The sequence below is a fragment of the Xenopus laevis genome, chromosome 1S, assembly GCF_017654675.1.
Source record: "Xenopus laevis strain J_2021 chromosome 1S, Xenopus_laevis_v10.1, whole genome shotgun sequence".
NCBI classification, from domain to species: domain Eukaryota; kingdom Metazoa; phylum Chordata; class Amphibia; order Anura; family Pipidae; genus Xenopus; species Xenopus laevis.
The window spans coordinates 176,897,895-176,969,983 of record NC_054372.1 but is presented as its reverse complement, the minus strand read 5'-3'; the positions used below and the strand labels follow the sequence as shown (position 1 = coordinate 176,969,983).

At 39.7% G+C, this 72,089-nt stretch overlaps 1 protein-coding gene across 4 annotated transcripts; it reads left to right on the top strand.

Moving 5' to 3' along the window:
• The first annotated feature begins 19,162 nt into the window (after nt 1–19,162).
• Nucleotides 19,163–71,254, top strand: rnf180.S (ring finger protein 180 S homeolog). 4 transcript variants are annotated; one of them, XM_018241539.2, is made up of 7 exons: nt 19,164–19,481; nt 26,769–27,050; nt 31,797–31,883; nt 34,524–35,435; nt 51,272–51,497; nt 52,979–53,104; nt 58,545–60,238. In XM_018241539.2, exons 2-7 carry the CDS (start codon nt 26,946–26,948, stop codon nt 58,553–58,555), a joined length of 1,467 nt encoding a protein of 488 aa, XP_018097028.1. In that variant the 5' UTR covers nt 19,164–19,481; nt 26,769–26,945; the 3' UTR covers nt 58,556–60,238. The 4 variants fall into 4 exon arrangements, with proteins under 4 accessions (XP_018097029.1, XP_018097028.1, XP_018097026.1 ...); XM_018241537.2 differs by lacking the exon at nt 58,545–60,238 and adding an exon at nt 70,657–71,254 and having other exon boundaries at nt 19,165–19,481; XM_018241538.2 differs by lacking the exons at nt 19,164–19,481; nt 58,545–60,238 and adding exons at nt 19,493–19,609; nt 70,657–71,254.
• The last annotated feature ends 835 nt before the right edge of the window (nt 71,255–72,089 follow it).

Below are 72,089 nucleotides of genomic sequence, written 5' to 3'. Positions count from 1 at the left end.
AGGCTTTGAAGGACACTAACCCCCGAGTTATAATTAACGGTTACTGATATGGGAGTAAACCCACTCAAGGTTGATTGTTTATTGGAGTGGGTGGGGTGGGATGGAAGGGACAAATGTTTAGTGTTTGTTTTTAATGCAGTGTCTCTTATGTACATACTTGCCATGTGTCTACGACTAAGAGTGGTAATAGTTCTCAGCAGCCGCACTATTGTTCTGACTAGTCATGGCTATGGTTAAGGTGCTCTCCTGGAATGTGAGGGGCCTTGGGAATGCGATTAAGAGGAGACTAGTATTTGACTTTATAAAAACTGTTAAGCCACAGATAATTATGCTACAGGAGACCCATTTGATAGGTAGTAAGGTGCTTGCCCTTAAAAGACCCTGGATTGGCTCGATGTATCATTCCTTGCATACTAGCTACTCCAGAGGTGTATCAACTCTGATTTGCAAATCATGCCCCTTCACGGTCCACAAAACTATGTCTGATGACGACGGTAGATTTGTTATTGTTCATGGCACGCTGGGCGGGAAGCTACTCACTCTGGTCAATGTTTATATCCCACCTCCATTCCATGATGACACTTTATATACGGTTATGGTTAAAGTCCTTTCTCTTCCCTTGGCGCCCATCCTACTTATGGGAGATTTTAATGCACTAATGGATGCAAGTCTGGATAAACACCGGGCACCAAAAGTCACCACTCACGCTTTTGTCAAATGGGTCTCCTCATATGGTTTGGTTGATTTGTGGAGAGTACGCAATCCGGGTCTGCAACAGTATACTTGTTACTCCGCAGGTCACAATGCCTTATCCAGAATTGATCTAGCGCTGGGCTGCGGAGGTATCAATAGGATGACACAGTCTGTTGAGATTTTGACTAGGGGTATATCGGACCATTCCCCCGTGCTAATCACCCTGGTAACCTCACCCACACCCGCTGACAGAGTTTGGAGGCTGAGCCCGTATTGGGCCAAACACCAACATTTGGTGGAACATATTAAGAGCAGTATAGATGCATTTCTGTCCTCCAACCAAGGGGAAATACCATTAGAAGTCACCTGGGATGCGCTTAAGGCGTTTATTAGAGGGGAATTTATCAGTCATATCACGGCACACAACCGGTCCACGGTAACTGATATCGCCCACAAAACTCAGCAGGTGGTGGAGGCTGAAGCCAAATATGTGTCGGAGCCCACTGACGTACACCAGAGGGAATGGCACCGGTGCCAAGAGTTGCTTAATTTGACTCAACTGGAACTTACCAAAAAGCATTGGCTCTTTCAAAGAGCAAACATATTTGAACATGGAGATAAAATGGGTAAGCTTTTAGCGCTGCTCTCCAGGGACGATACGGCGAGTATCGCTATACCGGTTATCAAACTGCCTACTGGGACCTCACCTCATCCCCTGTGGAAATTAACCAGGCATTTACTAGTTTTTATATTGATCTATATACCTCTAAACTTAGGGTCACCCCTGCTGCCATACAAACGTATTTAGATTCTATACCGATCCCGGCGCTCTCAGAACAAGCCTCTCATAAATTAGCACTAGACATTACGCCAGCTGAGGTAGAATTAGCTATTGGGGCTCTTCCTGCGGGGAAGACTCCGGGTTTGGATGGTCTGCCTGGGGAGTGGTACAAGCAGCATGCGGGGAGCTTGGCACCTTTGCTGGCCCATCTATATAATGGCATAATTCAGGGTAACCCGCTCCCGCAGTCCATGAGGGAAACGTTGATAATTCTTTTGCCGAAGGATGGGAAGGACCCGCTCATGTGTGCCTCGTACAGGCCGATTTCCCTTATTAATGTGGATGCAAAAATTTTAGCGAAGGTCCTCGCCACTAGGTTGGCTGAGTCAATTGAGGAAATTATCTCCCCTGATCAAACTGGGTTTATGCCTGGGAGATCTACAGACACGAATATACGGAGACTGTTTACGAACCTCTCCATTACTCACGACAACCCTGGCAGCAGGGTAGTTGTCTCTCTTGATAATGAAAAAGCTTTCGATTCCGTTGAGTGGGACTATTTGTGGGCCACGATGAAGAGAATGGGGATCCATCAAAAATACATTACCTGGGTTCGGGCTCTTTATTTCCTCCCACATGCCAAGGTTAGGACTAACTCTACACTCTCTCGGCTGTTCCCAATTGGCAGGGGCACACGGCAGGGGTGCCCGCTGTCGCCGCTGCTGTTTGCCCTGGCCATGGAGCCACTAGCCTGTCGCATAAAAGCAGCACAAGAAGTGCAGGGGCTCAGACTGGGTAACATGACGGAGCTTATCTCCTTGTATGCTGACGATACCCTCCTTTACTTGGCAGACCCAAATAGATCGTTGGCAGCTGCACTTAGTATTATCAATGACCACACTACCTTTTCTGGCCTAAAAATCAATTGGTCGAAGTCTGTCCTCTTCCCAATAGACCCACTGCCCTCTAGCTCTCCGGCCCAGGTTCACGAACTACGATGGGTTACCACTTTTAAATACTTGGGAATATGGGTCCACTCGGATATCAATAAATTTACTGACCTGAATGTTAACCCTATCTTACACTACCTAGAAGGCAAGTCAGAGAAATGGAGACGACTGCCTTTGTCGTTAATTGGTAGGGTGAACCTATTTAAAATGATAGTCCTTCCCAAGCTCACCTATGCCTTCCGCCAATCCCCTATACCGATCCCTCTCTCAACTTTCCGTAGACTTAATGGCCTCATGTTGTCACTGTTCTGGGATGGGGAGCAGCCTAGGATCTCTCTTCGGACGCTACAGTTGCCAACTACGAGGGGGGGTCTGGCTGCTCCACATCCCTATATGTATTACCTGGCCTCCCAATTGGCAATAGCGTGGAGATGGACCTCCCCCACGTTGACCAATGCAGCTACTCTACTTGAAGCTCAAATACTGGGCTCCCTAGAGGACTTAAAAAACCTCCTATACAGGGGCACATCTTCCACTCAGCTAGCCACCCCATTGATGAAAACGGTTGTTAAAGCATGGCGGGTGGTTATGAAGTACTTCCCCAGGCTCTCGCCGCACTGCTCGCAGTACGCGCCTCTCTGGGGTAATCCTAACTTGAAACAATTCACCACTATTCCAGATCCTCATTTATGGGGCACGGTATGAGGTCAGATACCTTTTTGACATAATGCCAGAGGGCACGCTACTCTCACTCCAGGAACTGATCCATACCTTCTCTCTGCCGCCTGCGATGTCTTTCAGGTATATGCAACTGCGCCATGCTGCTGAGGCTCAATTTGGTGGCCTAACAGTGGATGTTACCCCTGGGGCTATAGAAAGTCTAGTGCACACAGTGGGCCTGGGGAAGGTGCTGTCTCTATTTTATGCCCGACTGATGCTTGCTAGTAGCACGTACTTGCCTAAATTGCTTGAAAAATGGCAGCGCGATATCCCACAGCTTACCGGTGAACAGTGGGAAGATATTCTAGAAACAACAATGGAGGGGGTCATTAGCAGTCGGGATAGATTAACCCAACTTAAATACCTGCACCGTATTTATTTTACCCCACAACGACTGCACAAGATTAATCCTAGCATAAGTCAGGAATGTCCTAGGTGCCAATACTCCCCAGCAGATTTTCTGCACTTAGTGTGGACTTGCCCAAGGTCTCAACGATTTTGGGGAAAGGTGGCAGAATGTATACACGATCGAACGGGAATGTCTCTCCCGCTTGACCCCATGGTCATGTTACTTAATCAGGTGGAAGAGGTGTCACCCAAACGTGGTCAGAGAACATTGGTCACTTTACTGTGCATGTATGCAAAAAAGACGATAGCCATACATTGGAAATCGGACAGGGGCCCAAAATTCTCCACTTGGGAGAACCTGATCGAAAAAGCGATTCCTTATTACAGATTAACGTACCTTCGGAGGGGCTGCCCCCAGAAATTCGACAACATATGGGCGGTATGGTTGGACCTGGAAGGAGCCCAAGACTCCTGCTAAGGGGTATGTGTCTTATACTGCATGGTGTACCACTATTATTGGTCTAGAATATGTATGTAGTACTTGTAAATAACTGACACTGCAAAGGTTGATTTGTTTCTGTTTATTGCTGGCATTTCATATTACATTGTTCATTGTACAACGTATACTGATCAGTGATATGCTGTTAAAGTGTGTACATTTGAATCTGAATAAACACGTATTGTTAAAAAAAAAAAAAAAAAAGATAGCTAGAACATCGTCCTAACAATCTCGTTGCTAGTGTTAGAGTATCCAGAAAACACATTTTGCCTGTATTTATATTTTATCTTTGTACTTATCTGACTTGTCTGAATATTGATACATTATATTTCTTTATTATTTCCTGCAACTATGAAAGTTATGCTAGTTTATTTTGCACATTATTATTACTTAAGCCTCCATTATTCTCAAGTTGGTTGGCCTCAGCTTTCAATATCACTTCTATTCTCTCACCTGCAGTGTTATAATCCACAAGAAGACATGAGGGAATTTGGCCTAGGGGTACAGAAAATATGAGCGGTCATTTAAAAAGACAAAAATGCTACAACAGTAAGGGGTTAAAAAGCACTTCTGCCCAGATTCTTGCTGCATTCTACACCTCAGGCAAATTATGGGGGTTATTTATTAAAGTCCAGTTTTTCTGGTCAGAGTTTTAAAGGGGAAAAGACTGTTTTTTTGTAGAAATTTTTTTTCAGGATTTATGAAACCCTGATGCTGCTAAAAATACAAATTAAAATGTATTCCATCTCAAACCTGCCGACTAGGTCATGTAGAAGCCAACTGCAGATGTCCCATTTACAATTGGAAGATATCATGATCTGCTCTGGGTTTCGTACAATAATCTGAATTTGCGGTTTTCTGGCGATAATCCAAAAAAAAAAATTTTCGGGATTCAAATCTGAAAAAAATGTGTGATTTGTATTTTTTCACGATCGTATCAGATCTTTTCCCGCAACAGATATTTTTGAGTTTTATTGATAAATACGGTAAAAATGTGTATGGGACTTTGGTCAAAGTGGTTTTAAGAAAATAGAGAGAAATTTTAGGATTTTAGTAAATAACCTCCTAATGGGGGAATGTAAAAATGTTCGCAAAGACCATTGCAAACGCTAGCGCCCATGTTTGCTCCATTTCTGACTGAATAAAGAGCTCGACCACTACCTCGAATAGTTTGCAACCAAATTTCCTTCGTGACAGTTGGCAGGGTATGTAATAAAATTTTGCAGTAGCAAACGAAACTCCAAAGCAGGTGTTAACGCTAACTTTTGCTTAGCGATAATGCGCAAAGTAATATTCGCCAGCGAATGTTTTTTTTTATTGTGAGCAGCGCTAAACATGCACAAAAACACCATTTTAAGCAACAAGATTTTAATTACATTCCCTCCTTTAGTGTCATACAGACAGTGCAGGCAGTCTGCATTCATAGGGACCACAGCAAGTGTTTGAGCCAAACAACATTTAAAGATTACGACTGTAGATAAACTCAGAAAAATGGCTGTTTTTGCACAGGATAAATTCACCAGAATCTACAGGTCTATGAACTAATTATGCAACAATAAAGGGAACCCTTTAGTAATATGTACCAGGCAGCATAACTGTCAAAGAATTTTATAACTCAATCCTGATTTGGTCCATTGATTCTCACACAGAAGACAATGTTCCAGCAGGCATTTCTGCCCAGTAAATAATATCCCTGCACATTTCTTTTTGACATTTATACTTGTGAAATTTCTTACTGGAAGCTTTTTTACAATGTTCAATCAAATATGACAGGTATTCAAGGACATGCTTGATTTACAGCAGGACATGTTACATCTTTTTATTTTATTCCCTTCTGCTTACAATGTTATAGACTAAGGTTAAATGAAATTTCTAAATGCAAACTGGCAAATTTTGTCTGGGGTTTAAGACAGTTTTAATGTATTTAATTTGTCGACATTAAAGGAAAAGGAAAGCTACAGAGGCATTTTATTGCCAATAGATTAGCTGCAATAGTGCAAGCTAGAATACTATATTTATTCTATAGAATGTTTTACCATACCTGAGTAAAAAGCTCTAGAAACTCTCTGTTTGTTTAGGATAGGAGCTGCAGTATTAACGTGGTGTGACATCACTTCCTGCCTGAGTCTCTCCCTGCTCTGGGCTCAGATTACAGTAGAGAAGGGAGGGGGGAGAGGAGCAAACTGAGCATGCTCTTGCCCAGGGCAATGAGGTTTAAGATGAAGGCAGGAAGTCTGATACAGAAGCCCATGAGTACACAATAGAAGGTAAGAAATGCTGTGTTTCTTTTGACAGGGGACTCAGAGAAGCACTACTTTGGGGGTTTACTGGTATATTTAGATGGACCTTTCTGATAAGGCTTACTTAGTTTTAACCTTTCCTTCTCCTTCAAGGCCAATTCTTTTGTGTTTTGGATAGCTCACTTTTGGAACATGATCGGCTGTGTATAGTTGCTATAAAGATATTGCCAATTAGAAAACAATACAACTACAAGAAATTTTATTCTATGCAGAATTCCATTTATTTATTTAACGTAACGAATTTTAGCAAGACAATTTGTTAATTAGCAGAAACGGAACTAGAGGGGGCGGGCCCTGGCGCAGGACGCGGAGCCGGGCCCCCCTCCGTAAACCCGGAACTGGCCAGGATATGCACAGCGCGCGGACTGCCGGGGGGCCCTGAGGGGGCGCGGGCCCTAGCCCGCTCGCACCCCCGGTAGTTCCGCCCCTGTTAATTAGGCTTTATACTGTAATATACGGATTTATACATAACTCACTATTGGTCCCCAAAAGTGCCTATACTGTAATTGCCCAGTCCATGGAGGTTTCACATCTATGTTTGGTGTCTGATCTGTGCTAAGTAAAAGAACATAAACCAATATCAGTTTCTCCAGCAAGAAGAAGCAGGGGAAGTAGGGTGTCTGGAAAGTTGATGGCAGAGCCTGAAGGCAACTTGACCATTTGCACCTGAAAGAAAGAAAGTGATTGATCTGAATCATGTGAGAGCGACACAGAATCTGCATCTGTCAAGAGTGGACTACTGGAACAAAATTACTAGAATGAGAATGTCCCTGAGACTTTATATCTAAAAGGCGTGTAATATTGGGCCTGAACAAATTCAGAAAAGACAGCACATTGCAAGAGCTTATAGAAGACTACTCCCCTTAATATCAGCCAAAAAGCAAGATAATGTGAGATCAAATTGGAAATCTGTAGTCCCTACAAGCCTGTGGGTGGGTTTTGTGATATGGTCCCTAGAGAACTTCCTTTTTTGGAAAGAGCAGCAAAGCAGCAGTGACCAAACTTTAAGGGGGTTATTTATTAAAATCCGAAATGTTCTCACTATTTTCTGAAAACCAATCCAACCAAAATAAATATACCCCCCCCCCCATTTAGCCATACATTTTCATGAAAATTTCTTGTCCAGGAAAAAACTCGATAAAATATGAATAGTACAATTTTTTTCTGATTTGACATCTGAAAGCTCTGACTTTTATTATTATCGCTGAAAACCATGAAATCTTTGGAATATTGTTCTAAACCCAGCGCAGATCAGGATATCTTTAAAATGTCAACAGGACTTCTGCCATTGACTTCTACATGAACTCGGCAGGTCTGAGTTGGAGTACTTTTTTTATTCGGACTTTTAACACCATCGGGGTTTATTACATCGCAAAAAAATTTAGGTTTTTTCCCTACAAAAAATTGTGTTTTTCCCCTTTAAAAGTCCAACCAGAAAAAATACTTTAAGAGATAACCTCCAAAATACTCCATAACTGGGAAACACTGGTGAGAAAATTGCATTGTACCAGTGTCCATGCTTATGAGTTCTTCGGAGTAAAGCTGGTAAAGTAATACTGTTATGATTCTTTGTGAGTCAGTTTGCATTGCAATACAATTAGCCCAATAGTGAACATGGAATTTTCTTAGTCACAAGGGAAGTTTCAGAGCTAGAAAAACAAAGAATATGGGGTAATTGACTTATAATACTTATTGCGACTATTCACAGATTGCCATAGCAATGATGAAGCGAGCATTACTTTAGATGAGAGCTATGGTTAAAATGTCTTGTGTTTGTTTTTGAGATATAGAGATATGGTATGGCAGTTTTAAACTGAAAAGTGCAAATTGTTGTACAACTTGTTTTCACAAAAGTTGGGACACTTTAAAATATAAATAAAAAACGAATGGGATGATTTGCAAATAATATAATCCTACATTTCACTATGGGAATGGGACTTGTTATCCAAAATGCTTTGGATCTGGGTTTTTCTGGATAACAAATCTGTCCGTAATTTGGATCTTTATACCTTAAGTCTACTAGAAAAACATGTAAACATTAAATAAGCCCAATAGGCTTCCAATAATGATTAATTATATCTTAGTTTGGATCATGTGCAAATTATTGTTTTATTTTAACAGAGAAAAGGAAAATAATGTTAACAAATGTGGATTATTTGGAGAAAATCGAGTCTGTGGGAGACAGAATTTCCATAATTCTGAGCTATCTGGATAACGGATTTGCGGATAATGGATCCCATATAATTACCGGTCATCACTAATGTAAGGAGGGCATAGTACAAGATGCCTTTGTCCAGTATTTGAGTTTGCATTTATTTAGTTTATATACTGTAGTACCACAAATGTATTTGGTGCTGTACAAGATATAAGGACCAACAGGGGTACATCAGTAGGATAAGTGTAAAGACTGGGAGGGAGTGTATGGGGAGAGGGCAGATATTTGGGCACAAATTTACTAAAGGGTGAAGTGGCCGTCACTAGAGAAAATTCACCAAAACGACAATTTGCAGGGACATCGCCAATTTACTTAAAGACATAACAATTCGCTAGCGAAAGAGCTCAGCACTAATAAAGTTTCATGCCCTTTCGCCAGGCAAAACGACCATTACTCTGCAAATTCCTTAAAGTGAGAATTTTCCACTATGTTACCCTGCTTCACAAGGTATAACCTAAGATGCTAAAATGAAGCTACATCCCCCTCAATCTCATGTCAGTGACATCATATCCTGTATGCCGAAAAGTCATAAAAAAACACAAAACACTGGCGTTTTTTCATATTTTAAAGTGGGATTAACTGTTAAATATATTTTTTTAACCATTTGAGGGGCATGCCACATTTGTTTTAGGGTGGGCTCATGTCTAGGACAATAGAGGATCTCTTTTGTCTTTATTTTAATTCCTTGGACATTTTTAATAAGTGGCCACTTCCAGAGCAATTTCACCAACATCACTAATAAATAGGGATGCATATATATTATATTGTACATTATTCAACACTTGACTGGGAGCCAGGAGAGAAGTGAAGGGGGTGAAGAGAATCTTAGATGCAGCTGCAGTCAGCAGCAGTAATGTTAGAATGCAGTGTAGCGATGAGATTCTGGGAGACCAGTAGATAATATTTTGATAATATTTTGGAGTAGCCTATCCTGGAGAGTATTAGGGCCTTGATCAATATTTAGCAGTACAGGGAGGGGATGCACAGTATTTTAGCAATCTTCCTGAGAAAGAATTGTCATGTCCTGGCCAGGGATCTAATGTGGGTTGAGAAACAGATATTTTAGGAAGTGTATGCCTTACTGGGATATTTTTTATTTATATGGCTGCCTGTGTTCATATTGCAGATACATTTAAACCCACCAAAGTGCTGTGATTAAGTGAACAGCAATGCACAAATCATTTAAATAAATGCACTGGCTTCATTTCACAATGACTTTGCTCACAACTGAACCATGCTAGGACAACATCTTGGCATGCAAGGGTTTTGTTAAAAATTAGCAAAACAATTAGTCAAAGTTAGAATGAATACCAGCAGTTCATTGCCTGTATCAGTTTGGACAAAAATATCTGAAATTTTTTTTGGCAAAATCCCAGTCTTTCTTTTCAGCATAAAGAGCAAAACAAAAATAGGATATTGCGTTTCCATTAATGATTTAATTGAAATGCTAATTAAGTCATTGATGGGAAAGGAATGCAACATTTTATGACTTTGATTGTATATTTGGTATAGCTTCAACTCGGGAGAACATTTTGAAACTTCATAAACAGGCAATTCCTACTTTATCATAAATTGCTGAACTTTTTGAAACATTACAAGGTCCATTCATGAACAGAACAGCAAGAACCCTAAAATGGATGCAAATGTTGTGCATATTGACACCATTCGTTAAAGGCAGTTGCATCCAAACATGATCCTTACACTTTTATATAGAAGCATTGTGTGCCATTGCATTAGTCAATATAAGGGTTGCAACAAAAAATCAAACGCAATTATCATCTTAACCCTGGGTGCTGGAAGTGACACAATCTCCTTTCTGGAAATAACTCACACTGGATTCACAGAAAAACACTCGCAATTGTGTTTATTTTAACACAATTGCTGCAGATGTGGCTTAGAGAAGGGTTGCAGTTGTGTCTGGGAATAATGCTGCATAATCGGTAAAACATGGTGATTTGAGTGAAAATTACACTTTGGACGCTGCACTGAGTTTGTAACAACTTTGACACTTTATTGGATCATTGGTTTAACATTTTGAGACATTTAGTCCTTTATAAATGATGAAGCACAACATTATCTTTTCACACGCACATACACATCAGTCTTATCAGAAGCCAAATCATTTTCTTATATGCTATGCCTTGTGCTAGGAAAATGGAGTACCCAGAGGACACTGGCACAAGCACAGTGAGAACATACAAGCTCATTGCAGATAGTGCCCTGGCTGGAATTAAACCTAGGACTTTAGGGTTGCAAAGCAGCCAAAAACAGCTACTATGAAGAGCATGGTGACAACTGCAATGGAGATAACTGCTGCAGGCACCATGGTAACAGTCCCCATGTAGACCATGGTAACGGTTATCAAGGAGAGAATTGCCAAATTCCTATTCAGAGCAGTATTGGCATATTACCAACATTTTTCTGCCAGCAGATAAAACCCACTATGTGACAATATAAAGTGTTATTATTCACATCAGTACCTGCCCAGCGAAGCTTAATATTTCACCACAACAGATGTATCGGCAGGGAGCAGAGAGCTGGCTTTCAAAATAAAACTACTGTGTCCAGACAGAAATGATAGAACAAGAGATAAAGGGCATTTATGCATAAACTGTGACAAGGGTTGTGATTATGCAGAAAGCTAAAGCAAAAAAATAAGCAGCTAGTTAGCTTATAGTGCAAATAAAATACATTTGACTGTGTGTTTAGATTTTGTTTTTGAGGGTAACACTTTGCACCAAAATTAAAACTAGGTGAGTTGATACTGAAAAATTTCACTTTCCCCTGAACTCATAAAACAATAACAATAAGAATTGTTGCTGCCCCCCAACTGTTAGCAAAGTTGACACTGACCCTAAAGTTAAGTGAATAGATCTGACACAGTTCCCCGATCATATTAAATTGAGTGGATTTGAAACTTAAGTGAGTAAAGCTGACACTTCTCCCCCAAACTCAAGTGAATAGAATTTAAACTGTACTTCACAGGGGACTCACCAGTTCTATCATGTGCACACATGCTGTATGTTTCAGGTCATTGATGACATACACATTCTGATTTTGTGCATTTTACACAGTTAGATCCATCCATCAAGCTAACATATCTTCCAGGCCCATCTAGTGTGGACCTCCTCTTCCTATTCTTCTGTGGGGTGCAAGCTATCAGTTCACATGCACTCTAACGGATAAGAGGTTGGTTCAGCTTGTATATTGGGGCACCGTAACTGAACAGGCATAGGTAGTTCTGCAGTTAGGGATGGGCGAATTTGACCCGTTTCGTTTCGCCAAAAATTCGTCGCTGACGCCCATTAAAGTCTATGGGTATCAATTGTTTTGACGCGCGTTTTTTATTTTGACGCACAACACCATACAAGTCTATGGGCATAATTTTTTCGGCGAAACAAGGCGAAAAAATTCGCCCATCCCTAGCTGCAGTGTCTGAGAGAGCTTTACTTACCCTTTTTCTGGACACCCTGTAAGAAACAATACATAATTGAAAGTTCATGTCTGTCAGAAGCCGACCTGCCAACATGCATAAGTGGGTGAGTTGACCACATGTGAACATGAACAGTCAGGGTTGGACTGGGCTGGTGGAACACCGGGAAAAAACCTGGTGGGCCCCGCTGAGCCAGACTCGCTCCCTGCAAAAATGATCTTCAGGTTGAGCAAAAAAAAGTAAACGAGTGCATGCGCAATCGCGGGAAACCCCAGTACGCTCAATTGATCATGCAAAATCGCGCGCAAAAAAGACACTATGGGGCTGATTCACTAACTTTGAGTGAAGGATTTGAAGGTAAAAAACTTTGAATTTCAAAGTTTTTTTTGGGCTACTTCGACCATCGAATGGGCTACTTCGACCTTTGACTACGACTTCAAATCGAAGGATTCGAACTAAAAATCGTTCAACCATTTGATAATCGAAGTACTGTCTCTTTAAAAAATACTTCGACCCCCCTAGTTCGCCATCTAAAAGCTACCGAAGTCAATGTTAGAGTATGGGGAAGGTCCCCATAGGCTTGGCTAACTTTTTTTGATCGAAGGATATTCCTTCGATCGTTGGATTTAAATACTTCGAATCGTTCGATTCGAAGGATTTAATCGTTCGATCGAAGGAATAATCCTTTGATCGTACGATCGCACTATTTGCGCTAAATCCTTCAAATTATCAAACCTTTACCCTGAGAATAATTTGAATTCGACTATTCGCCACCTAAAACCTGTCAAGTTCATGTACAGTATATTGTAAGTCAATGGGAGAGGTCTAGTGACCCCTTTGAAGATGTTCAAAAAACTTGATTCAAATTCGAGTTTTCGAGTCGGTAATATTAGTTAGAGTTTTAGATATTCGATTTTTTTATCAAATAACCTCCCAATCGAATTTCGAGTACATTTGAATTTATTAGAGTTAAAAAAAATTCCCATAAATTAGAAATTCGACCTTTGATAAATGGACCTCCAAATAATTGTTTTCCCACCAAATTGAACAAATCTCTTTGTATTTTTACATGCATTACCAAGACCAAATATTTTCTATATGTGTCATGTTAACTATCATTTCATCTCTAGTTCAGTAAGTGGAAGCAACAGAATGAAGGATGAGGGATATGCACTATGAAAATTCTAAAAACCTACTACCAATGTTTCCCTAGAGAAATACTAGTAAATAACAATATTTTTTTTCCAAAAGAAAATGGTCCCTTAGAAATGATTATCACAGGGAACCCTGCACAGGAATCAGAGTTTGCAGTAGTTGGTGTGGCAGCAGCTTTGCTTTAACTTGAGCTTAAATTTGGTCTAAAATCGTATGAACAGATGTTTGAGAAGATAACAGGATATTTAGTAAGAGAGATTAAGGGCACTATTCTGCTCAAATGCTCCAAAGCTTCTGTGCACAGACGCCCACAAACAGGCTTCTGCACCTGGTGACCTATTTATCTGGAATGCTGTAAGGAAAATATATCGGGATGGATAGTGAATTAACAAAAGCCTATCAATGTGTTTATTATATTCCCTCATTCTGCAGGCAGCAAAAACGATCTATATCCGTTATATATACAAATATATAACTCCATCACTGCTATGTCAGAACCAACATGGTCCAGCAACATTTGAATACATTGAACAGCAATTTTATGTAATAAAATATTAAATAAAAGTTATATTCAAATGTTTGACCAGTAATACAATCCAATAGTATTATTTCAAGCTGCAAAAGGTTACAGTTTGATTAACTGTAATCAAAAGAAAAAAACTAAAAGCTTGTATCATATGTTCACATATCACATATTGATATATTATATATAGGCCCAAATAAGCCTCAAGTGACAGATAGATTTTCAACATGGTTCCCTCTCTGGGAGCAAAAGAAATTTAAACTATGTGACAGTTTACAGGTTATAAATGTAGACATTATTAAAGTTGTAGTCTGTAGAAATTAAAATGTAGACAAGGGATATGTTGCATGAGATGTTAATTAATGTAACTGAATAAGTCGCAGTGGGACCTGGATTTTACTATTGAGTGTTGTTCTTAGATCTACCAGGCAGCTGTTATCTTGTGTTAGGGAGCTGCTATCTGGTTACCTTTCCATAGTTCTGTTGTTAGGCTGCTGGGGGGGAAAGGGAGGGGGTGATATCAATCCAACTTGCAGTACAGCAGTAAAGAGTGACTGAAGTTTAACAGAGCATAATCACATGACTGGGGCAGCTCGGAAAATGACAATATGTCTAGCCCCAAGTCAGATTTCAAAATTAAATATAAAAAAATCTGTTTGCTCTTTTGAGAAATGGATTTCAGTGCAGAATTCTGCTGGAGCAGTACTATTAACTGATGGATTTTGAAAAAAAAATTCCCATGAGAGTTCACCATTATTTGTTTATTTTTTATAGAAAGGAATTTTCAATTAGGTGAAGTATTTATTTATTTTTATCACAGTTCTGACTTAAGCAGTCAAACAAAAAATGCTGCCATTCATGCACAAATATATTTACAGTAAAATGCAAACTTTGAGCTTTCATATTATTTTATTTGCTGTAATTTTCCATCATTTTGCCACTTAACCAGGCTGCTTCACATGTACTGTGTAAATTGATTAAATAACCCATTGCCAGTGGAAACTTCTGCTTCTGAAGCATGTTTCAGGTTAAATGATCATAATATGCCATATGAAATTATGTATTTTCCCTACATATACATGTACCAGTTGGATTGTTCCTAATGACACTAAAGCCTAATAAATGTGTGATAAATTATTTAGCTTTAATGAGGGATCTGGCACCGTATTTATTATCCAGCTGGAGATAGAAATTCAACCCTGCTGGCACACTCTGAAATAGGTTTTCATTTTGTGGATAATCTGAGTTTTCTGCACAGGGGCCAAAAACTTATTTCTAAATGAACAGAAACCGTGAATAAAGCTGTATATTAAAACATGTAATTTTTGCTATATGGGGAGGTCCATTTGTCAAAGGTCGAATTTCGAGTTTTTTTTAACTGTAATAAATTAGATTTTCCTCGAAATTCAATTAAGAGGTTATTTAGGAATTAAATTGAATATCTAAGACTCAAACTAATTTTACCGAAACAAAAACTTGAATCTAATTCGACTAAACTCGCATAGAGTTTTTTCCCCATAAAAACTTGAATCTCAGGAAGGCTAGTAATATGTTCAAATTGGTCCCTGGACCTCTCCCATTAAACATGAACTCGGCAGGTTTTAGGTGGCGAATATTCGAATTAGAATTTTTAAAGGGCCATGGTTTGATAAATCTCGAAATTCAAATTCGAATTATAATTAAAAAAGTTTGGATTATCCAAAATTCAAATTTGAGAGTTTTGACCATAAACAAAATTTGAAAATTCTAATTTTGAATTTTGTTTGCTTGGGCACTAAGACTTTTGCAACGTTGTTTAAAAAGTAACAACCATGAGTTAAAGGAAAACTATACCCCCAAAATGAACACTTAAGCAACAGATAGTTCATATCATATTAAGTGACATATTAAAGAATCGTACCAAACTGGAATATATATTTAAAGGAAAAGTAACACCAAAAAATGAAAGTGTTTTAAAGTAATAAAAATATCATGTACTGTTGCCCTGCGCTGGTAAAACGTATCTGTTTGCTTCAGAAACACTACTATAGTTCATATAAACAAGCTGCTGTGTAGCAATGGCGGAAATTGAAAAATGGCACAGGTTAACGAATGGATAACAGATAACAGCATTAGACATACAGGGCTTATTTGCTGTGTAACCTGAGCCTTTTCTCCTCTGAATGGCTGCCCCCATTGCTACACAGAAGCTTATTTATAAAAAGAATAGTAGTGTTTCTGAAGCAAACACAGCAGTTTAACCAGTGCAGGGCAACACTGCATTATATTTTCATTACGTAAAAACACTTTTATTTTTTTGACGTTACTGTTCCTTTAAGTAAATATTAACCTTTTACATCTCTTGCCTTGAGCCAACAACATAAAACATTGGTGACATATAAGATGAGGTTGAGATGATCTTAGATGGATGAACTGGAAAGCTGCAAGCATGTTAAAATGTCCTAAGGGGCTGCTCATAGCACCTCACCAAACTTTAAGCAATAGAGGAAGAATGTGCTAACGTATTTGCTGCCCATTAGAGCCAATTAAAGTGCACCGGCTTAGTCAACAGCTGTTGAGTAATTTGATAGATTGTTGAGAACATAGTGCTGGTAAGAAGCCCTAGTATTTGAATAAACACTCGCACTTATAATTATGTTTATGGTCAGCAGCATTCTGAGTTCAGTATTACACTCAATATGGAAAGACTAATAGACTAGAGGAAATTTGTTTGCCATTTATCATAACATAGTAGATGAGGTTGCTGGACATATGCCCACCAAATTCCTCCTTTATGTTGAAATGAAACCAGCCTGCTAGTTGATCCAAATATTAAATTGCTAATATTTTCTTTGTAAACCCCAAGCCATCATCTGTCTCTCTTCTCCCAGGTATCCCTTGCCTCTTGGGACAATGCATTTATTTTGGGAAAGTAGTACCAGCCCTTAAATGCAATATTGGGTACCTATGCATGTATGTATATGCATGTATGTATGTATGTATATTTTTATTTGTATAGCGCTCGAGAGCAAAGCACTGTACAGCAAAACAATAAATTAGTAGTAACAAACAAGGGGTCACTGAAATAAAAAGTAACAATAAGTGCATTATTAGAAATACAATTCATATATAAATAAAATATAATTACAATACAGATTAAGTGCTCAATGTCAAGGAGACAAAAGGCTGGAGGACCCTACCCCGTAGGGCTTACAGTCTAAATGGGAGGGTAATTTACAGACACAATTCGGAGGGGTATTAAGGTGCTGTAGGTTACAGTTTTTACACTGTCATATAAGTGGCAGTTTCCAGTTCAGGTGTTATCCAGGTGCTCCCAGAGGTAGTCTTTGAGTTTCATTTAAAAACACTGAAGGAGGATTCTCTCCGGAGAGTTTCAGGAATGTCATTCCAAATATAAGGAGTTGCAAGAGATAAGGGTTTGATACGAGAAACAGCAGTAGTAGTGGGATGTGCAATCAAGCGGTTGCTCAGAGAGGAGCGGAGGATTCAGCCAGGAACATATAGAGAAACAAGAGATGAGATGTAGTTACGTGCAGAGGAATGACGGGCTTTGACGGTTAAGAGGAGGAGTTTATAAGATATTCTTTAGGCCTGTACCTAACAAATGTTACACCCTGACTTCTACAAATGTATTAAACTTTTCTTTGTCATGATGAAGTATTAGACTTCATCATGACAAAATCAATTGCTTGTAAGAATGTAGTAAATAGGAATTGGGGCAGTGGCAGTAGATTGTGGTAGCCGGTTTTCTTAGTCCCTGTTATAGCTTTTGGTACAGTGCCACATAATAGCAACAAAATGGTTGGAAATCTTTTTATCTGCAATTGACCTTAAAGGGATTCTGTCATGATTTTTATGACGTAGTTTTATTTCTAAATTACACTGTTTACACTGCAAATAATTCTGTCAACAATATAAAGTTTAATTCCTAAACAAAACAGTGTATTTTTTTAGTTGTAATATTGGTGTGTAGGTGCATCTCAGGTCATTTTGCCTGGTCATGTGCTTTCAGAAAGAGCCAGCACTTTAGGATGGAACTGCTTTCTGGCAGGCTATTGTTTCTTTTACTCAATGTATCTGAATGTGTCGCAGTGGGACCTTGATTTTACTATTGAGTGCTATTTAGATCTACCAGGGAGGTGTTATCTTGTGTTAGGGAACTGTTATCTGGTTACCTTCCCATTGTTATGTTTTTAGACTGCTGGGGGAGGAGGGAGGGGGGTGATATCACTCCAACTTGCAGTACAGCAGTAAGGGTAAGGCCACACTGGGCGTTTTGGGTAGATATGGTTGCCTGGCAACTAATCGCCTCGTGTTTGCGGCGACCAATCTCCCTAAACAGCCTCACAAGGAAACTTCGGGCGACTTCGGAAAACGAATCGCCGTGTGTGAGTAGCGCTGGCGATTTTTCATTTTAGCCGGCACAGAGTGAGGAAAGGCGTTTGGGGAGATTGGTTGCCGCAAAGACAAGGCGATTAGTCGCCAGGCGAACAAATCTTCCCAAAAAGTGTGGCCTTACCCTAAAGAGTGACTGAAGTTTATCAGTCTCTCTTTTGACAGCTCAACCCGCAATCCCTCATTTGTACAGGAAAGTCCCATTTTTTCTCTGCACTGAACAGCCAGAAAAAGAAACAAAGTATCTAACTTAATTGGCTTTTTGCAGAGAGCCCAGAACAGCCGTAGCTGCAGATAAGATACTTTTGTAACAATTTCGAGATAAGCAAATAAGTAATTGCAACAATATAAGATAACAGGTCCCTTGGGAGAAGTTAGACTCACAGCTTAAATGGCAATTCACCTTCATTAGCAAACTAACTATGTAACTATTAGCAAAACTGTAATAACCGAAAAAGAGAAATATGTTCAAACTTTCATAACCTGCCAAATTTTGTAAAATGAACATGGTAATTAGGAGTGTGGCCACAAAAATGTGCATGGTCAAAAAGTTATGGGGCAGTTGGGAAACTGACAATAAGTCTAGCTCAGATTTCAAAATAAAAAATCTGTTTGCTCTTTTAAGAAATGGATTTCAGTGCAGAATTCTGCTGGAGCAGCACTATTAACTGATGTGTTTTGGAAAAAAAACATGTTTTCCCATGAGTGGAATTTGAATAGGAGAGGACCTGAATAGAAGGATGAATTATAAAAAGTAGCAATAACAATACATTGTTAGCCTTACAGAGCATTTGTTTTTTAGATGGAGTCAGTGACCCCCATTTGAAAGCTGGAACGTGTTAGCAGAAAAAGACAAATAATTCAAAAGCCTATAAATAATAAAGGCCAATTGAAAAGTTGCTTAGAATTAGCCATTCTATAACATACTAAACGTTAATTTTAACTTTAGAATCTCCTTCAAAAGAGCGAAATGATTTCCACTGTAACTAGTAGAGAAACAGCCCAGTGTGTAATACAGTAGATCCCCCATTTTTCAGGGGATCAGAAAAAAATGGTGTAAAATCCAGGAAAATTTATTTTGCACAATATATAGGTGGGACCACACAACAACATTCTCAATCTCCCACAGAGCCCCGCCTCCTTTAGCTCAGCTCCGCCTCACTTTCCCTCCTCTGCCCCCACAGCAGCTTCCTTCCCATTCCCATGGAGTCTGCCTGAACCCAGCGCATGTTGCCCGCTGTCTCACTCAAAGCAAATGGGGAACTGGCCCGTTCTGGGCGACAGAATATGAATGGTGTAGAGAGGGCATTATAGGAGAAATTTTACGCTGCTGCCAACTTCCGCCCACGAATGATCAAAGGCGAAAATGGCCCTATGAGGCACCCTTAGCCGAGGAACCCAGTGGCATGATGGGGATTGTAGTTTTTACCTTTCCCTTGCGCATTGGGCCGAGACAGTGCAGCTGTTAGGTAATGTTATTATTCTCTCCGGTGCTGCAGACTTTGTGAAGGTGACAGTGTGGGGTGACAGCTTGTATCCTGGCAGCAGGCAGATTACTGTAGTTATGTCACATCCCTCTACCCAGGGCAGGTTTTGGGTAAGATTCTGCTAGTAGTTTGTCTCCTTTCTGGAAACATAGAAAGTACTGCGGTCACATGACTTAAAGTTTGCTGCCTTTTTCTATTTAACTCTGGCCTAATGTGGTGGAGTTTACAGGATTAACGTGATTTATCTGATTGAATCAAAATTGGTCTCTTTTTAATCACTTCACATCTCGAAATAGGGAGAGGCACCTCAATTACCACTTGTTTGGCCTTTTATATTAATTATGCAATTGTTTACTGTAATTATGGCTCATTCCCCACATTTTTTTGTTTAATGGGCAGAAATACATTTTCCCACACCATTGCCTACTTAGGGTTAGGGCAGACGCTCAGCTTCGGGGAGATTAAGGGCAGAGACATGCTCAGATTCGGGGAGATTTAGTCGTCCGGCGACTAATCGCCATTTCTTCTGTCGACTAATCTCCCCGAAAAGCCTTCCAGCCGGATAGAATCTAAATCGCTGGTGGGATGGCACTTGCAGCGATTCGTTTTCCGAAGTCGCCCGAAGTTGCCTCAAGAGGAAACTTCAGACAACTTAGGAAGACGAATCGCTCCGAGTGCCATCCCACCTGCGATTTAGATTCTATCCGGCTGGAAGGATTTTCAGGGGAGATTCGTTGTCCAGCGACAAATCGCCTCTTCTTCGGGATGACTAATCCCACCAAAAAGCCTTCCTGCCAGCTAGAATCTAAATCGCTGGTGGGATGGCACTCAGAGCAATTTGTTTTATGAAGTTGCCTCACGAGGAAACTTCAGAAAACGAAGCAATCCAAGTGCCATCCTGCTGGCGATTTAGATTGCATCCGGCGGGAGGCAGTTCAGGTAGATGTATCTCCGGGCGACTAAATCTCCCCGAATCTTCGCGTCTGCTCTTACCCATAAAAGCTCGGCAAGGCGACTTCAGAAACCGAAGCACACCGATTGCCATCCTGCTGGCGATTTACATTCTAGCCGGCGGGAGGCAGTTCGGAGATATTAGTCGCCGCAAAGAAGACATTTGTCGCTGGGCGACTGATCTCCCTGAGCTTTTCAGCCTTCTGTTCACAATCCATTCAAGAAATGCTGATGAAAATTTAAATAGTAAGATCAAGAACTTATGCTCCTTAAAATTTATTAGCATATAGAAAATACACACAATCCATAAAATTAGTTAAAAAGGTAAAAAAAAAAAAATGCCCAACCTTTAAAAAATCTCGTGAAAAAATGTTTTTAAGGAATTGATGGCCTGTCATTTAATTAATATTTTTAATGTTGGGTATATCATAATATATAATACATTTGAGAATCAAACACAATATATTTTTATTGTAATTGTTTCCCCTAGAATGAGAAATATTGCTATGCCATTGTAACTAAGCATAGTTTTTGCTGCCACCTTCTCATGGGCATCCAGGTCAAGATTACCTATTAGCCTTATTCAAGGCAAGCTTTTCTGAAAACAAAATACTGTAACTTTTTCCTTTGTCTCGTTTGTAATTCCTAATAACAGTGGCTGTATGAGTTTTACATTTTGGGGTAATAATGTACTGGTATAGGGTAACCCTAGGAAACTAGTAGAGGCAAGCACAAAGCAACCAGCAGAAGCAAGTAGTGGAATAGAATTAGGTGGCAGTTAGGTGCTGCTGCCAAACACAGAAATAGTCATATAGTAACACCAAAAATGAAAGTGTATCAAAGTAAATAAAATATAATATAGTGTTGCCCTGCACTGCTAAAACTTCTGTGTTTGCTTCAGAAAGTAGTTTATTAGGGATGCACCGAATCCAGGATTCGGTTCGGGATTCAGCCATTTTCAGCAGGATTCAGATTAGGCCGAATCCTTCTGCCCGGCCGAACCGAATCCGAAACAAAACAAGAAAGCAAAACATGTTTTCCCCTTCCCATACCTAATTTGCATATGCAAATTCAGATTCGGTTCGGTATTCGGCCGAATCATTCGTGAAGGGTTCGGCCAAATCCAAAATAGTGGATTTGGTGCATCCCTATAGTTTATATAAACATTCTGTTTTGTAGTCAGGGAGGCAGCCATTTAAGCTGGAAAAAAGAAGAAAAGGCACGAGATACACAGTAGATATCAGATAAAACAACATTGAATTCTAAAAGGCTTATCTGTTATCTGCTATGTGACCTGTGCCTTTTCTCCAACTTGAATGACTGCCCCCATGACTACACAGCAGCTTGTTTATATAAACACATATATATATATATATATATATATATATATATATATATATATATATATATATATATATATATATATATATATATATATCAGGGATGCACCGAATCCAGGATTCGATTCTGAGATGATGCATGGCTTTCCTTAAAAACAGTGTCCACAAAATGGCTGCTGTCTGCTTGCTATCATTTTGAATTCCCAGACTGAATGAAACAAGAGTCAAATAATTTATACAGTCTAATTAAAGTTCATTTTGCTTGACTAATGTGATAAAATAGGATTTTGAATCATTTTTTTGGGTGACGGGTGCAATACATTAAGAATTAAGTATTAAGAACTGGGGTATGTAAACTTTTGATCAGGATCATTTGGGTAGTTTGTGTAGTGATGATTTAAAAAGAGTTGTTTGACAAGAAATGGCTTCAGCCAAAAACTAACCATGAGTAAAAGAAAAGTTTTTGTGTTATCATTCATATTCTCTGAAAAATGGTTAAGAAAACATAAATTCTGCCAGGGTATGTAAACTTATGAGCACAAGTGTATTATATATATATATATATATATATATATATATATATATATATATATATGTCCATAAGTACCTGCACTCTGACCTCTTCAATATCTTTGCGGGTGCTTGGTCAAAAGAGTACTGTACAACAGTCGAAGATGGACCAGCACTCTAATTTAATCAAACAATAGTGTTTTTATTCAGACATCACTGTGCATCCAACGTTTCGGCCCGCATCGGGGCCTTTATTGTTTGATTAAAGTGGACCTGTCACCTACACATAAAAAACTGCATAATGAAAGTCCTTTCCAAATTAAATATGGAACCCCAAAAAACATCCATACCTGTGATAAAGGTGTTTAAATATCTAAACTGTCAATCAAATATTAGCTGGAAAGTAATTGAGGGGCAGTCAATTACTTTCACTTTCCATTCAGCACTTCCTAGATGTCACTGCTCTCCACACATTCCCCCTTCCCTCCTCAGGCTCTATAATTGTGTAGGGCACTGCACATGGACATTAGGTCCCTCATTCTGGTTCATACACAAGATTTTGGGGTGATACACAATTTCCCTTAATAACCGTGTCCACAAAATGGCAGCTGCCTGCTTGCTGTGATTGTATAATTCCAAAACAGAAGGAAACAAAATTTAAATAATAAATACAGTTTAAGTAAAGTTTATTTTGCTCAACTAACATGATAGAAAAGAATTTGAAATTATATGTTAGGGTGACAGGTCCCCTTTAAATTGGAGTGCTGGTCCATCTTCGCCTGTTTTATATATATATATATTATATATATATAAAACAACCATACATTTAAGTTTCTTTCAGTTGTTTATAATGTATGTGCTTTACACATTCACATTAGTTCTACCAGTTAAATTACTTGTGCTCGGGGGTAGCTTCTGACATTTAAAAATAAAATGAAGCATGTACAGTATTGTTATGAGTATGAATAATTTATAGTTATCGACTAGCTCTGTAGGTAATTGCCATTTCTGAAAATGCATTGGAATGAGGTTGTTGTTGCTATTATTGTTTATTACAGCACAGATTTTAATGTGTATTTGTAAAGATGTCAAAAAAGACGAACACTATTTTTTCCGCAGTTAAGATAACATAACATATAGAAATAACACTTAATGATACCATCCCACACAGCAAAATAAGTACTTCTATCTCCAGTTATCAGTGCTTCAAAATATTCTTTATTACAAGCTGGTATATATTGTTTAGCTTTGCTATATATTGTTTGCTTTACAATCTACAATGAATTGTGTTTCACTGTAATGAAGGCAAATGAAACCAAATATAAACTTCAGCAGGAAGATCGGGAGCAGTAATTTGTCATAGATTATTTACCTTGTAAATAGATTATTATCATACCTATTGTTGTTGAAATGAATGTGGTACACCTTCTTCCAGCACTTTACCACAGGGGCTCGGAGCAGTTCGATGAGGGGGATTGCGTCATTATTGCAGAAAATGCAATCGGCCCTTTCCAAGTATTCCCAGAATCAGCCCTGTTTATAAATACACCTAACTGACTTAGCACAGGTTACAGCTCGGCATTGGGTTATAGTTTGTGTATGGATGTTGGTTAGTGAGTTGATTGCAAGTCTTGATATAAGCTAGTTTCATTGAAATTAACATGAAAGGAAATTAAATAAGGCATTATTTGTACAGCTGGTGAATGCAGTGGAGTTCAGGCTGCACAGTATTGTGCAGATACAACAGCTAAGGAATATCTGAGAAATATGGAATAATATCATGTTATGTTAAATCTAAAATTGGGAATTAGGTAGCAACAAAAGACAAAATAATTCATCAAGATTAAGGAAGGCAGTAGGCTAGGACTTTTTTAGTGTGTTCTCTAAATCTAAGGGGCACATTTACCTAGGGTCGAATATCGAGGGTTAATTAACTCTCGATATTCGACCGTCGAAGTAAAATCCTTCAAATATCGAAGTCGAAGGATATACCGCTATTCCTACGATCGAACGATCGAAGGAATAATCGTTCGATCGAAAGAAAATTGTGAGGAAGCCTATGGGGACCTTCCCCATAGGCTAACATTGGCCTCGGTAGGTTTTAGGTGGCGAACTAGGGGGTCGAAGGATTTTTTAAAGAGACAGTACTTTGACTATCGAATAGTCGAACGATTTTTAGTTCGAATCGTTCGATTCGAAGTCGTAGTCGAAGTAGCCCATTCGATGGTCGAAGTAGCCATATTCGACCATTCGAAATTCGAACTATTTTTCCTCTATTCCTTCACTCGAACTAAGTAAATGGGCCCCTAAAAGTCTATTTACCTAATTTATAATGGGGAAGTCTTATGATTTGATTGATGTTTTTAAAGGGAAGATAGTAGTAGCTGTTCTTGAATTTTGACATCCTAGTCACCACCCAGGCCTCAGAGATAGAAAACCTTAAAGGAACAGTTCAGTATCAAAATAAAAACTGGATAAATGTATAAGCTGTGCAAAATAAAAAACATTTCTAATAGTTAGTTAGCCAAAAATGTAACATATAAAGGCTGGAGTGACTGGATGTCTAACATAATAGCCAGAACACTACTTCCTGCTTTTCAGTTCTCTAACTCTGAGTTAGTCAGCGACTTTAAGGGGAGCCACATGGGACATAACTGTTCAGTGAGTTTGCAATTAATCCTCAGCATTCAGCTCAGATTCAAAAGCAACAGTTATGACCCATGATCCCCCCCCCGCAAGTCACTGATTGGTTGCTGGCTAGAAACCAGTATAAACCAAGAGAGCTGCAATGCAGGAAGTAGAGCAATTATGTTAGACATCCAGTCACTCCAGCCTTTATACATTACATTTTTGGCTAACTTTAAGCAAAGATTTCAGGAAACTTCACGATTTGCATCCCATAGTGCACCATGGTGCTTTCTCCACCCACACATGCTAGACATTCTTTAAAAAGATCAATTAGCCTATCTGTGTCAAAGAAATGCTTTAAAAAAGGCATTTTCTGTGGCATATTGTCGCACGACTATTGTACGTATCTTCGTATGCGAATAATGAGTGAGCCTGTGGTTGCTGGAACAAAGAATGCGAAATTGCCGCCCTAGAAGTTATGTCCATACGTTTTTACGCACCTACGACATGCCACACAGACAAGAATTTGAATACTATCGCAGCTACTAATATCCTTGTGTGTTTTGCTAGCGCAGATTTTCACTACTTTTGAATAGCCAGGTTATTTCTGAAAAATGGGTCTCTGTGCGTTTTGGGACTACAGGCCATTTCAAATAGCATTGTGTATGTAGTAGCTGGCAATTGACATATTTCTCTATGGCAAGACAAAACAAATGACTTGTCGCCGAAACTCGTGAGGTAACTTTGGAAAGCCGAAGCTATCCGAGTGTCATCCCGTCGGCGATTTACATTCTAGCCTGTGGGAAGGCATTTCAAGGAGATTAGTCGCTCGAAGAAGAGGAGAATTGTGGCTTGGCAACTAATCTCCCCGGAATCGCCATGTCTGCCACTGGCCTGAAAAAAACTCGGGCTACAAATCTCCCCGTGTGACATTACTCTAAGTGATATAGATACCTGAGAGTCAGGTAGTATGGTCGAAATTGGCCAAACTTACGGATCGCATTTTAGGACATCCTCCGGGGAAATTCCTGTCCTCTATGCGATGTCCTATGGCTTATGAATGCTGCATCTGGTGCGTTTACTGTGACTCATCCTCAAATGCTGCGGTCACACATCCGTCCTCTAACCTCCCTTCTCAGCTGTCAATCATACGAACACCCTCCTCCGCCTTCCGACCTCCGCCTTCACTGAGGAGGGAGAAACTCGGACCCAAGACTGATGGCTGAGGAGGGAGAAGCGACCACCCAGGATGGCTGGCTGAGGAGGGAGGAATGAGGACCCATGTCGGATGGCTGAGGAGGGAGGAGCGGGGACCCAGGTCGGATGACTGAGGAGCAGGAGCTGAGGTGTGACGTCTGCTTTAAGGTAGGGGTGAGTTGAGAAGCAGGCGATGTTGCATTCCTCTAGCATAGGCGATCGCATACAGGACAGGGATTTCCTCTGAGGATGTCCTAAAATGCGTTCCGTACAAACTGCCCGGCCAAATCTTATCTCTAACACCAGCCTTTGGCATTGCAAGCGGCAGTGCAGATAATGCTAATCAGCCTTTCATTACAGTTTTGTCTTATGGGATGTTAGCAGTGATCCCGAGGGTATGGTTTGACTTTTCTTACATCAGAAGAAGAACAGAAAGCAAATATAAACAGTCACTTGAGTATCAGGAAATGCATTCCCTCATGCAATCACAAAAAGTGCCAAAACCATTCTAGCAGTAAGAAATACTTATTTTTCTTGATACAACAATACTTTCCAATCTTACACATATTAATGAAATGTAAACACCTTTTATTCCAACAGTAACAGTATCTTTTGTGATTTCTTTGTTACATTCTTTCTGCAGAAAAAAAAGGCAGCAGCTTGAATGGCAGTGGTGGAATTACAATAAACGGTTTCCCCAGAACTGTGAACCTTACAAGCAATCGAAAGTCTTGGTTGAAGACACATTTAAAAGTTTCACTCATCTCTGCATTTCATTCTGGTTTTTCAGAGTGTAAAAAGCCTAGAATTTTTAATTAAAATGAGTAGAGAAGAATTAAGTGCACCTCTTCGTTGTCGGAAATGTAGAAAATGTGTAGCTGATTCTGACAGCTTCATTAAGGATCAAGCATGGGGGTTTAACCACGTAAGTACAATATGTGTGGTTTTGTTCAGTCTCTAGCAATATTGATGAGTTGTATAGAAGGCAAAATATTTAAAATGTAATTACATAATCGTGTATTTAATTCACAAACGTTTATGTTATGGAGAGCAGCGTAGCATTACTTTTGTAATTAGTAGTTCTCACAGGGGATTAGCAATGATTTTGTTACTATAGCGAAAGACAAAAGTTTTTGAACATGCAGAGTTTAACACGTTATATCACAGTTTAAGAACTTGATGCCTTGTACAATGTTGAAAGTTGCAGAATTGCAGCTAGAGACAAGTGATAAACATCACATAAGTAAACAAAAACAGACTAAAACTTGGCTAAAACTTGGACAAAACAGCCACATTTTATAGTGATCACAGCAGAATAAACTCTGAACGTTCTATAAGTAATTGCCCTAACAGCAGGGGCGTAACTACAGAGGAAGCAGACCCTGCGGCTGCAGGGGGCCCTTGCGGTATATATGGGTAAAACAGGACAACTTCTGGCAATTATGGGGGCCCTACTATAAATTTGCTGTGGGGCCCAGTTACATCTATTTACACCACTGCCTAACAGGATACGCCTGCAGGAAATTTCCTATTTGTGCCCTTGGATTCAATGGAATTAGTAGATTCACTGGAACCTGCGCCTGGATTTGCTCTAATTTTGCATTTAACCAGTGGGTATGGCATGGTGCTCAAGAACACTGCGGTAGCTCATTTCATTCAGAATTCTAGTCTACAATACCTTTTTACATTTTACAATTTTGGATCTTCTAAGCCCATGTAAGACTTTTAAACCTTGTTTTCTTGCCTTAAAATCGTTTTCCTTTTTGCTACATGATCTTTCAGCCCTGATTCCCAAAGTCCTTTACGATTAAAGTGAGCACTGTCTAACGTTTGCACTCATTCAGCTGTGCCTATGTATCTGGTACAGTCAGTCTTCTATTACGTAAGCTAGTGACCCTTTTGTACGATTCATTTGATCTTCTTTAATTGGGTTTGTCAGACCTTTTAGGATCAGAGTTCTTCCATGTTTTCTTATGCTGTTTGATAGTATAAACCACATCAAAAAAGTCCTTTTCTAATTTGATCTAATGAATAAAATAAAAGTCACAAACAGTTCTCAACTGACATACACATGTCCTTAAATGACATTATAAAATATCAGGGAACATTGCTTGAAATTCTACCAGTAATGCTAAAAACAGGGTCTTCAAAAAACTTTTGACTGGTACCATGTGCAGTGAAGTATTATAGGGTAAAATGTGAAGTATATAGGGCTGTAACAGGTATTCTTAAATCTAATACAGAGAGATGTATCCGAGTCACACAAATAAGTATGTTACAAGCTAGGTGGACAAGTGTAGGACTGAATAGCAGGGCAACCAAATGTTGACCTAACTGTCTTAAACACCCAGTGACAGAGAACTAAGGTACAGCGTTCCCAGCAGTGAAGATCTCACTTGGGTACTCACGTAGACCTCACCTTGGTACTCATAGTCCCATATAGTAGTATTGTCCCCATTATTTAAAGGAACAGTAACACCAAAAACTGAAAATGTCTTTAAGGAATGACTATATAATATACCGTTAACATGCACAGGAAAAACTGTTTTGTTTGTTTCAGAAACACTACTAGCAGATGCACCAGTTTTACCAATGCAGCATAACAGTACCTTATATTTTCAAGACTTTTGGGTGTTACTGTTACTTTAACAAAATCACACAATACCCACACAATACCCACTGATGACATCACCATGCAGAATGTGCTCTTTTTATAAGTTAGACTCATGATGCATTCACAGTTCCCTCGGCATTCATTGGAGTCACCCAAAATAAGGGTATTTCCTCCTCAAGAAGATTTGAGAACCTTGCCTCAGTTGCCATTACAGCTGGGGATTTATGGTTTTAGGTTTTGCTCTGATATTATGGGAGAGAGCAGCAGCACTCTATACACTGTCAAGTCTTGCCCTCTTGCCTGAACAAGGATGGACAGACAAACTAGGCAAGGAACCACAGTAAAAGGGGAACTGTCAATCGTTTAGATTGTAAACTCTTGGGCAGGCCCTCTTTACCATTTGTACTAGTTATTGGTTGTTATTTGAATATGTTTGCTCAATGTATGCACCCATTTATTGTACAGTACTGTGGAATATGTTGGCTCTTTATATATACATGGTTATATAATAGTCTTTGGAAATGACCACTCACTCCCACCCAAGATCGGAAGAAAATGTACTTAAGGGAAAATATTGTATAGGTGGAGATCTTCACTTCTATAGAGGTACAGTGCCATCAAATAAGTACAACACCCCCGTGCCCTATCTCTCAGACATGGAAGTAGCTTTGCTTAGGCAATGGAATGTGGGGTCCGAAAACTTGTCCCCAAAGCACCTGAAACTGCCACATCCCTTATTATTGTATTGAAATCATATACAAGTGCTTGTACCAGCGGGTATCAGGTGATTTCAATACCAATACATGGAGAGCTTTGGTGCTGTGTCTTTGGACTACGCACTGCGTATGATTAACTTTAAAGGCAACATGTATAATCCATTGGTCCCTTTAAGCATAGACTAAAGGCACAAGCACTGGTACTTACTTGTTTCAGGATTTTTCCCTCTAGATGCACACTGCCATGTTTCTAGACTCTCAGCAAGGCAGGTGCCTGTGTTTCTGCTAATTGTCATACAATATCAGGCCAACGGAGGGTCATTTGCTATCATGACAAATGGCCTGTATGTCTCCATCCCCCTAACAAAACTTTCCTGCACATGGGGGGCCTTATTTATCAAAATCCGAATTTATCTGACCATTTTAGTCAAAAAAGTCTGACCAAACTAGAATCCACAATTGGACCTTATTTATTATTAAAAATCATGGTTTTATCAGATCGGGGACAAACACGAAAAAATAGAGCAAAAATCCGAATTGTGCCAGAATTTTTTTCTGACTTTATTCCCGAATCGCACAATTTTCAAATTTTTGCCCGAAAAGTCCGAAATAGTTGGATTTTTGGGCTAATTCAAGCGCAGACCACAAAACCTTCCAAATAGGAGAGTGACCTCTCCCATTGACTTATATACAACCTTGGTAGGTCTGAAATGCTGGATTTTCAGATTCAGACTTTTTGCATCCTCGGTGTCAGGACTCACCCTGGTGGTCTAGTGAGCCGGCGGATACGTCCGCCACATTTATCTTCTTGCTTGGCTGCCAAGTCTTCTACAGCGCATGCGGCGCACATCTCCTTGACTCATAACTCACGTAACGTCGCCGGCGTGATGACGTCATCACGCTGAGTGTCGCAAAATTTAAACTATTTAAAGGGACTTTTTAGAATTTCTCACTGCCTGTTGTTAGGTTCCATTTCTGAGTTCCTGGGTGCGTTCTATTTGTATTCTGATTCCTGTTTTGACCCTGCCTGCCTGACTTTGCTGACTTCTATGATGCCAACCTCTGCCTGTTATCCGACTATTCTGAAATCTGTTATGCGACCCGTGCCTGGATTGACTTTTCTGATCTTCTGGTTTTGACCCCTGCCTGTCCGACTTCGCTTGTATTCATCCCGCACTGACCCGGCCTGATTTGACTAAGCTTTTGTCTGTTCCTTGAACTGTGACCTTCTGCCCAAAAATACTTTTCTAACGATCGTGTCCCTCTGCTCGTCCAGAACCCTTAGCTTAGCTCCTCTCTTAATAAGACCTGGCGGCATCCAATTAGCCGAGGGCTCCTCCCGAAGTGAAAGGTGGCTGTTAAAGGCAGAAGCAAGAGCCGAGACCAGGGAGCCTAGCATTGGTTCTGGATTTTGGGTACCGATCGTGACACGGGGTATAATAAATCTCGAAAAATGTGTTTTTTTTCCACGTAAAAAAAAAAAGATTTTATAGTAAAAAAAAAACCTTGAGTTTTTCTTTCCGAATTTTTGGCATTCGGAACTTTAATAAATAATAGGGATGCACCGAATCCAGGATTCGGTTCCGGATTCGGCCAGGATTCTGCCTTTTTCAGCAGTATTTGGATTCGGCCGAATCCTTCTGCCCAGCCAAACCGAATCCTAATTTGCATACACAAATTAGGGGAGGGGAGGGAAATCTCGTAACTTTTTGACATAAAACAAGGTAAAAAAAAAATGTTTTCCCCTTCCCACCCCTAATTAGCATATGCAAATTAGGGTTCTAAATCGGTTCGGTATTCGGCCGAATCTTTTGCGAAGGATTCAGGGGTTTGGCCGAATCCAAAATAGTGGATTCGATGCAGCCCGAATAAATAACCCCCTTGCACAAGAATGTCCTATAAAAATACAAGCAAATTATCCATTTATTTAACAGCATCATGCTTTGTAACTTTTCAGACTCTGGCAAAGTAAATTCATTGATATTAGTGCTCTAAATGTCAATTACTTATGAAACTTTTTTAATGTAATTATATTAATTGCAGGAGTATTTCATGCAAATCCCACTTCTCCATGCAAGCAAGGCCTTTTGACCTATCAGTTTAGCAATGTCCTTCCCACAGCACACAGATTAGTATCTGCTTTCATAGCTGGGGCTCCGTAAATACATCTCTAATTATGTTTAAAACATAAACTTTAATGAAGGCGCTGAGCCTTTCTGAATAAGTCAGATTAAAATTCTTATCTCCAAAGGATTTAATTATAAAAAGATTTCTTGATGGAAACCATGCTAAAATTCATTGCCACTTTGACTAACCCCAGATTCCTTTTTGTTTTATGCAGGACTCCTCAGATAATCAGAATTCATGCACTATATGGCACATGGATGTAGGAACGGTACCAGACTGGATAAGTAGGCTCATAGAAAAGGTATGAACATATATTTAAAGGGAAATTACATATACAAATGAAAATATATCCACGGTCATGTTGTTAGGGTTAGCAGCTCTGTGAAGCTTCCCATATGATTTTGTGCGTGAATTGTTATTTCGTCATTGCAGCTGTGTAAACACACAAACACACACATATCTGAGCTGAGTCTTTGTAATAAGCCAGCACTCTATTTTAAAGGCACAATGCAGTACTGAACTGTAGTGAACGCACATACCGTATATACTCGTGTATAAGCCGACCCGTGTATAAGCCGAGGTACCTAATTTACCTAAGAAAACTGGAAAAATGTATTGACTCGTGTATAAGCCTAGGGGCCCCATGTCAGATTTCAAAATGTGAAAGTGTAAATGTGTAATCATGTTTTATGGCATAGAAATCTATCTAAAACGATTTAAAAGAGTCAGAACTATTAGCTGGACAATTGCCACTTGTTTTCCCTGTGACCTCCTACCTGTCATGGCTGCTCAGAAGATCAATGAGGTGCTGCACCTAGGAAAGCAGAAAAAAGGTACCGTACGCTCCTTCCGCGGCCCCAACACACCTCCCTCTCCCATAGCGCAGGACTGTCTGTGCCTCTCCCATAGCGCAGGACTGTCTGTGCCTCTCCCATAGCGCAGGACTGTCTGTGCAGGTCCCGGAGCAGATACGCTCCTTCCGCGGCCCCAACACACCTCCCTCTCCCATAGCGCAGGACTGTCTGTGTGATCGCCGCCCGGAGCAGGTCCAGGAGCTCCGGGCGGCGCGTCCTTCCCTGCCGGCGTTCGCTCTCAAAATGGCGGCGCCCATGGCCGCCACGTGGGTAGCGGCGCCGGGCGGCGATCACACAGACAGTCCTGCGCTATATGACCCGCGTATATGACCCGCGTATAAGACCCGCATATGACCCGCGTATAAGCCGAGGTCGAGTTTTTCAGCACATTTTGGGTGCTGAAAAACTCGGCTTATACGCGAGTATATACGGTACATATTCAGACTTGTTTGACTTGAGTTCTAGAATTTAAAACTGTACATTCTAAAATCTTAAATCATTTCTACTTTTGTATTAAATAGTTTATCACTTTGAACCTGGAAAAATCTTTAGTATTACACTACAAATGCCAGTGATATCATTTTAATCTCTGTAAAATTAAGTATGTGTACCTGTAGTAAGCATTCAGTTTCCGCACTTTGCCTGGGTGCACACCACCATCCGATCTCTGTACATTCCTTAGAAGAATTTGCACTCACAGGTCTTACGATCCAAACAGCTTTTATTATAAGTCATACACTAACGTTTCGCCTGTTGCTCCAGCCTTTGACTTTGAGAAAGGCTGGAGCAACAGCCGAAACTTTAGTGTACGACTTAAAATAAAAGCTTTTTGGATAGTAAGATGTTCATTATATCTTAGCTTTGATCAAGTACATGTATGGGACCTGTTATCCAGAATCCTCAGGACCTGGGGTTTTCCGAATAACTGTTCTTTCTGTAATTTGGGTCTTCATGCCTTAAGTCTACTAGAAATTCATTTAAACATTATATAAACCCAATAGGCTGGTTTTGCTTCCAATAAGCATTAATGATATCATAGTTTGGATTAAGAACAAGCTACTGATTTATTATTTAGGAGAAAAAGGAAATCATTTTTAAAAATTTGGATTATTTGGATAAAATGGAGTCTATGGGAGACAGCCATTCCGTAATTCGGAGCTTTCTGGATATCGGGTTTCCGGATAAGGGATCCTAAACCTGTACAATGTATTGGTTTATTATTGCAGAGAAAAAGGAAACAATGTTTAAAAAATTTGATTATTTGGATAAAATGGAGTCTTTTGGAGATGGCCTTCCCATAATTCGGAGCTTTATGAATAACAGGTTTCAAGATAATGGATCCCATACCTGTATATATATATATGTGTGTGTGTGTGTGTATATATATATATATATATATATATATATCTCTTTCCTCCTCATGGCAACCATGCTCATATTCCAAATCCCCATAAATACCCATCAAAAGGAAGTGACTTCATTACCAATTAGTGATTGCTGTGCACATGCCAAAAAATATTTAAATTTATATTCAAAGTGAAACATGTTAAATATTTTCTTTAAAATAATAAATATGTAAAGATCATATAAGTGTTTCTAAAGTTGGATAAATAGTGTAGCAAAAGTTCAGTAATAAATATATATATATATATATATATATATATATATATATATATATATATATATATATATATATATATATATATATATATATATATGTGTATGCCTGTTTAGTTCATGTTAATAGCAGTTGGGTTTTTATACATGTTTTTATGAAAGCAATATATATGTAAATATTAGCTGGCATGCCTTTATTAATACTTGTAACAGGAAGTCCAGATTAACTTTAAAGCGTTTGCATTTTATATAGACAACTCATTTCTGCCTTGTATATATGATATTCTAGAGACTTCTGAATTGCTTAGCCATGCTCTTTCAACTCAACTGAAAAGTATGTTATGTGCTGACCAGTCTTTTCATCACAGAAAGCCAACCAGAAAGGGGAACTCTTTTGTAGCCAAACAAAAAGTCACTGTAGTAGTTTTGTGTCACTGAAACAATGTATTTCAACTCTTTCTTACTTTTAGGCACACTGGACTACTGGAAAGCTAAATTGCCCTGTCTGTGGGGCACGCCTTGGGGCCTTTAACTTTACTGGGAATTCAAAATGCTCCTGTGGCCAAATCGCTGTATTATATTTGTGCAAAAGCAAGATTGATTATGAGGCAGCTCTCCCATTAAGGATTCTTAAACCACATGTGAAGATTGTGCCAAACTCCAAAGAGCAGTCTGCATGTAAAAAAGAACTCAAACGTAAATTGATCCATGGATTGGTAGAAAGGCACAGTCACAAGAATTTAACCATGGACAAAAGCCAGCAAGCAATGGGAAGATTAGCCGAGGCTCTTTGCCTGGAAGTGCATTGGTCCAAACAATTTGAGGTGAGGAGGACAAAGATCACATCTTTTCGCTCAGAGAACACTAAAGCGAAGTGTAGCCAATATATTTGTCATAGAAAATCAAAAAGTTTGGATTTTGTTTTTTTTGAAAATTCATCTGATATTTATAACAGCATAGCTTTCTCCAATCGTCAAGCAGCAGGTGGCTGTTTAAATGTATGCAGTGGAACCTCAAGTCAATTGTTAAGTGTTTGCAACAGATTTGGCAACGACAACACACAAATAAGATTAATTAAGGGAGAACAAACTCAAGACCGTTGCATTACTGGTGCTGAGAATGTGCTTGCAGTACAGCTATGCTCAAGTCCCCAAAGGAACTCTGATCATGCACCAACGTCAACTAACAACATGGCTCCAGAATCAACAGTGAGAGAAGATATCTCACAAATCCCTCCTGTTGATACCGTCCCCACTCTCAACCCTCCACCTCCATCATCCAGCTTAGTAGCTGTCAATCAAAGACTAAAGAAAAGAGAAATAAATAAGCTAAAAAGTCTAAGGAGGAAGCAAAGAAAGAGGGAAAAATGGCTTCAACAACAGGTATGTGCAGTAGTTTTCCGGGTTAACGGATCTTTTTGTAATTTTGATCTTCATACTTTATCTACTAGAAAATCATGTAATCATTAAAAAAAAAAACCAATAGGCTGGTTTTGCTTCCAATAAGGATTAATTATATCTTGGTTTGGATCAACTACAAGATACTGTTTTATTTTTACAGAGAAATCATTTTTAAAGATTTGGATTATTTGATTATAGCTATAGGTATAACTATGAGTCTACGGCATTTTATGGATAATGGGTTTCCAGAAAACGGATCCCATACCTGTATATCTTACACCGTTAAGTCATTGTAGGATGGTAGTTTTGAGACTTGATTCAAGTCCCCTATTTAGTAAGAGCCCTTGTTAGCCCATAACAAGGTTACAGGTAGTGATGGGAGAATTTGTCCCCGTCCCGACACCAAATACGCAAATATCCCGCAAATTTCGCGAAACAACAATTTAGACGCCGTATATATTTGATGCACATTAAAGTCAATGGGATTCCGTTTAATTGTCGCCAGGGTCAGAAACTGTCAAATTCGGGAATTTATTCGCCGGCGCTGAAACCAGGAAATTCTCCACGAATTCTCACCTGCCGAAATAAATTCGCCCATCACTAGTTACAGGTACATAAAATATTATGGTATCAGCCAAGCAACAATAGCTTTAATAATAATTATGACAGCAGATAAGTGTTCACCCTATGTATATCATATATATTTATAGGTTTAAAATAGTATCTAGGGGAGCAAATCGATATTTTTCTAAATCTTAACCTAATGGCTATTGGACTGAGCCCACTGCCATTATTCTAGCCCCACTAGTGATCCCTTTTTGTCACAGTACTAAATAATACAAGCTTACCTTTTATCTTGGGTGAATAATAATAATATTAGTTCATGAACATATGGACAACATTGGAATAAAGACAAGACATGAGTATTATATTCTTATATTTAGTTTCAGGACAAATCATCGCCATGATAATAAAATAGCATTGTGACGAAAATGGCTCAGAACTGCAGCAAATTATTGTATTTAACAGCAGAGGGCACCAAATGTCGTTGTTCCGTGAAACAATTGAATGTGCTTGACGAAGCAATAAACATTAATGCAATGTATTTTGCAATTACAATTTGCTACAATTAAACTGTGAAGCAACTTGATTTTTGGGGCAATGCTTTAAACAGATTATTTAGACCCTTAGAGGGTTAAAACAGTATATTTATATTTTCGTTCTTTGTCCAAAATCAGATCATTGTCATTGTATTCAGTCACTTTATTATTGAGTCTGAAAATGACTCATTGTTACTCACACTTGCACAAGGCAAGGGCATGGGTAAGGGTCCTTAAATAGAAATGAAACCCATCTTCTTCAGTCCTGGGACTTTCCAACCTTTTACTATTACATTATACAGATGGACCACTAGATATACTAAATTTTTTCAGCACGGTCGACCGAAATGGTTATCTCTGGGAATGCTTTCTAAGCTGTTTTCCTCATGATAACTTTATTAAGATGGTTTAATACAACCAAGGTGTTAGCAATAGACACGTAGTGACGCGCCATTCTCGCATACTTTTTTAGGACTCAAGGGGGCAAATTCACTATGCACCAAAGCGCCTAACGCTAGCGTCAATTCGCTAGCGTTGGCCATTTTCGTTACTTCGCAAATTCACTAACGGACGCTGGCGTAACTTCACTAGTGTAACTTCGCACCCTTACGCCTGGCAAATTTGCGCAACGGACTTCCTTCGCCACCTCAGACCAGGCAAAGCGCAATAGAGTAGATAGGGATTTCTTCAAAAAAAGTTAAACGCTGGCGTTTTTTATATATTATGGGTGATAGGCTGAAAAAGATCGAAAATATATTTTGGGGCTCCCCTCCTTCCCCCCTATATTTCCTAACTCATGGCAACTTAACTATACAGTGGGCACATGTGTAGGGCAAAATAAAAATTTTATTTGATGTTTTGAAGGTTTCCCAGGCATTTGTAGTGCTGCTACATATTCCTCCATTGAAATAGCGAATCAACGCTAGCGCAACTTAGCAACCTTACGCTTCCCCTGAGCGCAACTTCGGATTTTAGTGAATTTGCGAAGCGCTGGCGAAACTACGCCTGGCAAAGTGTGGCGAAGTTACGCCTGGCGCGACTACGAATCTTAGTGAATGTCCCACAAGGTGTCTATAGACGTACTGACGTGCCAGTACTGTAAACGTAAGAAGTCTTCGAGAGCAGCGCGTCATTACGTGCCAGTACGTGTCTATTACTAACACCTTCAGCACACAGGCAGCTGTATAGACCAAGTGGCAGATCATTTCACTAATGTGCCCAAATATTACTGCTACGGCTACGCGATTCCTTGTTTAAATGAGTTAAATGATGTTAATGGTTCAAAGAATGTCAGGCTGAATGGTCGGCCCCCACACATTTTCACCTCACCAAATCTGGCCCTTGTTACAAAAAGTTTGGACACCTCTGGTTTAAGATTAAGGTGAAATCATTTGGGATAAATATCCTTTAATAGTTAACTTTATCTGGAGCCATCTTAATTAAATGAAGAGGAGGGTTTAGCATTCCTTGTGATACACTAGAACATAGGAAGGTTTTGGATATTGTGTTTTTTTGTATTTTATCTTCTATATTCTTTTGAGCAACTTGGGTAAAGTTTCTTATTCTGTGCTACAGCACACGCAGGAAAGGGGGAGTTACTTGTGCCAAGCAATGAGTCCTATTCCTCCCTACGGTTGCTATTTGTTTTATCTAGGTATGCACCGAATACTATTTTTTTGTATTAGGCCGAACCCCTGAATCCTTCGGGAAAGATTCCACCGAATACAGAATCAAATCCTAATTTGCATATGCAAAATAGGGGTGGGAAGGGGAAAACATTTTTTACTTCCTTGTTTTGTGACAAAAAGTCACCCAATTTTCCTCCCGCCCCTAATTTGCATATGCTAATTGTCTCATGTATCCTAAAGGTGGCCATACACGGAGAGATCCACTTGTTTGGCGATGTCGCCAAACGAGAGGATCTGTCTCCGATATGCCCACCTTGAGGTGGGCAATATCGGGCTGATCCGATCGTGGGCCCTAGGGCCCAATGATCGGATCCTAACGAATAGGAACAGGCGGTCAGATCGCGGGACCGCCTCAACGAACAGATGCGGCCGCGATCCGACGGGATTTTTTGTCCCATCCGATCGAGATCTGGCCGACTTTTGGCCAGATCTCGATCGGGGAAGCCCGAAGAGGGGCACCAGACTCAGTCTGTCGGCAGCTTTTACCGGCCCGTGTATGGCCACCTTAACATGTATGGTTTGTTTGGTATGTTTGTGTGCACTGTGAATCATACGATCCCAGGGGGCTGCCCTTATTTTTTAAAATGGCAATTTTCTATTTATGATTACCCAATGGCACATACTACTATAAAAGTGTATTATTATGAAAATGATTTATTTACATGAAGCAGAGTTTTACATATGAGCTGTTCCATGCAATATTTTTTTACCTACATTGTTTGAGGGGTATAGTTTTCCTTTAAGTGCACCAAGTTAGAGTCCTGTGAGGTCCATTTTCTAAGACCCATACCTGCAACCTGCGATTTGCCCCCAATGATCCACTACCTGACCCAGCCTGCTAAAGGTCAATTTACCTTCCAACCCAAGACAAAACCGGAAGTGATATCACTGTGGGCTGGAAGTGTCCCACTCCAGCACTGAATTTGTAGTCAAATGGAAGAAAACTGCCGAAACCACAAGGGAGGGTGGGAGGGATCAGTCCCCCACAACTTACCCAGACACCTAGGCAAGTTACCTGCAGACTTTTTGCCAAAAAAATACTTTGCAGGTATTCCATGGGTACCCGACCCGTTGCAGGACTCTACACCAAAGCCAAGGAACGGGTCAATAATTGGGGGTGCCCATTCCAATTTTGCTCTATTTCCCAGGGCAACTACAAGGGATCCCTGAGACAACAGACAAGATGCTCAGTAGAATAGTACCCCAAGCTAATGTTTAATAAAGAGAGATCCCCCTTGTTTTCTTGTTTGTTAAATAGTAAATTCAGGAAAATGACCACTGTTTATTTAGGTAAGAGTGGTGCATATGGTCCACTAAAGAGTAGTAACCTATGCAGGTATGGGACCTGTTATCCAGAATGCTCAGGACCTGGGGTCTTCTGTATAACGTATATTTCTGTAATTTGGATCTTCATACCTTAAGTCTACTAGAAAATCATGTAACATAGTTACATAGTAACATAGTAAGTAAGGTTGAAAAAAGACACATGTCCATCGAGTTCAACCTTTTTTTTTTTTTTTGTTTATTAACTACCTATCTGCCAGTTGATCCAGAGGAAGGCAAAAAACCCATCTGATGCCTCTCCAATTTGCCTTAGAGGGGGAAAAATTCCTTCCTGACTACAAAATGGCAATCGGACTAGTCCCTGGATCAACTTGGACTATGAGCTATTTCCCATAACCCTGTATTCCCTCACTTGCTAAAAAGCCATCCAACCCCTTCTTAAAGCTATCTAATGTATCAGCCTGTACAACTGATTCAGGGAGAGAATTCCACATCTTCACAGCTCTCACTGTAAAAAACCCCTTCCAAATATTTAGGCGGAACCTCTTTTCTTCTAATCGGAATGGGTGACCTCGTGTCAGCTGGAAAGACCTACTGGTAAATAAAGCATTAGAGAGATTGTTATATGATCCCCTTATATATTTATACATAGTCATCATATCACCCCTTAAGCGCCTCTTCTCCAGCGTGAACATCCCCAATTTGGCCAGTCTTTCCTCATAGCTAAGATTTTCAATACCTTTTACCAGCTTAGTTGCCCTTCTCTGTACCCTCTCTAATACAATAATGTCCTGTTTGAGTGATGGAGACCAAAACTGTATGGCATATTCTAGATGGGGCCTTACAAGTGCTTTATACAGTGGAAGAATGACCCCCTCCTCCCGTGACTCTATGCCCCTTTTAATACAGCTCAAGACCTTATTTGCCCTTGATGCTGCTGACTGGCATTGCTTGCTACAGCCAAGTTTATCATCTACAAGGACTCCAAGGTCCTTTTCCATAATGGATTTGCCTAGTGCAGTCCCATTAAGGGTATAAGTGGCTTGGATATTTTTACATCCCAGGTGCATGACTTTACATTTATCAACATTGAATCTCATTTGCCACTTAGCTGCCCAGATTGCCAGTTTGTCAAGATCCTGTTGCAAGGATGCCACATCCTGGATGGAATTAATTGGGCTGGATAATTTTGTGTCATCTGCAAACACTGATACATTACTTACAACACCCTCCCCTAAGTCATTAATGAACAAGTTAAATAAAAGTGGACCCAATACTGAGCCCTGGGGGACCCCACTAAGAACCTTACTCCAAGTAGAGAATGTCCCATTAACAACCACCCTCTGTACCCGATCCTGTAGCCAGTTTCCTATCCATTTGCAAACGACTTCATTAAGCCCAACAGACCTTAGTTTAGAAAGCAGTCGTTTGTGGGGCACAGTATCAAACGCTTTGGCAAAATCCAAATAGATCACATCTACTGCCCCCCCACTATCCAGAATCTTACTTACCACATCATAAAATGCAATCAAATTTGTCTGACATGACCTATCCTTCATAAAGCCATGCTGATTGTTGCTCATAATGCCATTCATTAGGACAAAATTTTGAATGCGATCCCTTAACAAGCCTTCAAATAATTTGCCCACCACAGATGTCAAGCTTACTGGCCTATAATTGCCAGGCTGAGATCGTAATCCCTTTTTAAATATTGGAATAACATCAGCTTTTCTCCAATCCATAGGCACCATACCAGATGACAGTGAATCTGAGAAAATCAGAAATAAGGGCTGGTCTAAAACTGAACTAAGCTCTCTTAGAACCCGGGGGTGTATGCCATCAGGCCCTGGAGCCTTGTTTACATTAATTTGTATTAAAGCTTTTTGAATCATATCCTGAGTCAGCCACTGACTAGATTGAGCTGAACCATTCGTGCAGTTATTAAGTGAGCCTGTGAACCCAGACTCCTCTATTGTATACACTGAAGAAAAGAACTGATTTAGCACATTTGCCTTATCTGTATCTGTTACAACCATACTGGTACCATTATTTAATGGAGCAACACTCTCAACCTGCATCTTTTTACTATTAATATATTTAAAAAACTTTTTAGGGTTAGTTTTCACCTCCACCGCAATTAACTCTTCATTTCTTTTCTTAGCCTTCCGGATTGCTGATTTACAACATTTATTACAGTGTTTATATTCATTAAATGCAGCTTCTGTCCCTACAGATTTGTAGTTTTTAAATGCCTTTCTTTTCTTTCCCATTAACATCTTTACCTCTGTATTAAGCCACACAGGATGATTCTTAGAGCTTCTACGTTTAGTCCTTAAGGGAATAAATTGAGAACAGTAATGATTTAATATAATTTTAAAGGACAACCATTTCTGTTCTGTGTTTTTAGCTGAAAACCTAATGCCCCAATCAATGCTCTGTAGGGCAGCCCTCAAGGCACTAAAATTAGCTTTGGCAAAATTCATGGTTTTTGTTGCCCCAGTATATTTTTGTTTTTTGCACCAGACATTAAAAGATATAACATTATGGTCACTATTACCCAGGGGTTCAATGACTTGCACATTTGCTATAAGTTCTGGGTCATTTGAGATCACTAAATCAAGAATAGCATTTTTTCTGGTAGGCTCCTCAACAACCTGTGCTAAAAAATTGTCGTGCAATAAGTTTATAAACTTGTTCCCATTAACTGATCTAGCAGTACCGTTGCTCCAGTCAATATCTGGGTAATTAAAATCCCCCATTATCATTACTTTACCTAAACTAGCAGCCTTTTCTATTTGCATTAGGAGCTTTGTCTCTTCCGCCTCACTTACATTAGGGGGTCTATAGCATACTCCTACAATTAATTTGCTGGATTCTTTACAATTGGTGAAGAACTCCACCCATACGACTTCTGGCCCCTCATTTTCTAACACAACCTCCTAATGTAAACATTAAATGAACCCCATAGGCTGGTCCTGCTTCCAATAAGGATTAATTATATCTTAGTTGGGATCAAGTACAAGGTAATGTATTATTATTACAGAGAAAAAGGGAATCCTTTTTACAATTTTGGATTATTTCATTATAATTGAGTGTATGAGAGATGATTAGTCCGTAATTCAGAGCTTTCTGGATAAAGGATCCCATACCTGTACTAAAAACATTGTATCTATTATTTTACAGAGGTAAGGAGTTTAAAATGCAGAACTTCTTTCCTACAAACTGCACTTCTTTGGATTTATCTGATTAACGAGCTTTTCGGAAGCAATAATGCCTCGTTATCTTCCCATGCAACGTGTCTCTGTTTAATGATTCAAAGTGCATACACCCTAGTTCTGTAAAGCTACAGATTAGTAAAGCATTGATTCACTACTTACATTTCGGTTCCAGTGATTTATTGCTTGTTTTAACTTTACTTAATTGTTTGTGTGGACCCTTAAAGGGGACCTGTCACCCTAAGAAATAATTTCAAATTCTTTTCTATCATGTTAGTTGAGCAAAATAAACTTTACTTACACTGTATTTATTATTTAAATTTTGTTTCCTTCTGTTTTGGAATTATACAATCACAGCAAGCAGGCAGCTGCCATTTTGTGGACATGGTTATTAAGGGAAATTGTGTATCACCCCAAAATCTTGTGTATGAACCAGAATGAGGGACCTTATGTCCATATGCAGTGCCCTACACAAATATAGAGTGTGAGGAGGGAGGGGGAATATGAGGAGAGCAGTGACATCTAGGAAGTGCTGAATGGAAAGTGAAAGTAATTGACTGCTCCTCCTCTATGCCACGGACATAGAGGCGGGGCAGGTAATATTTGATTGACAGTTTAGATATTTAAACACCTTTATAACAGGTATGGATGTTTTAATGAAACATGTTTTTGGGGTTCCATATTTAATTTGGAAAGGACTTTCATTATGCAGTTTTTTATGTGTAGGTGACAGGTCCACTTTAATAAATCCACTAGAAAAAAAAGAAATCCTGGTTTTTAATACAGTTTACATTATGCAAAATGGGATGATAGAAATTGTATAAAATCACTAAATGCTCATCAATAACTGCAGGCCATCTGCAAAGAAATAATTTTGTCCACCACATTTTTGCACTTTACACTGCACTCTAAATTAATTGGCAAATGTATCTCCATTCCATAATGAAACAAATTGCCTGCACCCTTGTGAATACAGTTCTGCCTGTGTTGGTCACCATTGTATTCATGAGGGTCAGATGGGAAGAGGCATGTAGGTGTCCCCACAACTGTGCTCAGCCTCGTGTGTCATATAGTACAGCATTTTGCCCTCAGCATTGCACTCTGCTCTGAAGTTTAATTCTGGCCTAAAGTGCAGAGCAAAACACTGCCCCTGCAAGTGCAATCTGAATTTTGTACCCCTTACTGCTCCTGCTCATTTTGCAGGGCTTGATGTAAATGCTTTTGATCCACAAGGTATATTGATGACTAAGCTCTGGAGCAAGCTACCCTGAGTAATTAAAGGAAAACTATACCCCCAAAATTAATACTTGAGCAACAGATAGTTTGTATCAAATGAAGTTGCATATTAAAGAATTTTTACCAAATTGATATATATATTTAAAGGAAAACTATGCCCCCAAACAATGTAGGTCTGTATAAAAATATATTGCATAAAACAGCTCATGTAAAACACTGCTTTATGTAAATAAACCATTTTCATAATAATATACATTTTTAGTAGCATGTGCCATTGGGAAATCCTAAATAGAAAACTGCCTTTTAAAAAAAAAAAAGGGCCGCCCTGTGGAATCGTATGATTCACGGTGCACACAAACAAACTATACATATAGACAAATACAAGAGGTCCTCTGCACTCAACCCATTATCAATATATTTAAGACAGAGACATTTTGTGCATACTGCTACTAAAAAATGCCTTACCCTTTAAACAAAACATGTTAGGTCACATGAGCCAATTAACAGACAGAGTTCTGTCTTTTACTTCAACACTTCTTCCTGTTACAGTTAGAGCTGCAGTATTTCTGGTCAGGTGATCTCTGAGGCAACACACAGACCATCACAAAATGGTGGCTAAAGGCAAGAGATGTAAAAGGGCAATATTTACTTAAATATATATTCCAGTTTGATAAGATTCTTTAATATGCCGCTTCATTTGATATAAACTATCTGTTGCTCAAGTATTCATTTTGGGGGTATAGTTTTCCTTTAAAGGTGAACCACCCCTTTAACAGAATTCTGTCAGTTCCTAAAATAATATCATATTTTTAGCTTATTCTACAGACATATATAGTCCCTGAGCACTGTTGGAGATTGTTTACCAATATCCATTCTTAATAATGTATATATCTGTCTGGTGGGAATACGAAAACTCTGAAAGACAAAATCCTCTTTAAATTTAATGGAGCTTAGTTCTGAAATGAAATGTGCTAGCTCTGCTTGCTGAATATTCAGTGAAGCCTCTGCCCCCTCCTGGATGAAAGGCAGGTTGCATTTATCTGCATCATTTAAAGTGATACTGACTGATACTATATGAACAGCTGGAGTATATGAAAAAATGGTACCTGCCCATGAATTTAGGAAATACATTCGACCCCAGGTGTTCATATGTGACAATGTGGCAGCTCCGATAAATAATACAACTTGTATTGGTGTTGATTAAAGAGAAACTGTCATTGAAATAGCTATGCAGTGCAGGGATGGGATGTGCTATCCAGAAACCCATTATCCAGAAAACTTCTCATTACAGGGAGGCCATCTCCAGTAGGCTCAATTTTAATCAAATAATTAAAATTTTTAAAAATGATTTCCTTTTTCTCTAAAAATCAAACAGTACTTTGATCCCAACCAAGATATAATTAATCCTTTAAAGGAGAAGGAAAGCTATGGAGGCATTTTATTGCCAATAGATTAGCTGCAATAATGTAGAATGCTATATTTATTCTGTAGAATATTTTACCATATCTGAGTAAAAAGCTCTAGAAGCTCTCTGTTTGTTTAGGATAGGAGCTGCAGTATTTGCTTGGTGTGATATCACTTCCTGCCTAAATCTCTCCCTGCTCTGGGCTCAGATTACAGCAAAGAAGGGAGGGGAGCAAACTGAGCATGCTCACGCCCGGGGCAAGGAGGTTTAAACTGACGGCAGGAAGTCTAATACAGAAGCCCATGTGTACACAATAGAAAGAAAGAAAAGGACTCAGAGCAGCATTACTTTGAGGGTTTACTGGTATATTTAGGTGGACCTTTCTGATAAGGCTTACTTAGTTTTAACCTTTCCATCTCCTTTAAAGGGGCAAAACTATCCTATCTATTAGATAGTTAAATATACTTCTTTGTAGCCTTAAGATATAGTTTTTGAAATTGTATCCCTTATTTGGAAAACAGGTCCTGAGAATTCTGGATAACAGGTCTTATACCTGTACAACTGCAGCGGATGTTATATCAAATATAGGTTGTATTATTTTTTTTTCTTGTTTAAGATAGAAATCCCCATATGTAATAAAAGATCCTTAGTTTAATCTGGAGCAATAACCAAAATCAACCAATAGAATGTTTGCTTTTGAACAGGTGACCAGTAAATGTTTCCTGCTTATTGGTTGCTATGGGTTACTGCTACTGGGCAAACCTAGTGCCTTTTATTACATAACCCCCAAATGTTTTTATTTTTCTTTCTTACCCTGAAGTTTTTTGTAACTGCAAACAACTCAACCATGCAGTTAGTCAGTATTGCATTAATTGCCGAGTCCTGCTCAAATCAAGCACTTAGGGAGTTATTTATTAAAACTCAAGTTTTTATAGGGAAAAACTTATTTTTAGAGAAAAACAACTATTTTTCAAGATTTATTATGGCCCTTAGTTACTTAAAGTATGAATTCTGAAAATACTCCATCTAAAACCTGTTAAATTCATATATAAGTCAATGGCAGTTGTCCCTTTAAACATTTGAAGATGTTTGTAACCATCGCGCATTTTCGCAAGGTCGCCAAACAAGTGGATCTTAACTCGATACGCCCACTAACGGCTGGGGCCGAACGATCTGATTACAGTACTACGAATGGGCTCCGACGAGTCACAGGACCGTATCAACTAGCCGATGCGCTCCTGGATCATACAAAAAATCAAACTTGACTGATTGATATCTGCACGATTTTTGGCTTGATATCGATCGGGAGGACCCGTTGGGAGCCCCCACACATGGGCAGATAAACTGCCGAAAAGGTCTAAAAAGCATTGGTCCCCAACCAACCAGCCGCGGCCCAGAACCAGGCCGCGGACAGTCCTGGACTGGGCCGCCGAACAATGAATGCGGTGCGCCGAATTTGACGCCGGTACACCCAAATTGGACGCTGGCTCGCCCAAATTGGATGCCGACCCCTCCGACAACCTCCCCGACCCCCTCCGACCTGTGATGATGATCAGATCATTATAAGCTTAGAAATTATCTGTTTTAAAAACAGAATAAATATTTGAAGGTTCAGAGAGTCAAGGACCAGCAACTGTTTCTGAACATGCTCTGCTGAAAACATATATAACCTTTGCACATGGCCAATTGCATTTCATTCACTCACTCGTCGAACAATTTAAAAATCTGTGTTGTTTACGTTTTAAGATCTTTTAGATCTTGATGTCAAGATCATATTCATCAAATGGATGGAGAAGCTTGTAGTAGTAATTGACATATCTACAGGATGCTGACTTTTACTGGGATTAAATTACATTGGAGACAAAGAAGGTTTTTACTAAATCATCAGTTTAAAGGTTTTTAGATTATTCAGTTACAAATTAAATGAAAGATCATCATTTTATCGAAAGAAGTGGAAAGTTGATCTACGTATATGGCCATTCCTGCTTATTTTGTATAATTCCATCTACATTATTTATCGAGACAAATTAATTTTGAGTTCCTTTATGAAATTATATATTTCTAACATAACCTTTGTCAGTTTGTGCAAAATGAAATCATGCACTTAAATGTTTGGGATTTTTAGTAAATCAAGCGATGGATTTTTATAAAGATTTGTAAGTTTGTACAGGAACCTATAAAGGGCTAATATTTTTCATGGCTGCAAATAACTTGTGCTGTATCTTTTTTGGGGGAATTCGAATTCTAAATCACCAACTCGAATTTGAATTAGAATGTGAGATTTATCACACCTCGACCCTGGAAATAGTTTTAATTGGATACTTTGCCACCTAAAACTGGCCGAGTTCATGTAGAAGTCAATGGCAGAGGTCCGTTGAACCATTTGAAGATGTTAATTGCCTTCCTGACATTCAAGGTTTTTTTTTGGAGGGAAACAAGATTTGAATTTGATTCCAATTTTTGGGTCATTCATATTCAATTGGATATTAGACGTTTGAGTTTTTTCATAAATTACCTCCCATTCGAGTTGTGAGTACATTCGAATTTATAAGAATTATAAAATTCACATAACTTTGAAATTCGACCTTTGATAAATCTGCTCCTAAGTGAATTTTTTTGTGGTGAGCTTTGATCTCACATTTTGATCAATCTGCCCTCCTAAATGAAATATTGACTTGATTTAATCAATGTATTTTAATATGGTCAGACCTATAAGCAGAGAACAGATTGCTTCATCCAGTTAATTGAACTATGGTATTTTAATGAATGGTGGATTAGGGCTACAAGTATGAGTAATCAATGCCTCCGTGTCACTAGTATCTTGATAAGCAGTGCTAACTTTATTATATTCAGCCATTTTCAAAAAGAATATCTGAGACTGGAGTAACTTTCTCTGCATTAATATAATATATTTTGTGCAAAGAATAATTAGACATGGAAGAAGAAACTTGTTTTTTTGCATTGTTGTTATTTCATGATTCTCAAGCAATATTGTGTAAAGTTCTGCACCTGGGGGATTACTGCTTAAGAATCTAATTCAGTAGACCTCAGCTGGGGACCTTTTTTATATGGCAGGTTGTCTCCATACAAGGATCCAGTTATGCATAAATAAAATAATTTAATAGTCAATGCACAGCAGCTGGACATACATCTGAAACAGAGCATGTAATTGCAATGTAAACTGCGCCTAAAGGTTATTTAGAGGAACATTTCACACAGGCTACAGTCACAATGAACATTAATCACTGAGCTTGCCTATTACAAATGGATGCCATTCAGCTACTAATTCATCTGTCACAAAGTAGAACAACAAGATGCAGCTCATCTAGTCTACACAGAAATGAGCTTCTACCAACATATAGGAAACTTGGCTTTGGTCTAGCTCAGACTTCACAGCTGTCCAGCCTAATAGGATTAATAAAAATGGATTTAATCTGTAAGTGGTGTAGAGCATGTTTCTGTAATTAAACCACTTTTATTCACTTATATAAGCAAACTAGACTTATTGAGGCAGATTTAGAAGAAGTCATTCACTAGCAATGTCTCTGGGTTTGTTAGTGACATAAAACTGGGCAAAACAAATTGAATCTACACAAGGGAATCCCAACAAGCTGGTAATTTGGGCACTTAAAGGTGTTGTTCACCTTTGAGTTAACATTTAGTATGATGTTGAGCAGGGATCCCCAACCTTTAGAACCCGTGAGCAACATTCAGAAGTAAAAGGAGTTGGGGAGCAACACTAGCATGAAAAATGTTCCTGGGGTGCCAAATAAGGGCTGTGATTGGCCATTTGTTAGCCCCTTTGTGGATTGTCAACCTAAATTGAGACTCTGTTTGGCTGCACACATGGTTTTTATACAACCAAAACTTGCCTCCAAGCCTGGAATTCAAAGTGAAGCACCTGCTTTGAGACCACTGGGATCAACATCGAATAGTTTGGAGAGCAACATGTTGCTCACGAGCTACTGGTTAGGGATCACTGATGTAGAGGGTGATATTCTGAGGCAATTTGCAATTTCTTTTTGATTTTTATTATTTGTGTTTTTTTTTTAAATTATTTAGCTTTTTATTCAGCAGTTTTCCGATTTGCAATTTCAGCAGTATGGTTTTTAGGGTCCAAATCACCCTAACAACCATGTGTTGATTTGAATAAGAGACTGAAATATGAATAGGAAAGGGCCGGAATAGATAATAGGTAATAAAGAGTAGCAATTACAATAAGAGGGTTATTTATCGAAATCCAAAAAGTTCTCACTGTTTTCTAAAAACGACTCTGACCAAATCAGCATGGACTTTACCCCCTATTAATACGTTTCACAAATTCTTCTTGTGCAGAAAAAGTCACGAAAAAATCGTAACAAAATCAGAATCATACATTTTTTTCGGATTTTGCACTCGAAACCTACGATTTTTTTGTAAAATCGCCAGAAATCTAAGATTTTTTCAGAAAACTAGCGCAACTCAGAAAATCCTTCAATTATTAACGGGACATCTGCCATTGACTTTTACATGTTCTTGGAAGGCCTGAGTTGGAGAACTTTTTTCATTGGACTTTTAACACAATTGGACTTTAAAGGAGAAGGAAAGTCATTACACATTTGGGGGTACCAAATGTTAGGCACCGCAAGTGAATGTATTTACTTACCAGAAACCCCAGGTCGGTGCTCCTACCAGTAGAAAACTGTACCGGCCCAGGGGTTCTTCCAGCGAGCACCAGTGAGCTTCCGGCTTCTTCTTTCTTCTCGTGACTGCGCATGCGCAGTAGAGCAAAAAGCCAAACTCTAACTAAAAAGTCGTCTATTTCGTTCTACTGCTCATGTGTCTGCCCTGGGAAATTTGAAGAGAGAAGAAGCAAGAAGAGGATTGCTCCGCGGAGCTCGCTAGAAGAACCCCGGGCCTGTGCAATTTTATGCTGATAGGAGCACCAGCCCGGGGTTTCAGGTATGTATATACAATCACTTGGGGGTGCCTAACATTTGGCACCCCCAAATGTAAGAAGACATTCCTTCTCCTTTAATAAATACTGAAAAAAGCGTTTTTTTTCTCCAAAAACATGCTATTTTCCCCTTTAAAAAGGTTAGACCGGAATAATTCGGACCCTCTAAATCAGGGGTCCCCAACAACCGGGCTGCGGCCAGAACTGGGCCATGGACACTCCTGCATTGGGCCACAGAGCCCAGCCCACAAAGACGAGGAGCGCTGAATTGGACACAGTGCATACAAACTTGCTGCTGACCCCGACCCTGCTGACCCCTGGATTGAACAGAGTAATGGTGACGCTGAGTTTAGGAGAGGTGATTAGCATTTAAAAATAGGATCAGACAGCTATGGGAACCAGCAATGCCAACACTTTATTGGCTTCTAGACTGGAGGGTGTGTTTATTAATCTGAGTTGAGAAGAACTGAGCATGCCCAGTAGCCAACTGCCAAAGGAAATTCCCGAGGGAGGGGGAATAGTGGGTTAGAGGAGCAGAATGAATCCTAAGTGATTAAGGGGATGCTGCAGCCTTAGTATTAACCTTTGAACAACCAGAGTGGCAGGCATTTAGAAATTTCAAAGAGGCTCTTCAGTGAATACATTTTTGTGTGAGGGGTTTACAGGTCCTTTAAAGCTTGCTCATGGCAATTGTTAATGCAACACTGTGCCTTTCTAACCACTGTTTCCCCCTCAATCGTATAAATCTATAATAACTGGTTTCCAAATGACTGCAGCTGCCTGTCGATTGCCAGTTAAGCCTATGTCAAATGACCTTACCAGCAGTAACTGTACACCAGTATCCTCTTATGAGTCAATACCTGCCCGTGTCACAATTGCCAGCTGTGCAAAAATAATGTGTCATATTGATATTTGTATTGATTTCTTCTTATTTTTTTTTTATTTCCTTTGCAGACTGCCAAAGTCAATGACAGTACCGATGAAGAGAATGAGCATATTATGGAAAAGGAAAGTTACATCTGCGCAGTTTGCTTGGATATTTATTTCAATCCTTACATGTGCAATCCTTGTCAGCACATATTCTGTGAACCATGTTTGCGAATGATTGCCAAAGACAATCCAACAAAGACGTTATGCCCGCTCTGTAGAACGACAATTGCACGAGTGTGTTTCCAGTCTGGTAATACAGTACTTTCTTTGCGCAATTCAATTTATTATTTATGGGTTAATTAAGTATATTATAAGCAAAACATGTCCGTCTGTATCATTACATCTCATCGTCCCTCAGTATGTTGAAAAAAATGAAGTGACTTTTCCAGTCCAGGTGCTTGCCATGAAATCATTCACACAGACCTGCTTTGTGTGAGCATTGTCACTGAAGTAGAGGCTAACTAGACAATGAGGTATATTTATCAAAGAGTGAAGTTAAAGACCGCTATAGTCCGCTAGAGTGAAATTCCGCCACTCTCCATTCATTTCTATTGGATTTTTAAAAGAGTATTTATCAATGGGTGAAGGTGAAAGTTCACCCTTTGATAAATGTGCCTTTCAAAATCCCATAGAAATGAATGGAGAGTGGCGGAATTTCACTCTAGCGGACTGTGGCGATCTCTAACATCACTCTAACGTCAAATAAACCCCAATGTATCTGGAAAGTAAGAGTTCTTGAGGCATTAGTTGTTAATCCTCCGTAAGGCCCCCATACACGGGCCGATAAAAGCTGCTCAGTCTGCAGCTTATTGGCCCATGTGTGGGGCCATCCGACAGGCTTCCTCGAATGTCGGGCAGATCTTGATTGGGCAGGTTAAAAATTCCCATTGGATCGCGGTCACATCTGTGTGTGTATGCGGTCCAGCAATCCGACCGCCCGTATCGGAAGCATTATGATCCGATCATTGGGTCCTAGGGCCCATGGTGGGTTCAGCCCGATATCGCCCACTTCAATGTGGGCATATCGGGAGAGATCCCCCTCTTTTGGCAACATCGCCAAACAAGCGGATCTCTATGGCTATGGCCACCTTTAGGCATCAGCAGCCCCAAGCTTATCTGGTGCAGCAAAAAGCCACCATGGTAAATTAAAGAGCCGAAAATCTGATATATAAATCAGAATTTCATCTCTTCTAGTGCAGAGAACACAATTGTGATCTCTGCTCTAGTGATGCTCCCCCCCCCCTCGACCCACCTCGGGGGCTCAGATAAGGTAAGCACCGGGTGTGAGGTGGGGTGGCACCCAAAAGGTCGCCTCAGGTGGTGAAAAGCCCATGAACCCCCCTGGTTGACCTTGTTTTGGATGAGTCAATAGTCCCAGCAAAGCTTCATTGCATTTGGCCTTACTGTGTCTGAACGTCATTCTATATAAGATGTGGCTACAAATACAAATACAATATGAGCTTTTAACCCACTGCCATATTGGTGCAATTTAAGAAGCATACACAAAGTTGCAGTGTCCTTCTTTCAGTCCAAGAGGCAGCAAAAATGTGCAAAGTTCTATACCAGTAGAATTATCTTCATACAAAATAACACAATTTTTACTTGTAACATGCCAATGTGAATGAGTACTATGCTCAGTCCAAGTAGACATTATTCATAATGCAGATTATGTATCTATATATTTAGATGTTAAAAGTGATTTTGTGCCATTTTCCATATTTCAATTTACAGACTTGAACAAATCATCTCTTGCCTTTTTCCCCAATGAATATTTGAAAAGGAAAGAATGTTTCCAAAGAGCAAATTATTCCAAATGGCCACTACCCAACAGCAACCGGTTGTTTAGAGGATTTGGAGGTAAGAGCATCAGGTATACACATATATGTTTGTGTTACAATTATAAAAATATATATGATTAATCCCCTATTCAAAGAGCTACTAAGGGATGTTTATAGTACATGTTTTTTTTCGAGTATATGTCATCTTCAGTGTTAAAGGAACAGTAACATCAAAAATAAAATTGTTTTAAAGGACAAGGAAATCCCTTTCTAATGTACTTCATCATTAAATTACAGTTTTTAAAAGCAATAAAATTGTTGTGTAGTTTTTTTCTCCTCAAGCATTTCACATCCACCATGTTTAAACCACTTGCGTCATCAGTTGCATCCCTTCCGTCGATCTGCACGAAAATTTCCCACCCGCACTGTTGCTCGTAACAGTGTATGCATTGTAACTAAACAGCTGCCAGATAATCCAAAACCACTGACACCGATCATAAATAAATACTCTTCTATAGACGATCAGCATCTATGTAGCAGAGATTGGGACACGCTTAACTATAACAACCCACAATAGTGGTTCCTATTGGTTAAACTTCTATTGAGGGCATATCTGTGCTGATGCATGACAGCAAGACTCACAAGCCGTATCATTTGTACATGCGCTGAATCAGAGAAATACATAGTGGGCATCCTATCCATTCTTAGCCTTGATGGCAATGCGATGCATTGTGGGTTGAGCTCTCTATTTAATAAGCGCTTTTGCGAAAACATTGGCTTCAAATCTTCTAAATGGCTTAACTCTTCAGCGAACTGACTGTACTACTAAACTGTATTGAGGTATGGCTTTCCCTGAGCACAATATTATATTCAGGCTTTACTTGTCCTTTAAAGAGATAAAAAATATATTGCAGTGTTGCCCTGCACTGGTAAAACTGCTGTGTTTGCTTCAGAAACACTACTATAGTTTATATAAATAAGCTGCTGTGTAGCAATGGGGGCAGCCATTCAAAGGAGAAAAGGCTCAGGTTACACAGCAGATAAGCTCTATAGAATATAATGGTGTTATCTGTTATCCTCTATTTAACTTGTGCCATATAGCCTTTTTTCTTTTTCCACCATTGCTACACAGCAGCTTGTTTATATGAACTATAGTAGTGTTTTTGAAGCAAATACACCCATTTAGCCAGTGCAGGGCAACAGTATTATATTTTCATTACTTTAAAACACTTTAATTTTTTGGTGTTACTGTTCCTTTAAGAATAGGTGATGGGAGTAGGCATTATATGAGTGACTACAGTATGTAAAAAGCTTTATCTACATTCCGTATAAAGAAATATATCCTTATGTCATGCAAATGGAGACGTGTAACATATCCACTGTTTATGTTCTGCACAAGTTAAACCCCAGGTTTAATGTTCCCCCATGTGTGTACAGCATTCTGTCATTTAGGTGTGGGTAGGACACTATTAGAACCCAATTAGATTTGCATAAACACCTATGTAAAGGGCATGTTAAGGCAAAAAAAATAAAATCCAATTTTTACTTTCTTTAATGAAAAAGAAACCTATCCCCAATGTACCTCAATGAAAATATGTGTACCGTTTTTATAAGAAACCTGACTGTATGCAGTGAAATTCTCCCTTCATTTACTGCTGTGGATAGGAATTGTCAGACGGTCCCTAACTGCTGGACGGGGAAACAATCATACTTATGAACAGCAGGGGAAGCCCCCGCCTTACTTCCCAGCCATTCAGAACTCAAGCAGCTTTGTTTGTTTCCCTGTAGAGCAGTCGGCGACTGTGTAGAGATTTGTATTGGATTTTATTTCGGCTTTACAACCCCTTTACTGTTTCCAACTCCAGCTTGAGGGACAAAGATCATGGAGACAGATTTAAACAAATAAACTGGGATTCTCATTGAAGGATTATTTTGCTGCAGCCACTGGTTCTGCAGATTTGGAGAAAGTTTGTATTAAACAATACAAAAACTTTAAAATCCACATTAGATTACATGACAACACAGGACCCAGGGCAGTCTGCCTATTCTTATTATTAATCAGTCTTGCTGTATTGGATTCTGGCAGATATTATTTGACTTGTGCTGTTTTGATAATTTATGATGATCCCTAAGCAGCCCAGACCACACTGAGCGTGTGCACAGTCTTGGTCTTGCAAAGATGTTTAACAAAGTTACAAGATGGTGACCCCCTGTGGCCAACTTTGAAAGAAAGCATAAATTATTTGTTTGATTAGGCTTGTGATGCAGTAAGTTCATGTTTATGTTTAGTATACAAAATACAGCATTTCTAGCCTTATTTTATTTTAGACTTTACTTCCCCACAATCATTTGGTGATTCGGAAGTGGAAAATGCTGTGGCGATGTAGCCATATCACAGAAAGGCTACAAAAAAAATGGGCAATGTTTACACAAGACCAATGGAATATAGCAAATAGATGGTTTATTTCTTTATTGTAATACCATCAGGCAAGCAAAATGTAACTGCTCATACCATCTTTCTTTGGTTACTGGACCTTCAGATAAATAAATCAGGTGAATAAATTCAGCAACACCTGATGACTCCAGCAGGGCCGCCATCAGGGGGGGACAGGGGGGAGAGTTATAGGGGGCCCGAGGGTAAGGGGGGCCCGAGGGTAAGGGGGGCCCGGCTAATCAATTAAGTGTGGCGTTTGCCGGGCCCCCCTTACCCTCGGACCCCCTACAACTCTCCCCCATGTCCCCCCCTGATGGCGGCCCTGCTGGAGTCATCAGGTGTTGCTGAATTTATCCCCCATCTTTCTGAGAGCTGCTGACTTCGGGAAGGCATGGACGTTTAAGGGTCTCTGGGACCAATTTAGGCCACCAATTTTTTTTTCTCATGTGGGGTCCTAGCCACCAATATTTTTTAATGGGGGGCCCTGGCCACAAATGTTTTTTTATGGGGGGCCCTGACCACCAATATCTTTTTATTTTTTATTAACATGGGGGAACCCTAGCCACCAATATTTTTTTTGTTTTTTTTACTGTGTGGTGGGGGGCGGACCTGTGGGGTGGGGAGGGCGGACCTGTAGGTGGGGCTTGCAGTGGGCGCATGCCCAGGGGGCACAGGAAATTTTGTCGTATGGGGCCCTGTGATTTCTGATGGCAGTTCTGGACTCCAGGGTGAAAATCACCCTATGTCCTTGCAAAGCTCTGCTTCCCATTATTAAAGAATGCTGGGAATAAATAACAGCGGAAAAAGATTTCCAGTCTGTAAGTAATATCAGAGCTTTACTTAAGGGCAGGTTTGCGTCAGGCCCATGTGATGTTGGTGCTTTCCAACTCCAACTGTGCATGTGCTAACGGCTGAAGTGTCGGCGCTCACTTCACGAAGATAAGAAAGCAAACATGGCGCCCCTGAGCTTCGCTGCTTTACTCTGCAAATTTAGGTCAGTGTTGCTGGATGGGGCACGTATTGTTTTGTTGAACACTATGCGGGGAGGAAGCAGGCAGGGGGGCCAGTGGAAAAGCTGGATGGGGGCTTTTAGCTGTGGGGGGGTTAGTTCTTCTTTAAAGGACAAGGAAAGTTAAGCTAAAAAAGTAAGCTAGAAATGTTGTACATTATGTTTTGTGTGCTTCTGTACCAGCCCAAGGCAACCACAGCCTTTTAGCAGTAAAGATTTGTGTCTCCAAAGATGCCCCAGTAGCTCCCCATCTTCTTTTCTGCTGATTCACTGCACATGCTCTGTGCTGCTGTCACTTACTGAGCTTAGGGACCCACTCACAATATACAGTACACATAGAATAGAAATGTCACAATATAAGGCTGATTAGTAATTAATACAGATAATTACAACATGGCAGCACAGAAACCATCAGAATTTAATAATCAGCCCTGTAGCATCAGCTTATATTACAGACAAACCTCATTTTCTGCTTGATAATTAGTGACAACCCCTAAGCTTTGCTTATCAACAGCTGCTCAGAGCCCACTGAGCATGTGAGTGTCACAGACACTTTCCAAAATGGTGACCCCCTGTTTGAAGTCCTGGATCATTGCTGCTATTGACAAGCTGAAACTTTAGGCTGGCGCTATGAGTTAACTATATAAAACATGGCAGTTTTAGCCATATTTATTTTTAGGGTTTAGTTCTCCTTTAAAGGAGAATTCAACCCTACCGTTAAAAAACCTCTACCCCCTACTCTACATAGACCCCCCTCTCTCCTCCCCCCAGCCTAAGTGTTACCTTGGGTAAATGCCCCTAACATTTTCCTTACCCCTTGGTGCAGATTCGGGCATCGGAGTTCACGGGCGCCATCTTCAGCCGCTTCAGTAGTCTTTGGAATGCGACCGGCGCTTCAGCAATTTTCATGAGATTCGGCACATGCGCAGTTGTCGCGAAACAGAAAACTGCGCATGCACCGCCACGCTGGTCTCATTCCGAAGATTTTCGAAGAAAAGAAGATGGTGCCGTGAACTCTGATGCCTGAATCTGCACTACGGGGGTAAGTAAAACATTAGTGGCATTTGCCCGGGGTAACACTTAGGCTGGGGGAAGGAGGGAGGGGGGTCTATGGGGGTTAGGGGTTTTTTAACATCAGGGTTGAATTCTCCTTTAAGCGACAAATGGGTTTTACCCCCAGCAATTCACTTTGTTGCTGGTGGGAAAGCAATTACAGCAATTACAGGTGATTAGTTGCTGGCGATTGCTCTCCTGGTGTATTTTTTGAGGTGCTACAGCCTTGAAAAGATGATGTTCCACCGATAGCACCCGGAGATTCCACAGTTTACTACACATAATTAAACAAACTAGGCAACCTACTGTACTACTGTGGGTAGACACTGAGAAGGCGTTCGACAGGGTTAATTGGATGTACATGACTAAAACACTCCAGCAATTTGCCCTTGGCCCCATTTTCATAAAAGCAATACAGCCTTTGTACTCCCTCCCAACCGCCAAGGTGAGTGTATCCGGGACCCTGTCAGACGCCTTCCCCATCACTAACAGGACCCACTAGGGCTGCCCACTCTCCCCCCATCTTTGCCCTGATGGTAGAACCGCTGGCCCAAAAGATCAGGGATGACATAGATATTGGAGGTCTAGCAACAAAATCAGGGACACAGAAAATAGGGCTTTTTGCAGACGACATCCTGCTCACCTTAACCAATCCTACCATATCCATCCCGAATCCTAGAGTTCCAAAAAAATTCCTGGTATAAGATTAACACTGCCAAAGCCCAGGCTCTCCCCATTAACACAAGTCTCCCTAGCCACCCTTAATTCTGCATTTCAGTTTAATTGGAGAGAGAAATTCTTAGTCTATCTAGGGGTTAAGCTACCTAAAGACCCAGAGAATATTTTTAAATTAAACTACCAACCCCTGCTACATAAAATATCCCAAGACTGTAATAGGTGGAGGAGAGAATATATATCTTGGTTAGGCCGAATTGTGGCTGTTAAAATTAACTTTCTGCCTCAGATACTGTACTTATTTAGGACCCTCCAGATCTCGCTGCCACCCTCCTACTGTCTTTACAGAGGACACTTAACCACTTCATCTGGCAAGACAAACAACCGAGGGTAAAATTCCAGACGGCACAGTTATCCAGAGCGGCGGGTGGCCTGGGTATACCAAATATTCTATCATTCTGCATCGATACTGGAATCTGCAGTACTTATGCATGCCCCTCGGGGGCAAAAAAATTGGATAGACCTGTAAGCAGAGTTTGCTAACCTCCGATCACTGGAACAATATTTCTGGCTGGATAAAGAACACAGACCACCCTCACTAACCTGCTACCTACCACAAGTTTTACGCTACAAACATGGCAAAAACTGGCATTGAAACATAACTTTGGCTTGTTTCCCTCACCACTGTTCCCGCTAGTGGTGCTACCTAACATTCCCCAGATCCAAATCACATCTTGGTGCCAAAAAGGGATACGTGCAGTAGCAGATCTATACCCACTCAACTCCCCTGCAACGTTTGAGAACCTGGCTGAGAAGTATAACCTTGAACAAACTGACCATTATGCTTACCTACAAATTACCCACTGGCTCCGCTGTTAAGAACTACAGGACTATTGGGGCCAAAACATTTATGGAATACCTCTGCAAGCAGGGCTGGAATGGGAAAAGGCTCATTTCAAACTGTTACAAACAGCTCCTAGCCCAAGACCCTAACGATAAACTCCCATATGTGAGCAAGTGGGAACAAGATCTCAAAAACAACAATGACAAAGGATATTAACCATAAGGAGGCCTACATCAAACTCATCTACAGATGGCACTTATCTCAAATCATACCACATTATCCGGTTTGCTGTTGGAGAGGCTGTGGAGCCCAAGGCTCGCTCTTACACATGTGGTGGGAATGCCAAATCATAATTCCGCTCTGGCAACAAGTCTTAGACCTCATAACCCAACTATTAGGCCAGCAAATTCCTATGATCCCTGAAGTGGCTTTAATACAACTCTACCCAGTGAAACTCCCCAAACCTACAAGGCAACAGCTTTTTCAGATCCTTAATGCTACGACCACCCTGATCGCAAAATACTGGAAATCCCCCAAATCACCGTCTTTGCAGGAATGCAAAAATCGTATTGACGTTAGATGCTCCATGGAAAGAGCGGCAGCAGAGAGAGAAGGCTCCTTAGACACCTACCTTAAAATCTGGGAAAAATGGGCTAACTATAAAATAATGCAAAATAACCCCTACATAAAGATCTTAGAACTTAGTTAATGTTTAGACATGATAGCTGATCTGTTTAAATTTGATTTTCTTTTTATTTTTTAGTTGTACGGACTATATATTATAAGCACTCTAGTTGGTATAGTCTTCAACCAGCAACTATCCACACTATGTGTACGCATTGTTGTGTACTATATCGCATCACTTAATCGCAGCTTTTTACTTGACTGTTGAACATATAAAACTAAAACAAAAAAATAAAGTTGATGTTCCACCACCAGATATCAGGTCCCATGCATGGCTCTGCAACATTTAAAGGTATTACAGGAAGGTACTTAGTAGAAATTGTACAGGCAAGTGCAAATAACCACCATGCATGAAGGTTAATTTGTTTCGGGGAAAGGTAGTCTCCTTATATATTTGTGTTCCTTTTACTTTGCCATTTAGCTATTTGTAGCTGAAAAGTGTTTAAACAATCTGATTTGAATATACCGCAATGAAAGAAAATCATTCTGTTTTATCAAATAAAGATGTAACTGAGATGGAATAATGACTATGATTGGTAGCAAGAGCCAAAAAAAAGTGGCAGTAAAGTAAAGATCATTATCCAAATTGAATTTGTTAAGTAGTTAAAATTAATATCTGCCGAAAGGTAATTTATGTGCAATTACGCCTCAGCCTTTTAAGAAGATTCCTGTGTGTGACGGGAAAGGAATTTCAGAAGAAAAATTGATCAGTTTATAAATTAGAAAATGTAATAAGATGTGACTGTTTGGCTTGATGTGCCTGCAATAACTCATTACACAGAGTCAAGTCATGTATTTATTATTCAGATGGACGATTGGAATATTTTGCATTTAATCTGTTATTTTTGCAGAGTATTCTGCAGTTATTATTTTGGCACCCTGCCATGCAAGCACTGTGTTCCATATCTACTGACACCAGAGATACACCACTGTGCACAACTCAAAAAAAAAAGGTTTGATGGCAGCTATTTTCCCTTTGTGTTTGGCAAGTGGAAATATCTAGAGGTGAATGTGTGATTTACATGTCCCTCTTGCTTTGTCATCACTAGAAGGTGTTTCTGAATTATCTTGCAGTTTACAAGTTGCGATTGTCTCAGGCTGGTTAGCCAAAACCTCCATACTGCACCACCATAACTCATCTATTCTTTCATAAACACCTTGCGTGACTTATTTACATGGCGTGTTTTGACTTCACTTGGACACCCAATACGACCCGACTGAAATTTTAAGGGTGCAATGGCCTTTACTGAATTACAAGTTTTCCAGTTTACTGTTCTGCCTTCCAAAGTGGGTGCAATAGATAAACAAGTTCTCCTTGTGTCCTAAAAATTCTGCTGAATTGTGCTAAAATACAAAGTTGCTCGCAGGGCGCCGAACGCTGGTGAATTTTCGCTAGCGTTACTTCGGCAATCAAAGCAAAGATGCGCTAGCGATCAACTTCGTTAGAGGTCTTCGCTCAGGCTAATTTGCATACGGCGGGAAATTATAAAGTTGAATGGACGTATATGTTGCAGCAAATACATTACATTACTCAAGTAAAGAAAATACAGTTGTTATAATGCCCTACGCATGAGCCCAATGTATTGTTAATGTTCTATATGTTACAAAATGTATGGGGGAAACCCGGTTACCCCAAAAAAATGTAAGGACTTTCGCAGGCTGTCACTCTGAAAAAAGGAAAAGACGCCAGCTTTTTTGGACTTAGAAACTTTTTCCACTAAAAAATATGATATAAGTAACAGAAGATTGAGGAAGATCTATGCACTCCATTGCAGTTCGCCTGGTCTGAGCTGGTGAAGGCAGGTCTAGCGAAAGAGTTAACGTTCAGTAAAATCCACATTTTAGTGAATTTGCAGACTAACGTCCATTCGCCAGATCGAAAATTCGTCTGGCGATGGAGTGCGAATGAGCACTAGCGTCTCTTTCACTAGCAAAGTTAAGCCTGCGCCCGTTAGTAAATTAGCAAAGTGCCTAAAAACGATAATGCTGGCGAATTGTCGTCATCCTTCAGTAAATTTATCCCTATGACACAATTAAGGAAGTGGTCCCTGCTCTAGCGGATTCTATGGAGACTCTTTGTTACTGGACACACCAAAATGATGACAAATTGCAACTCATAGGACTAACTGCCACAGCGATATTATTGTGAAAGGATTATAACACAATAGGGGTGTTATGAGATGCTAAGGGAAATTATGAAGCTAGGGGCAAAAGCATAAGGAAATAGCATTCATCTTTTTCTGATGCAAACAATAGAAATAGAAGATAGAAAAAAAGCTTTATTTAACATTAATCGACGCGTTTCATATCTTGCAACACAAAATCATAGGCATCATATAATTACCTGACAGTCGCCAGGATTAATGTGAAATAAAGCTTTTTTCCTTTTGACATGTCCATGGAGTACTTACGTGCGTATTCAGTTGTTGCTGCTATGCTGTAGACATATGGAGTCTTCCCTTGATATCGGTCTGGGGCGTTGAACGCAGCCATCCGAGCAGTGTTGTGAGTGGCCTTGATTGTCTGGCTGATTGAATGTAGATTGGAGAAGATGGGCTCTCTTAAATGAAAGACTCGGAGCTAAGCACCCTGTATATAGTGGTGAGAGTTTATTTGATCAAAGTTCCCCTATTAAATTATATTAAGGGAGACATTTTGTGTAAAAAAATAAGAACGTACCAGTGCATTATACTCATTTAGATATAGAAGAATTGTGCTTAGAAAAGCAGTGTTTCAGGCTGATGTATTGAATATATCTGTGAAAACCCTAATTATCCCTCTTCTCTCTTCCACTTCCTGCTCTCTGAAATCCCAGGCTGTGCAGGGGAGCTGGCGGCACTCAGATCACTGCACTATAGGACAGGAACCAATCAGCAGCCAGCATGACCTGATAGGGAACTGAAGCCTGTCTTTGCTTGTGTGACTGCAGGGATGTGATTGACTGTCCCCCTCCTACATTGCTTCTGGCAGGGACGGTTAGGACACGCCCACCCCTCATTTGAAACAAGGACCAGAGAACATCTATAGTAGATGTTCCCGACCAATGACGTCACAAAAAGGCGCGCGTCTATAAAAAAGGAGGTCGGAAGCCAGCAGACTGGCAGTGCAAGTTGGCAGGTGGGGAGAGCAAGAAGAAAAGCTCAAACCGGACCCGCAACTGGAGGTGCGAGGTATGGGGTAGTGTGGTTGTATAGGTTTATGTGGCTTTTAAAGGGGTCTGCAAAAGTCCTCAAAATCTGGATATGATACAGAAGGGCTAAGGCGAACAGCTGAGCTCTGGGGGGTTATTTGCAGCTCTGGAAATTAGTCAGTCCTGTACCTTCCACCCTATATTTTCATCCCATGGTTGGTTTCCTAGAATGCTGGATCACTTTCTTCCACTGACGTAACTATAGGGAAAGCAGATGTTGTGGTTGCAAATAATTCTCCCCAGCCACACTTCTCATAGATGGAGGTGGAGGAAGTTTAAGACTCCTTCTGTGCTGGGCCCCTCCCAATTTTTTTTTTTTGTTGCTAGGGGTCCAGCATGTCCCATGTAACTAGAAGGAGAAAAATATATAAACTATACGAAAGAATATATAAACCGAATTGATGGTAAATAAGGCACTGAAATACTTTTGTGCAGTTTGGCAATTTTATAAACCTTTTATAAATTGCTTTTGCCAGTTAGCCAAAATATATCTTCTTTGATGCTAGGAACATTTGGCAAGCATGAGCCAGTTTATTAAAGGGGTGGTTCACCTTAACGTTAAAGGGCACCTGTTTGGTAAAAATGTTATCCCCATCCAAAGGTGTGGGCTAATTGAGCCCGCATTCCGGTTGGGGATGACAGTAGGTTTTTTTGGTTTTTTTTTTAAATGCCCCCCGCCAGCGCTACACTACCCACACCAGGAGGGAGCAGCCATGTCTGGTCACTTGCATGCGCATAACACGCATGTGACGTCACGCTCATAACGAACAATTCGTGGCACATTTTCATTATGTTAATAATAAGACATGGCTTATAAGACATGGCTGCTCCCTCCCGGTGTGGGTAGCCCAGCGCTGGCGGGGGGCATTTTAAACAAAAAATAAAAAACTACTGTTATCCCCAACCGGAATGCAGGCTCTATTAGCCCACACCTTTGGTTGGGGATAACATTTTTACCCAACAGGTGCCCTTTAACTTTAAGTCTGTTGTAGAGTTGCTAATTCTAAGCAACTTTTCAATTGTTCTTCATTATTTCTTTTTTATAGTTTTTGAATTATTTGCCTTCTTCTTCTGACTCTTCCCAGCTTTCAGATGGGGGGGTCACTGACCCCACCTAAATAAACTAATGCTATGTTAAGCTACAAATGTATTGTTAATGCTACTTTCTATTACTCATCTTTCTATCTAGGCCCTCTCCTATTCGTATTCCAGTCAAATTAATGCATGGTTGCTATGGTAGTTTGACCCCAGCAACCAGATTGCTGAAATTGCAAACTGGAGAGCTGCTGAATAAAAAGTTAAATAACTCAGAAGCCACAAGTAATAAAAAATGAAAACCAATTACAAATTGGTTTTCATCACTCTCTACATCATACTAAAAGTTAATTTAAAGGTGAACAACTCCATTAAGTCTTTTCTCATTGCTTGGCAGCTGTTGGTCCAAACACCATTTGATTATATAGTGAATAAAGTACCCCCTATTGTAAAATATAAGGATATTATAAGTCACTGAGGAGTTCCATGACCATGGGGTACTTTATTTATTATAATACATACGTTTTAGGGGTCATGTGACAAAAATTACATCACTACTCACTGTTTATAACTGATGACATCACTAGTCACTGTTTATAAGGATATAATTTACAGAATATTCATGGCTCTTGTATTATAAAAGTATTAACAGTTGCAGCATGGTCCAACCTGGGCAATTAAACCAACCATCTTATGCCCTTTGTTAGTGAAGTCCTATGCATTTCATAAACAATTTCCTTGCTTTTAGTTGCTGGGATATTTGCATTGAATGATTCAGATTGTTTCCATGATCTCATCGAAATTTGGATCAAGATGACACTTTGTCAGATCTTGCTGCAATATCAGGCAGATCAGATTTAACTGCTTTAAGAAGAATATCCACAGAGGCTGATCAAAGTCTGTATGTGAAAGAGTCCGAACTCATACAAGAATTTGTGTTGTCTGTAGTAAATTAGAATTCCAGTGATTTCATTACAGAGTCTAATTTTAAACATTTCCAAGCAGCACTACATGAGATAAATAGAAACATGAAGCACTAAAAGTGCATGTTTTCCCTCTAGAATTCTAGCTTTCCAATTATAAAAAAAAACACCACTGGATGCCTTCATTTCTGCAGCAATTACACTCTGATTACAAGATGATTTCAAGTTGTTGATACAAAAATAACCTCCAGGCATTTGAGTTTGCAAATATATATAACTTCTGAAAAATGAATATAAAGTTTTGCAATTATACAGTGTAGAGCTCATAGGATGTTTTAGCTGGAAAATGTCAGTATTACATTTTCTTGTTTTTCTGAAAAAAATAGACTTGACTTTGAAGCTCTTCAAAAATTCAAAGCAGAGGTTGTAAAGTCTAAAATGCTTTTTTAAAATATTTTAAATCTTCCTCCATATCAAAAAAATCTTAAAACATTAACTTTCAAATGAACCTGCAGTTCCATCTTCTTGGAATATGACCTGATTTGGCACCAATATGGCTCAAGTATTGTTTTATTATTACAGAGGGAGAAAGAAAATCTTTTATTTGCTTAAAATTGACTTATGGGAGATGGCCTTTCTGTAATTCAGAATTTTCTGGATATTGAGTTTCTAGATAAGATGTTCCATTATCATAGTTAAAAAAAAAAAAACAGCAAAATGCTGAAAAGCAAGTCTGAATGCCCATGAGATAGATCCTGCGTGGAACCAACCTGCAACCCGCATACTTACCCACTTGGACCGGCTACCCGACCAGCAAGTACATTATCCGCTACCCGATCCGCGACCAGCTGACCATCAAGAAACAGGAAGTGCTGTCATTGTAAACAGGAAGTGACATCAGTAGAAGTAGGCGTGATCAGAAAAAATTGAATAAAATTCGCTATTGAGAAGACCCGCGACTCGGAGAACCGCGACCCGCGAGAAATCCAATGAGAAACCAGGGAATTAAAGCCAGAGGAGAACAAGGACAGTAACCAACCTGTCCAGCACAGGTTGTTGGAAGAGGCAGATATAAGAACCCATAGGTTCAGTAAGCCCATATGGCTTTAAATCCGTACACTTTCTTATCTCCCTACTTGCTGGGCAGATGCCTATGTATCTAGTTATTCTCTATTATTGCCCCTAAGCATTATGACCACTTCCTGCCACACTTTAACATAGTGTTCTGTTAGTTGTGGATCTTTCTCTTTGGCCTTTGGTTGTGGACCCAGCTGCATGTGCTTTAGGAATCCTGGGTTCAACAAGGTTCAGTAAAGCTGTGATTAACTAGAGGTATCTACGGCAGCACAGCTTAGCCAGTGGTGTTATTTAATAGTACTTTCTAGGAAAGTGAGATAGTCAGACATATAGAGAATGAACAGCCAGTGCTCCAGCAAGGATTGATAGCAGGGAGTAGATCTCCTCTAGGTTCTGATTTGCCTAAAGTGAAGGGACCACAGTTTGAAGAGGGATTCAAGAATTGTTTTATCCATTTCTGTGTATGGATTCGGAGCACAAAAAGGGCATTTGCAACCTAGAGGTGCACATTAAACTTCTGTAGCATTCTCCACACGGTGCTACAGCTACCTTTCCTCTGTGGCTCTGTGAGTATTGAACCCTGTGGATCATTATCTGTGACAGTAAACATGATCTGTTTGTTTGCTGCAAGAACCTCCTGGTGTCCTTATTTTATATTTATGCACAGTAGCAGTAGTTCCACTACACCTTCCCTTCATATCTCTCACCAAGTGAAGGCAAGTGTAATCCTTGCTCTTCTGTGTTCGTCTGATCTTCAACCATATTAGCTTAATATAGCCCAAAATAGTGTTGCATGGGCTTTAATAGCCCCTTAAAGGAGAATTCAACCTGTGGGGAAAATCTTGTAGCTATTGCTACTATTACTACTCCTGCTTTGTCGGCACATTTTTTTGTGGTGGGGGCCTGTCAATTCTTACTGTCATTTGCTTTGTGTAATATGTAATATTTGTGGGGCCTAGTTGTCACTCAAGTTGGGTCCTACTCTCTACTCTCCAGTTTGTAGAAACTGTAGAGACACCTGCATTCATACCAATAACAGTCTCTTAAATGCTCAAATTTTTCAAAGCTGTTGTGGTCATAGGCCTAACGGTAATAAAGTCCTGCTGTTGGTAAGCGCTCTCTACACACCTGCAATCATATTGGCATTCTCTTCAACGTGTGCTGAAATTTGAAATCTTGTCTCTAAGGCTGTATTTATCAATGGCGTTTACCATTTGATAAATATGCAGTCCAATAGACATGAATAAAAAGTGTTTCCTTGTGGTGAGTTCTAAATTCACACTTTGATAAATTTGCCCCTGGGTGTGCTCTCTAGGGATGTCTGCAATCACACAAATGAAGTCTTAAATGAGTGCTGCTGAACTACCTGCCGTTGTCTATGACCTACTGAGGCAAGTCCTGCTGTGCTGCCTTTAGGTGCGCCTCTAGAAACGTCTGCAAACACACAAATTAGGTCTCTAAAATAAGTGCTCAATTACCTTTAGCCTTGCCGTTGTCTCTGGCCTGCTGCAACACTATTAGCCAATTAATGCTAAGTGCTGACTCTAAAGGTGGCCATACACGTAGAGATCCACTCGTTTGTTGATTTCTCCCCGATATGCTGACATTGAGGTGGGCGATAACCAGTTGATCCGATCATGGGCCCTAGGGCCCAACAATCAGATCATAATGTAGGCAATACGGGCGGTCAGATTGCGGGACGCATCAACAAACAGATGCGGCCGCGATCTGACTGGATTTTTGACCCTACCCGATTGATATCTGGCCGACTTTTGGCCTGGTATCTATTGGGGAAGCCCGTCGGAGGGCCCCACGCATGGGCCGATAAGCTGCCGACTTGGTCTGTTGGCAGCTTTTATTGCCGTGTATGGCCAGCTGCTCTCTAGAGACGTCTGCAATCACACAAAGTGAAACATGGCAGATTCACTTAACACAGTCAACAAGACTTGAAAGTAAGGGAAATGTTGTATTGGTAGCCCCAATGCAGAAAAAGTATGTTTGGGAAAAAAAGGCCCATAGACTCTAATTTAGTTTCCCACAAATTTATTGCGTAACAAAATAGTCAGAAGACTAAAATGAGATTTGCTACAAAACAATTTTTTCTGCAGTTTCGCAAATAACCAGGGGAGGAAATGGAAAAACCTGAATTACAACTCGTATCTTCTCTCCGTAAACTGTGCTTATCATCTGGTGATGCTGAAATTTTTATTGGGATGAGGTACTCTAGTACTTAGAATTACAACTCCCAAAGGACACTGGAAGTTATAGTTCTTGCCTCAGTACATTATGCGGATTATTAATATGTATTATATGTGCAGTACTAATAAATATATAATGCTTTGTCCTTAGGCATAGCAAAAGTATAATTGCCAGAATCTACTCACATCTGCAATGTCCGTAGAGCACAGAATATTTGAGTATTTAAAAATGTATCTACTGTGAGACAAAGAAATATATCAGAAGCTGGCGATAAACTAATTGATATTTCAAGTCCCACTTGCCCAAGTAAGCAGGTTGTTGGTCCATGTCTGGGACTAAAATGATAGCCTCTGATATCTGATCAGCTAAGCTTTTTATGCAACCACCTTTTCCAATGGGTGCTAGAGGACCTCCGTATGATCTGATCTTTGTCCCAGGGGCTAAAGGACCACCCTTAAGTTTGGTCACCTAATTAGTAGGCAAAATAAGGCTGATCAAGTCTTTTGGCCTCAAGGAAAATCATTATATCAAATGAGAGAGCCTGTGCAGATCTTTTGGAAAGGACCACATCCACTGCAAATGTTGGTATTGTCAGAAGTCGCTAAGATGGCAGGTAATAACTATAAAAGAGAAGGAAAACTGCTGAAGCAGTTTATTGCCAATAGATTATCAACAATAATGCAAGACTAAGACTATATTTATTCGGCAGAATGCTTTACCATACCCAAGTAAAGAACTCTAGACGCTCTCTCTTTTTAGGATAACAGCTGCCATATTAGCTGGGTGTGACATCACTTCCTGCCTGAGTCTCTCCCTGCTCACACATAGCTCTGGGCTCAGATTACAGCAGGGACGGGAGGAGGGAGGGGAAGAGGGAGAAAGGAGTAAACTGAGCATGCTCAAGCCCTGCCCTGGAGGTTTAAGCTGAAAACACGAAGTCTGATACAGAAGCCCATGAGTACACAATAGAAAGAAAGACACACTTTGTTTCTTTTCACAGAGGACTCAGAGCAGCATTACTTTGAGGGTTTACTGGTGTATTTATATAGACCTTTCTGATAAAGCTTAATTAATTTAAGCCTTTCCTTCACCTTTAAGGTTTTAAAGTTTTTCAAGTACAATATATATATATATATTGTTTTTCTCACTGAATTGAACCTGGTCCAATGTGTTTCTATATGACTTGATCCCTTTAAACTGTGTTTAAAAGAACAGTTCAGTGTAAAAATAAAAATGTTTCAAATATAGTTAGTTAGCCAAATATGTTATGTATAAAGGCTGGAGTGACTGGATGTCTAACAGAACAGAACACTACTTCCTGCTTTTCAGCTCTCTAACTCTGAGTTAGAGACTTGAAGAGGAGCCACATGGGACATAACTGTTCAGTAAGTTTGTAATTGATCCTCAGCATTCAGCTCAGATTCAAAAGCAACAGTTATGCCCCATGTGCCCCTCCCCCCCTCAAGTAATTGATTGGTGACTGCCTGGTAACCACTCAGTGGAAACCAAGGGGGTTATTTACTAAACTCTGAATGCAAAAATCACAAAAGATTTTTTTTTTTTTATAAAATAGGACTTTAAAAAAATCACGAATTATTCGGAATTTATTAAACCCAGAGGATGGAAAAGTCAGAATCTGAAAATCCGGCATCTCAGACCTGTCGAGGTTGCATATAAGTCAATGGGAGAAGTCCGAATGATTTTTTTGATGTAAGCTAGGTTTTGTGCAATACCCCGAAGTTTTCTGAGTTTTCGAGGGGAAAATTTAAAAAAATTAGTGAAAATCGGATGAAAAAGTCTGAAAAATTTGTGAAAATCGGATTTTTTCCCACAAAGTAAATTTTCGGGAAAATGTAATAACGAATAACTAAAAAAAACAGAGCGAATTTGATCGGAGAGATAAATTCGGATTTTAATAAATAACCCCCCAAGAGCTGAAAAGCAAGATGTAGAGTTCTTGCTATTATGTTAGACATCCAGTCACTCCAGCCTTTATACATTACATTTTTGCCTAACTAACTATATTAAAAACATTTTTTATTTTGCACAGCCTATTTAGCCAATTTTGAGCCAGATTTAATTCAGTGAGAAAAGGTTTATTTTTATACTGAACTGTTCTTTCAAATTAGAGATGCACAGAATCCAGGATTCGGTTTGGGATTCGGGCAGGATTCTTTTTTTCTTTATTCTTTTTCAGCAGGATTCGGATTCGCCCAAATCCTTCTGCCCAGCCGAACCGAATTTTGATTGGGGCGGGAGGGAAATCGTGTGACTTTTTGTCACAAAACAAGGAACTAAAAAATGTTTTCCCCTTCCCACCCCTAAATTGCATAAGCAAATTAGTATTCGGATTCGGGTCGGCATTTGGCCAAATCTTTCGCAAAGGATTCGGGGGGTTCAGCCGAATCCAAAATAGTGGATTTGGTGAATCCCTACTTTAAATTAAGGGGCAGTTGGTAACCGTTACACAGTATATTTTACAGTGCCAATCTTGTGTTTTAATCATAGGGTTTAGTAGACATTTGCATGGAAGGAGATTTCCGCATACTGGACAAAGACCGGACGGTGACAATGAAAATCAGGGATGGAGATTCGACGTGGACATGGATGTGATCTTCATTTACACAGTTAACTGGATTATTGGATTTATCATATTTTGCTTTATCTGCTATTTTTTATTTCTCTTGTTTTGAAAAAATATCAGACATTGCCGTTGTGAAGGTTTTTCACCCTTTGCTGTACTTTTCCATTATACTTTGTATATTTCCCTGCTCCTGCTTTATCAAAACCCCAGTGTCCCTGGGTTGGTGACTTGCTTTTAAACTAAACCTAGATATCTGCTCATTTTTTATTATTTCTTGTTATGATTTGGTCGCTGAACCTTAACTGGTTGTGCCGTTGCAGTGCAAGTATTCATATTTTAAAAAAAAATTCTTGCATTTCATATATAAATACTTTTTCTTCCAGCCCTGTGTTCGACCACATATATTTTCTGACAGGCTGTCCAGTTCTGCCAATTTAAAGGAACGATAACAAGAAAAAATAAAAGTAAAGTAATAAAAATATAATGCAGTGTTGCCCTGCACTGGTAAAACTGGTGTGTTTGCTTCAGAAACATTACTATAGTTTATATAAATAAGCTGCTGTGTAGCAATGGGGGCAGCTATTAAAAGGAGAAAAGGCTCAGGTTACACAGCAGATAAGCTCTGTAGAACATAATGGTGTTATCTGTTATCCACTATTTAACCTGTACCATATAGACTTTTTTCACTTTCCACCATTGCTACACAGCAGCTTGTTTATATGAACTATAGCATACCTCCCAACTGTCCCTTTTTCAGAGGGACAGTCCCTCTTTTGACAGCTCAACCTGCAGTCCCTCATTTGTACTGAAAAGTCCCTCTTTTCTCTGCACTGAACAGCCAGAAAAAGAAACAAAGTTTCTCACTTAATTGGCTTTTAGCAGAGAGCCCAGAACACCTAACAGGTGCAAATAAGATACTTTGTAACAATTTTGAGACACAAAAACACAGTTTAGATAAGGAGAAATATTTTCAAACTTTCATAACCTGCCAAATTTTGTAAAACAAACATGGTAATTAGGGGGTGTGGCCACAGAAAGGGGTGTGGTCAAAAAATTGCTGCGCTACGTGCGGAAAAAAAAAAATTCTCCCTCTTTTTATTTCCAAAATCTTGGGAGGTATGACTATAGTATTTCTCTCCTAAAGTGCAGGCACAAGTCACATGACTGGGGGCAGCTGGGAAATTGACAAAATGTCTAGCCCCATGTCAGATTTCAAAATTAAATATAAAAAAATCTGTTTGCTCTTTTGAGAAATGGATTTCAGTGCAGAATTCTGCTGGAGTAGCACTATTAACTGATGTGTTTTGAAAAAAACATGTTTTCCAATGACAGGATCCCTTTAAGGGCAGCGGCACAT

Coding starts and splice junctions, on each gene's coding strand:
- rnf180.S (XM_018241537.2), top strand. CDS start 26,946: ATGAGTAGAGAAGAATTAAGTGCACCTCTTCGTTGTCGGAAATGTAGA. Junction 27,051..31,796: donor AAGCATGGGGGTTTAACCAC/GTAAGTACAATA, acceptor TGTTTTATGCAG/GACTCCTCAGATAATCAGAA. Junction 31,884..34,523: donor TAAGTAGGCTCATAGAAAAG/GTATGAACATAT, acceptor TCTTACTTTTAG/GCACACTGGACTACTGGAAA.